This window comes from Copadichromis virginalis, linkage group LG7, assembly GCF_057382275.1.
Source record: "Copadichromis virginalis isolate Kocher_CV1m ecotype Utaka linkage group LG7, C_Virginalis_male_GT1.1, whole genome shotgun sequence".
NCBI classification, from domain to species: domain Eukaryota; kingdom Metazoa; phylum Chordata; class Actinopteri; order Cichliformes; family Cichlidae; genus Copadichromis; species Copadichromis virginalis.
In genome coordinates, this window is record NC_140624.1 from 58,001,169 (window position 1) to 58,072,566 (window position 71,398).

The window sequence follows — 71,398 nt, forward strand, 5'->3', positions numbered from 1 at the left end:
GACGTCACCTTTCCAAATAGCCCCAGTTCTGTTCAGTGCTGGCTCTTTTAGGCCGTTTCTCATCTCAATCCTGTTTCACTGTGCCTTTGCTTCACTTCAACAGTGAATACGACATAACAGCAAGGAGGAACATTACAGAATAACACACTGGCAGACTTCTAGCCTTGTCTGCGTATTTTGGCAGGCTGAATGTAAAACATGTCTTTGATTCCTCTGAATAAGGAGAAAAGCTATGGAAACTTTAACTGCAGGAAAACCACATTGTCAGTGAAGTGCGGCTTTTAATATGGAGAGTGATGCAGCGCAGAAGATCAGTTACAGCCACAGGATATAATGATCTGCCTTAAAACTCTTGACTGAGAGTAAATGGAGTGGTTCTTATATAGCGCTTTTCTACTCTTCTGAGCACTCAAAGTGCTTGTGCATTCACCCATTCACACAAGCACATTGCTCTAAGTGCTTTCTAAGTAACATTCACACACATTCATACTCCGATGGATGCACCGGAGAGCAATTTGGGGTTAATATCTTGCCCAAGGATATTTGGCATGCAGACTAGGGGAAGCCAGGAATCGAACCACCAACCTTCCGATCAGAAGAGGACCTGCTCTACCGCCTGAGCTACAGCTACAGAGTGAGCCTTTGCTGTGTGAACAACAAAATATACAAACATGTGCTTTACAAAGGGTCGATTTTATACTTGAAGCCCTCAGAATATGATTAACCTACTGTTAACTGCAGCTTTATTAAAACTGTATCTGAATCACATGATCAAAATTACTAATATTATTATTAAAAAAACAAAACTTTTTCCTCTTTGCACAACATTGCAGGTAAAACTTTAAAACCAAAAAGTGTGTTCCAGTTGTGTCCCTCACAATTTAATATCCCATTATTTTTCATTTTTACTGTTGGTGCTTTCATTCTTTATTTATTTAAACTTAAGTGGGAATTTTTAAAAAATTTCTGGGCACATTCTAATATTGTCCATTAATAGCAAATGTAGCATATGACACCTGAAACTCTCACCAACAGAGAATCTGAGATCAGTACGTAGTTCAACTGTTTTAAAATGTATATTTGATTTTATCTCAGTTCAATAAAACTGACACTGCACTTTGGAACCATTGCTGTTCCTTTGTATATTTTTAGTTTCACTCTTTGGTTTATGTGGTTAGCTTCAAACCCTTCAGTGTCAATTTCTGAAGCATGAAATGTCAAATGAGAAATGAACTGCATACATTATGACCATTTGATCATTTTAAATCCAACGTAGACGAGCCCAGTAGTTATCACCAACATGTAACCAAGTGTACCACCTTGGCAACAAATCTGCGACCAGACCTATAACTTTCAACTCAGCTAAGTGTCATAACTGTGTGTCATTCCTCTATCTATACATCACACTAAAGAATGCAAGCAATATTCCTTAGCTAAAAGTTTCGACAAACACATCAGGCCTGTTTTATTTATGCCCTTTTACTACACTTTTGCATTAAATTAATCTTAATGCCCACTTAAAGTCTGAATGATATTAACTAATAGCAATGGATATGTGGATTCTGTGCATTATATTGCTGCATGATTATATGAGAGACTAACCAGATGTAAAGAGGATGAATTAACATTTCAGCTTATTGCTTCATAGTCCTACTGCCAACACTTAGCCGTCTTTAGAAGGCATTTGGTGTCTGCAAGTAGCTGATTACTTTGAGAGAATTTTATAATTTAGCCTTTTTACCTGTGAATTACTCAGGTGACATCAGCTTTGTAACTCAGATTGCCGTATGCACATTTTTAATGCTAGGTCTCTACTACACACCAGATGTTTGAAATTTAACAAACAACAGAAGCGCAACAAAAGACAGAATTCAGTTGCATTATTAATAATGAAAGTCCATCATTTTTCTTGTGGGATACTAATGCGAAGTGGAAACTTACATGAATTTAAATATGTTTGTGTTGTTCTGTACTTCACCACCAATGATTTTTAAAGAAATTGTTATTTTTGAAAATGCATTCTTGGAGCTTGGAGCTTGTGCAGGAACTGCTTATCTAAGTTTATGGCGTTTACGAGTCATAAATATGCAGCGTTTGTGCAAAACATAAAACCAGAATGGGAAAAGATAATCAGCCAAACATAAAACTCTGGATTTCTGAAATTTGACACAAATCCATTTTCCATAAATGGTGATTAAAAATGTTGTGCATGGCTTACGTTGTGCACGGAGACATTTCTTCTCTATGAGTTAAAATCCAGTAAAAACAAAACACCACTGGTTATCCTCTGTCCTCACTCCAATGCGAGGAATGAAAATGCTGCTGGTTACGCTTTTCACTGGCCCAGAATAAACAAATGACCTCTTGACCAAAGTGTTATGAGTTGGACTTCTCAGCCTTTCTCGGTATCACTGAGATGTGGAGGAGAGAGGAGGAAGAAGTGAGAGATGGAGAGACTTCTCTGCATTGTGTCCATACCTGTAGACTCCCCAGTCTGTTTTATTGGCATGGTTTAAAGTCTCACGCTACAAGTGGGGAATATTTCATATTACATTGTATTTTACATTTGCAGACCTTAAAATTATTGTTAACCAATCTTCAGTTGAGTTGGCATTTAGGCAACAGTGAACAATAGAAATGCAGAACTCTACACAATAACAATTCCGAGTACAACCACAGACTTCTTTACTGGTGGCAACCAAGCACTTCTACCAAAGCTGAGTCACTGTTTTTGGCAAAGGGGAAGCATTTCTATGGTTGTACTTTTTGATGTTTTTATTTTCTGTTTTTTTTTGTTTTGTTTTTTGATGTTGCATTTGATGCTTTATTTAACAGAAAGCTGTTACGCAGCACATTTTTAAGTAAAAAAAAAAGCTCCAACAATAAGTGCTGTGCTAGCATCGAATGAATAAGACTTCATCATCAAATTGTACTCTCAGTACCACTTTCATTTATGTCAAGGTAATCTCCTCATTCACTGGGCCTGATGGCATCATCTGAATGCTCAGATCATGAGAATGCAAATCATGTGACTCATCTTGTCTTGAGGCTAGGTGTATCGTTTAATATTTGACCTTGAATAGCTTCGGCACTTTCACTAAAGTCAGACACATCATGTTTCTGGTATTTATTCTGGAACACGGAGCCTTTTAGCAAAGATTTAAAATTCAGCAGTGAAGAGTCATAAAGAATTAATATTTTAATGTGCTGTTGTTACAGTCTAATGAAGTCGTACAACAAATAATAAGCACCTCATTAGGTATTTATCCACTTTTGTGTGTCGATGAAACAACATCTAAGTCACAACATTACATTAAATGTATGCCTGAACATAAATAAATAAGAAACTTACCATAATTTAGCAGGAACATATTGGAAGTGCATGTGGGAAATTAATAAATCTGGCCACTGTCCTGACTTTTCCTGAACATAAATGCTCGGATTGCTAGTGATAAAAAGGTGATTTTTACATTTTCTACTCTTTCTGCCTTACATTTGTTTAATCTTTGACCAACACTTTCTCCTAATTTATCATTTTTGAATGCACCTTATCAATTACCAAACATGTATTTCTGTTCTCTCTCTGTGTAGTCTGTTTCCTGACTTGTCTGTAGCATTTCCAAAACAGAGGTGCTAGTCCTGAACATAACTCATTTAAACAGCGCTGCAAAATGTATTGATCATAACTTGCTCTGGATTTATCTCTCAAAAGTAAATATTTAAGGTAACGATTGAAACAGTGCCATCAGAATGACAAGTGCTCCCAGGGTGTTATAGTTTGCTGGCGGCCAAAATGCTGCACAATGCACTCTCTATGTATTTTCTGATGTAAACTATGAATGTTTTGATGACAGTAATTGCAGGGATTAACATTGCACTCTCATTATTTCATACAGAACAGAAGAAATCACAACTTACTGTGAGACACTGCTTATAAGAGATGCTTACAGTCTATACTGTAAATGAAAATAAATGAATTTACGGTACTTTCTGAATGTTTGCTATGGTGTGAGAAATCATTTTGTTGAGTCAAACTCTGTGAACCAAACAGCAAGTCTTTTAAATTTTCTAAATTATGACTTATTGGTCGGTTCTTTTTCTTGACCATTTCCATTTTTTGATGAGTGCCTAATCTTGGTTTGGTAATGGTTAGAAAACTCTGGCAAATGTGATCTCATATGACCTAATGGAAATATTACCTCAAAAACAATGTCCGTGGCTATGTCCTGCACTCCCGTGGGCTTTTCCCATCTGAGCTCAGCAGCCATTCTGGAGAGAGACATGTGGTTGTGGTGAGGATTTGGTCCTGAGTGTTTTGGTATGATTTGGCTCCCATCTAAAGTGAAATATACCACATCGTGCAAGCTCAGGCAGCCGCTTTACCCTCCACAGAGTCTCAAGATAAGCAGTTATGAATAGCAGACTGTTTATTAATTAATGTGCCCTCAAAAAAGAATAGAGATAAATATGGGTAATTTGAATCTTAAAGTCAAAGAAGTCTTTGAGATCTCCAGTCTTCTAATACAAGTTGGTCTTTAAAAACCTGAGCAGACATTATTTATTGTGCCACATAACCAGTCTGGTTCACCTCTGATTGCATTTCAGTGTTTGTCTTCCCAGCAGGACTTTAGTTCACAAAGGTGAGTGCACCAGACAACCTTGGAAAAGCTGAGGAACAGTTTGTGAACGGAGCTGTAAGAGCAGTGAAGAAGGTGAATGAAAACATATTCACTGCAGACCAGTGGAAAATTAGCACGAGTCCAGGTATCATCTGTTTTCTCTTTTCATGTGTCAAGCCAGAGTGGGAAAGCCACCGGCAATTCCGGCTGAAACTTCCAAACTATGTTTCTCACTTAGTGTCCCTCTATGTTGCTAAGGAAGAATTAAAGGACTCATTTAAAAGGAAGTTGGCTTTCATTAAAAATACACAATTTTAAACCTATACCAATACTTGGTGATATAAAAATCTGATATGTCAGCCGATTTATTGCTTTATTTTTCTTCCAGACATACAAAACATGCTTTTTATGTGTAGTTCTTTATGAACATTTTTAAGTTAATATAAGAATGCAGTTTTTGTCTCAAATCAATTTTAGGGTATGTTATTGTAGGGTCTTTAGCTTTCAATACAAAGCACCTTTAGGCAGCTGTTGTTGGGATTTGATGCTATTTAAATAAAACTGAGTTGAAGTCGTCATTACTCATGTAACCTGTTTGGATCAGCTGGTTTGTTCCCAGCAAATATTGCCAACATGGAACTCATAAAGTGCCCTCTGGTGGACAAGTTATGCAAAAATCAACACTCATATCGCTGTTGAAGGGTGTTTCTCTCGTCTTTCTTTTAAATGTTCATTAGTTGGCTGTTATGAATGCCGATAGCATTATATGTGCAAATAGCTAACGATATATCAATCTCTCTCCAGTGTAACATCAATTCACAGGTTTAGCAGCAGAATGGATCAGGCTGTGTGGAAACAAAACTGTGTAAAATCTGATAGTAAAATTCATATTTAATAAATATTAATTGTATTATTAATTTTATTAAATGAATCAGTTACTGGAGGTATGAAGATTAAAGTTAATGATGGGGTGTCAAAATTGTTAAAATACAAGTAAGGTAATTGTTACATAAATAAACCTTCTAATACAGTGATGCTATATCAGTTTCAATAAGGAGAATAGTCTGTGTTTCTTGGATGAGGTGGCAAACCTTCAGTCTTGTCATAAACAAATATGAGTCATATTTTGCTCAGTATTTTTTTCGCTCAGTTGTCAGTTTTATAGCCACTGAAATGATTAAAATGTCCGTATAGACTCTTTTTCGTTTCAAGGGGAGGGTCTATGCCGGATGGCGTGCTTTTATTTTGAAGGTTTGGCAGCTATTTATGTGGTGACTGGAATTGACCGAAGGAACGGCAGCCTGTGGCGCACTTGGCGGCACACTGAGACAGCGCACCAGGACTCCGTGGATGGACAAATCCAGTAGTGGACTTCCTTCACTGACAAGATTAAGACCGGATTTCTATCGTTCAGCTTTTCTTCGCATTTAACAAAGGCTCACTACAACCGTCGCATTTGAAAAGGATTTCTCACCCTGGGAGTGCGAGGCAAAGGGACTTTGGAGGTATGTGTGTACCTGCGTAATATTGTAGCCTACGTGGTGAGGACCAAATTGATAGTCTGGGAGTGAGGTCATTTGTGAAAAGTGAAAACGCTGACTTTCTGGCAGATTTTCATCTCTGAGGACTGAAACTTTATTTTAAGATTAAAATGTAAAATTGGTTTTGATTTGCATTTAGAGTTAAATACTTAGGTGTGTGGCTGTTGTAGGGTTTTAAGGGCTATTAATGGTCATGCCAACGAGCGCACTCACAGAGAGAAAAGTGCCATTTGCGTGGTCTTGGAGGCAGATTTTAATCTCTTGAGATTTCATTTTTGGACATAAAGGTGTGATTGTTTTACTGTCTCTCCCTGTCTCTCTCTCTCTGTGGGTGTTCCTGCATGTGCTCGTGTGTGCAGCTGTGCCTTGAGCGGTCCGGCATTACTTTCGGTTTCGTTAGGTGCGGAGGGTATTTAATGCTAAGAGCTGCTTTTTTTTTCTTTCTCTTCTGTTCTTAGTCTTCTTTTTTTTTTTTTAAAGAAAATCTTACATGCAAGTGTGACAGTATGGGCGTATTGACAGTTTTGCAAGCCTGAGTTATACAATCAGTGGCGACATCTCAAAACCTTGCAGCAGTTGCCACAGCCTAGATTGTGAAGGATAGAGGAGCCTTATCGATCTCAGAGGGGAGCTTGGGCCCTCAAAGCACAAGTAACCTGCAGCTAAACTGCACAAACATCTGCGTCAGATACATTTCAACACTGCAACAAACAGGAGAGGTGTGTGAGTAAAAGGTGACTTATCTTTTGTGCCACGCACTGACTATTTTTCCAGCGGTTGGTTGAAGTCATTTGTTGATATTTGAAGCAACGGATGGGCTCAATGTCACAATCCTCTAAATGCTGGTGACATATTTTACCAACAGTGAAGTCACTGAGGTGTGATGTGAGACTGAGGAATGCTGCAATGGATATAACAAAAGTTTTATCATCAGGCTGCGAAAGATAAGGATGAGGAGGAAGGTGAGAGAGGATTAGAAAAAGACACTCAAACTATGTATAAGTCCCGCATAAGTACCCGTTTTAATGCCTTTCTCTGGTGTCAAATAGACACGCTAAAGTATACTGAGAAAATGTTAGTGATTTTACAAATTAGAAGCTGTGTGTTTAGCCACAGAAAAAGATATTGGATAGAGGCTTACCAAACTTGGCCTGAAATGTTTCTAATTTTCTGATATATATTTTTTTCCTGTCAACGAAAGCAAAGCAGCAATGGGAGGCAGGTGGGACTTAAATCTGAGTCACTACATTGGAGCTGTAAGGCAAAAACGGCACTTGCTCAACCGGTGTGTCAAACTGGCATCTGGCACCAGCCCTGTTATTTATATACTGAATTTAATATAATATATCAGACATGCACATTTGCTATTGCAGCAGGAGTTCTTGAAAAACCTTGTCTTTCATTGGAACAGCTAATGAGAAGATTGGTCTTCATTGATGATGGCTGTTTGCAGTTTGTGCTCATTTTCTGAGTATTTCTGAGGTTTTAATAACAGCATAGGTGCTGGTGCCGCTTTGTGAGTGGTCTGAAATGAAGTTCACCTCTGTCCAAGTGCAGTATGAAGCAGATGTGTGTACAAAGTACTGTAAGAAATCGAAAGTGTATTTTTTGTAAATGTGTGAGTCTGTGTAAACTTTAGCTTGAGTTTGGTTGACATTGTGTTAGGTTGTATAAGAAACTGAATGTTTCTGAAAATTATTACTTTAAAGCACACCAAAGGGCAAACAAAAATTATGCAGCACACTCGTCTGTTTGAAGAAAATTGAAAAAAAATCTTCATTATTGTCACAGAAAGCCTTATAATGAGCATTTGGACCTAGAATGATGGCTGTAATTTGGTTTTTGCAAGAGAGTATCTGGTATAGTGTGAGCTTTTATCTGCTTTGAAACAAACTCCACTTATCATATAATTTCCCTCCATCATTTTATCAGAACAAACGGGTTTAGAGCTCTTGTTGAGACACTGTGTTCTCTGGAAATCTCTCTCAAAATGGATGTATGATGTTTAAGGGCCATTTCTGCTTGCCTGATGGCAAATTGATGGTGTTAGCCAGGTTTTCCTGCCACTTGATACATTTTGGCTGAGGCCCGTTGAGCACATGAGCAGGCTTTGCTTTGACAGTTTAATTAATTAATTTCTTTTTTTGAACTCATAGATTTTGCCTGTGTGTTTGTAAATTAGTTTATGCAAAGGACTCAAATAGAAATGTAAAAACACAGTCATAACTTTATATATATATATACACAACTTTGACAAACATTTGAGAATCACCATGTTAAGCAATATCTACCCAGACATTACATTTGGTTCCATTTTCAACAACTTGACTAAGTACCACAAACACAGAGCAGCTGGTCGTGTGGGTTAGTCATCCTTGCCGCACAGGAGTTTTGGAATCTCTACAAGAAGCTTAACTTTCACATTGTGAGATGATCGGGGGTGACGCAGCACAAAAACACTACTTTCTGACTTCATTATGTTGGATTCTTTTAAAGCTCCTAAACCCAGTGCAAGCATTTGGCTAAATAGCCATGCTAGGAAAGCTTTACAACTGGCAGTAAAAGTCACTTGGTGAGGTCCAGGACTTTGGTCTAGACTAAAATATCTCAATATCTTTTGAATGGATGGCCATGAGATGCTATGAAACAACTTCCCAGTTATGTTGGTCAGATCTTTCATTTGCCCTGGAACACACCCCAGTATTTAATATATAGCTTTGAACAAAGCAAATGTTTTGGGCACTCTTGGTTATTTTTAAAGTTCAACCTGTCATTGCTCTAAAAAAGCTTTCCCTGCAGAGACACTTGTTTTTTATGATTCTTCTTGGAAGTAAGATACTGGACTGAGGTTGGGACCTCTGACTGAACTGCTTTGATTGGCTTGTCTGGGATCATTGTCTTGTGGGAAAACAGATCTACTCAGTGTCAGTTTTCTTGTAGGTTCAGAGCTCTTGTGTGCAGTGTTACAGTGTGATTAATTGGCTGATTATAGAGATTTCTTTTTAACATTTTCACCTCGTCGCTCCTTAAAACCAATTGTTGCTACTGCTGTTTGCACTGTCTCTTTATCATAAACTTGTTTAGCTAGTTGGATATTATGTGCAGCCTTTGCTAGGCTAAGTAAATATAAGATATTAGGTCATGTGTATGTGTACTGTTTGTTTAGAGCAGCAGCTAATTTTCTTGTTGCACTAGATGTCAGGTGTCACCAAGCTAAGCCAAGAAGCAGCTGTTGAACTTGCTTTCTGGTTATACGAGGTGTGTGTGAAGTAAAAAGGGAAATCAGGAAATAAAATGTGACATTGTGGAATAAAAGAGTAACATTATGAATGAAACATAAAGATAACTGAAGCTACATGTAGGAACCAAAGCCGTTCGTTCAAACCTTTTTATGACTACAGATAAACATGTGAAAACATTTAGTAATTTTGGTTTTAAATCTTAATGTCTAATGCTCGACTGCTTTTTGTTTCCTGTTTCAGATTGTTTCAGCAGCCATTTAAAGGATCTGGATGATCAACAGTACAATGAGGACCTAAAGCTGGGAGTGCGTCCCACTGAAGGCACAAGAGTTTCAGACCACAGTGTTACTGCAGTGTGTGTGTGGCCCGTCCAGTCTGTGTATTTTTACATACTCACTGTGTTGAGTTCAAAGCCCTGTGGAGTGAGGAGAGGACTTAAACCAAAGAGTATGGTTCAGCTGTCCACTGCAGTCTGCCTGTTGGGAGGTAAGAGGCATGTGCAAGTGTGTGTGTGAATCTTGTTTTTGTGTGTTGTTCCTGTTCAAAGTTTGCAGACGGCTAGAGGGGCTTTCTGTGCAGATATGCGATGACGGTATGAGACACAGTGAAACTAGAAGGGAAAATGACCATGGCCTCATTGTTTTTGTACTTTGCTACTTTTGTGTGTTTTCTTTCACTCCCTCTAGGTCTGACTCAGTTATTTTCATAGACGACGATTGGTCAGATTTTTGTGGGATGATGACTTCTTTTGGTCTAATAATATTAGTAAGAGTAGGTTTCTCAGAATTACTAAGATGAAGAATTGGGCATTTTTCCTAGCAGAGTGAATCCCTGCAGACACCTACAGGTAGAAGGAAGGATGCCTTTCTTCATTATAGGCCTTCATACTGTGTTAAAGCACGATGTTGTGTGCGTGCGTTGTCTGACGTGTGGGAACTTGATTAAGGTTTGTTTGTTGGCATGTCTTGCAAAAGAACCACGAAACTTAGAACAGTGTGTTTCTGTAACATATCGTTCGGTGAGTGCAGGAAGTAGTGGCACACTAGCAAGGCAGTGACCAGTTCTACATTTGAAATACAAGTTTGCATTTAATCGCCGATGTCCTCATAGATTTGCATTTATGACATGATGTCACAGGATTTGGCCGGGGGATTGTAAGGTTGCTCTCTGCCCAGTGGCCAAACAGTCTGATATGCTTTCGTGGCACATTTCCAGACTTTCGTGCCCAGACGTCATGATGCATGAGATAATGTTTAGATTGGGATGCCTGAGGAATTTGTATTAGAATTTTTTTCTATTTCCTGATGCAAATATTTTTGATTGACTGTAAAATACACTCGGTATACATGTAAAGCATCATTTGCTAGCTGTAAAGGTGAGCTGATGCATGCAGTGTAAACTAGGGCTGCCACGATTAGTCGACTAGTCACGATTACGTCGACTATCAAAATCGTTGACGACTGATTTAATAGTCGACGCGTCGTTTGAAGCTTTGTAAGATCACAAAAGACGCAGTAAGTAGTAGGATTTAAGAGTGTAATAACGGACTGAAACAGAAGATGGCAGCACTGCATGTACAAGGATGCCAGCTGCCGTTAAACCCCGAAGAAGAAGAAGAAGCTGTGTCCCAGAATTCATAGAGCAGCCCAGCTCAGTTTCCAACAATGGTGGCAGCTAGGTAGTTTTAATATTACTCTTATTATTATTTCTGGGTCACAAAATAAACGTTTAACATATTTTCAGGCGAGAATGTAGCTGTGTAAACCTCAAATATCTGCTCAGTTTATCAAGACACCACATATTTTCAAAAGCTCGATAGCTAGCCGGGGGCAAGGCTCACTAGAGCCCGTGAGAACAGCGGAGTCCCAGCAAATCGTTTTCAAACCCACCGCCGTCTTTCGCTACTCAGGTTAAACATGTAATATAAGTCACTTAGATAACTTAATGTTATTGTTTGGCGTTTTTTAGTATTTTATTTGTTCCTGAGTAAATCGGTTTGGCTGAGATTAAAGTTATAGTTTTTACACAGCTGAATAAACATCAAGCAGACAGCTGATTATCAGAAGTGTGAAATGCTTGAGAATTTACTCCGGTGTCCCGTTATATTTTAGATAGCAAGGAGTTTATTAAACTTCACCGAAACAATCTGCAAATTTAATTAAAATTTAATAAACTATCATCTTGTCTTTATTTTTAGTTAGCACAGACCTTAAACACTTAAAGCTTTAAGCTAATGATAGTTATATCAGAGCAGATGCTGCTGGTGCAATAAGCTGTACGCTGTACGTCCAGTGGATGCATGATCTGATTAGTCGACTAATCGCAAAAATAATCGGTGACTAGTCGACTATCAAACTAATCGTTTGTGGCAGCCCTAGTGTAAACCTAAATAAAGTTGCAAATAGCCATTGTTGATTATTGTGTGTCTTGCATAAGGTTATAATGCTATTAAAACCTACTTACCTTTTCATGAATGCCTGTCTGTTTTTTCCCATGTTATGGGTTAAAAAACTGCAACATCAATTTTAAATACTATTTGTCAGTTTCTTTTTGTGAACAGTAACAGAAGGTCTTCAGGGTCTCAGCCCTTATGTCAAACCTGTCTATCTGTGATTAATGCTAGTGTCAAATACCCACTGCATTCCTTGTAATCAAAGCCCAATCCTGGTTGCATCATGGGTGGGCCACATGCCTGTAGTCATTAACTCATCAATACTCTTTTTCTACCAGAAATGCTTATGAAAATAACCTATTGGTTGTCCTGATTTTGAAAAGATTGGCTGTATTGTATCAGGTTAATAAGACCTGTAAATAGTCAGATATTCAATTTGTTTTTGTTTGTCTGAGAATGAATACTCCTGAGACAGCCGAGGAGATTAACTGACGTGGCAAATGACCCCAGGCTAACCTGACACCTGACCTGACATGTAGACACTCATATGTATGTATACTTGTCAAGAACTTACAGAGGAAGTGTGAGAATCGTGAAACTTTTCTAAGATTTACTTTGCAGATTGTCCTTGAAATCTTTTGTAAAGTGAACATGTGGGTTTGCTGCAAACCAAAAAAGCATTGCTTCTCTGGAAAATAGAGCATTGCCTGAGAATATACGTGTCAGAACCACAATTGTTACCACTTTGGTCATTTGGTAATCAACAAAAGTAAACTGCATACTTTGAGAAGGTGTGCAGAAAACATTAAAATATGCCCAAAGTCAAAATTTTATAAAAGACCCAGTAGATATGTTTCAATTGCATGAAAATTAATGCAGAAAAATGGAAACATATACGGAGGAATTTTCAAATTTAAAGTACCATGCAAGTAGGATTACTAGTTTTTATCAGCGTTTAAAAAGAAGAGCAGTCATAAATCATTAAATATAAATATGTATTTATGTGTCCATATCTAGATACAAATACATAACAGAATATCCTTCCTGGCACACACACTCAAAAAAACAACAGCAAAGAAAAAAGATGGGTGAATTCATCCAGTTTTCGATTATGCTGCATCAGCATATTTAAGGAATACACTGACTAGCTAAATGCATGTCAAGCTCTTCTTTTAGAATATCATTCTTTTCAGTTTCCTTGCGCCCCGGGGCCCATGTACACCACCTGCAGGCATTTTACAACCACAAGTGATATATGTTCAGCTTTCATCTATCTTGCCAACCTTGTAATAGATATGTAATCCTTATAATAAATGGGTTTTAGACGCATTACAGCAACTAGAAAAAAAATGCAGACAAATTCTTACTCAATCTCAGGTGATGGATTTACTACAATTTATCACCAAAGCAGTCGGACATCTGTTGCCTATTGGCTTTGTATGTCCCTGTAGTAATATCAGAACACGGTGTTGTGTGCAGGGAACCTTTACATATTTCCTGATCACAGTAAAATACTTCAGGTACCTTATTGTAATGTAATTTTATTTAGAAAAACTGAATAAATTATTCAAATAGCTGTCACTAAGTTTCAGGTTTGCTATGATTTTGTACTTGGTCAAAATGAAAAGACATTGATGTCTGGCTGGATGCTGAATGTACTTTTTAAACCTACTTGTTTAGCTGCTGTTAAAAAATGTTAGTTCAAAATTTAAGTAGTAACACTTGAAGCTTCGTAAAAGCAGTTAAATGGAGGAGTTGCAATAGAGAGAAATGGGAAACTGTCAGCACTTCATTATTAAAGCATAAACATCATCAAATGTTTGGCAACGGCTAAAAGGAAAAGATTCCTTTCAATAATTAAAATGCATATTTATAGGGTTTTGGAAGAAACCTGGGGTCACCGAGCCCTTGAATGTGGGGATTTTGGTGCAGAGAGCTGGTTCATTAAAAGAACTCTGAAAAAAAATTATTGTTTTATAAAAACATGTCTCCACTATCTTGACAACGTGGAAAAAAGCCAGTTTTGATTGAATGGACCAGACTCTGACTGTTAGGGTTAGCTGTTAACCTTGTAGTGTGCAATCTAATTGCATACCCTTATTAAGGAGCATTCACATTTTAAACTTGGAAAGACCTAAAGAAAATACTCAAGGGTTCCTTGGCCATGACTGTGGGAAGCTTGAAGGTGATTGTAGCCTAACAGTTCTCATGCTCAGGAATGCTTTATACTTGGTAATATACAAGGCACTCTGTCAGAGGAGGCGGGACTTTTTGGTTTATGTATGTAAACGTCCAGTCATAGATATAATGTGTTTTAAATTTGTGTTTTGGCTCATCCAAGCAGAATGCATGGGAGGATAAGAGTTTAAAAACAAGCATAGCATACCATAGCTTAGCTTAACTTAGCATAGCATGGCATAGCTTAGCAAAGCATTGTTTATTTTTCCACTTAGAGGCAAAGTCCCTGAGATTTATTAAAACTCTTTTTTGAAGGATTGCAAAGTTACACTTCGGTAGGTTAGGCAATGCAGATATTTTTTTCACATGATATGAAGATATGAGAATTTTAAAACATTTCATTAATAAAAAAAAACCTCATGAGTACATCATAGTAACACTTAAATGAATATAAAACTTTGGTGAACATTTTGTTATTAAAACAGATCAAACTAAGCCACAATTGTCACATAGAAGAATAGAGTAAGAGACTGAGTAAAGTTGGGATTATACATATCCGCAGACTTGGACAGGACACCTTTAAACACTGACAAGAAGTCATTCCTGTTAAGCTGGGTCAGAACTGTGTCTCTGTGTGGAGATTGGAGGTCTGATTGAGGCTTACGAGACGGGGAAATACCAAGATGCCCAGGAAAGTTGACGGAAGAGAAGATGGGTTGTTTTTCTGATTAAATATGGACTATAGACTTTACATTCTTCGTTTGACTTTTACATGCACAAGTACACAAATGGAGTGCCAAAAAGTCAAGTAGTGAGGGTAGAAATGCTGCGGAGCTTGATCTGTCAGGTACGCAGGCTTCTTGCAGAGCTGTTGATGATTGAGTGTCAGGAACAGTGAAAGCTGGGGGCCATGAGGAATGAGGAAGTAGGAAAAAACACATACATGCCTTAGTAATGGGGTAGAAGGATACACGCAATATCACAAAGACAACTGTTGCTTGCTCTTTAACTCAAAGACCCTGTAGGTGTGACTAGGGCTGGGTATCGTCACTGATTTCTAGAATCGATTCAATTCCGATTCACAAGGTCCCGAATCGATTCGATCCACGATTCGATTTAATTCGATTCGATTCGATTTAAATCTGGGAAATTTTGACAGTCAGAGATATAATTCAGATCAGGACATTTACATATTTTTGTATCTATAAAAAGGAAGCTGACACTCTCAAGACTTTATCCAAGGTGTGAGCATCACAGCAGATGCCTTTGTGTCAAAGTAGCTGAAGATAAAACACAGAAAAACATGTAGGTGATTTTCCTGGCCTGGGATTTTATAAAAATATTCTGCAGTACATCAAAAACGAAAGAAAACCATTAATTAATCAACATTACCTCTGACGTTACAGCGGTTTTATTAGAGACATGGCTAAGCATTTTGAATAATTTTAAAAAGTTTCAATTTGTTCAGTATTGAACAGCAGAAATGAGGTTTTCTTTTCGGAAGAATGTAAAAGGGGAAAAAACAGCGGCCGACAGCGCTGTAAGCAACAGTAGACTTGTGTAACAAGCAAGCGAATAATGAAGAAAGCGAAACTGTTCCAGAGAGAGAGAGAGAAAGAGAGAGGGAGAGGGAGAGAGGGAGAGAGAGAGAGCTGCGCATCGCAATGGAAGCAAAACAGTAAAAGAGTGAATTCATGACGATGTTTATGTGAAGCGTTTGGATCTTCTTTTGCTGCTGATTCGGTCAATATTGTTTGGAGAGAGATCAAACTAACAGCTTTAGAATCAGCGCATAAAGGGCGTGAACACAAAGCGCGGACCCGGATCAGCGAGCTGTCGGCTTTCAGCCCCGACTGTGAGAAAGGCGACATCTAACTGATTCTGATCCGCGGGTCGCGCTGTGTGTTTAAGTCTATGTGCAGAATCCCTGTACCTGCTCTCATTTACTGTTTGGTGGTTCTTGAAATTTTGTGAGATGTCACCAGAGATTCTGGCATTTCGGACAAAATAAATTTATATTAAAAAATCGATTCAGGATTTTAATGAATCGATTTTACGTTATCCAAGCCAGAATCGATTTTAATCGATGAATCGATTATAAAAACCCACCCCTAGGTGTGACCCACACATAAACAGAGAGCACCTTTCTCGGAAATGAATAGATAACAATAACCAACAAAACCAACAATATTGTCAGTCTATAATTATATAGTCCAAAAAAGGTGAAGCTGAAGCTTCAACCTGTAATGGCTCAAACAACTTCCATTAGAAAATGAAAGCAAAAACATCACAGATGAAAAAAGAAAAGTATTTATACGTCATCCGACAATACAGACTTACACTTTTTATATTTAAATATTAATCTGGAGCACATTTGTTTTCAGTACTTCACTTTAGCAGTCTTGGTAATAATTGATTTTGCTTTGTTCATTACATTTGATTAAGCAATTTGTAATCTACCAACTCCTTTAACTAAAGAGATTTGTTGTTTGTCTATAACTAGTTCTTTATCTTAAATGCTGACTCATTAAAGTTCTTATAATAAACTACTGTATCGCTTAAAGTAGGAAGTTCCTGGGTTCAGCTCAGGCCTTTTGCTTTTCAAACCTCTCATTGTGTGTTCACAGATGTTTCTTCCTGCAATTCGAAGACATGCAAACTCACAAACTCTAACCTGCCTTTGAACATCAGTGTGAATGTTTGTCTTTGTGTTTTATCGCTGTGATGTCTAGGGGCATGGTCCAGCTTATTTCCTCTTCCTTCAGAATTTCTTTGATGGGGTCCAGCTGTGCAGCAACTGAATAGGATAAGTGGGAGTAGAATTAATGATTGAGAAATGACATTTGGGAACACACTGTGTATAGACATAGACCTTCTTGGTGCTTTTCCAAAATCGTGGTACTTTTCCAAAATCAGGGAAATCAGGTGATATGAGCTTTCCTATTGGAACTAACACTGGCAGCCACAGTATCCCAGTTTCAGTTCTTATCTTATCTACACTGTAGCTTACTCATTTTAGGGGCAGCTGAACCCATGTAAGGCTTAATTTTGTCGATGAACTGGGAGACTTGTGTCCATTGTGTTCTAAAGTGGTGACTTCACTAATTGGCCCAACTTAGAATGGCGTCAACGTGAAAAGCAATGGCGTAAGTGATGACAGTTTTAGTCTGATAACCTGTCTCAGTTTGGATTTTTCCATTGCTACACTTCATTTTAGTGCATGGATTTCAGTGGGCTAGGATAATGTCATCTCTCAAGCTGGTAACTGCAAACTTATTGGTAAATTCTGATTTCAGCAAAATCAAATTAAAAGGCCCCAAATAGAGCGTAGAACTGCCTTAAGGGGCTGTTTTGAGGCACTGGGGTTCAGTCTAATTTATTGGTAATTTAAAGGTGGGCTAACAATGGTGGGTTTGAATTTCATCACCTAGAAATGCAGCACTCATTTATGTATTCTTGCGCATTAAAATCATAGTTTGTGCTGTTTTTTCCCAGTTGGTGTGGCTTTGAAACTAAATTAGTATTTAAAGAATTAAAAATGGCCTTATTGTAAATAGCTATTATCATAAGTCTTGTTAAGGCTTTTACATTGAATCCACTGCCTGCTGTCACCTATGCTTGCAGTCAGATATCATTTATTACACTATCATTAAGAGACTCTGAACAGTTCCATAAAAATGGTCTGTGTTTGACTCGAATGTACTTATACATTCGAGTAGAAACTGATAATTGGTAGAAGTGGAGCATAAACTTTGTTAAATTTACAGTAATTTACTGTAACAGAACAAACAAGAAGGGATCGACTTTAAGTTGTCTTAAAAAATGATAATAGCCCACATTTAAAACTTAACTTTATAACTTCTTTTTTAGACCATAAGTACATAAGCATAAGCATTAGTTTTGCATACAAACCTGATGTTCTGTGACGGATGACACATGTGGAGAATATTGTGGTCCAGGGAGCAAAGCAATAAAGTGTCTCTAAACAGCAAAAGGTACTTCAGGCATTAGTCTGGTAATGCTTTAATAGTGTTTGCAGTGAATGGAATTCATTTAGGGGACCACTCACATTACACAACCTGCTGGGTTTCTACTTTGTCTGCTACTGTAAGGCAAACCTGTTTTGCTGTGTATTCATTTTGCATTCAGAACCAACAGAGTGAAACTTAATCTTAAAATCAGCTGGATACTACACTAGCCAAAAATGAAACAGTAGAAATTAATCCAATGAGTTTCACACACACAGGCAGAGTCGCAAGCATTCCCTCGTGAATAGCACCAACATGTGTTGACATGTAGGTTCAGATACAGGAGCACATTTTATGAACCATGTACACCCTCTTCTAAATAATTTAAAAGGAAAGCACAAGGACAATGATGACGTACTCAACAACTGTCTGAATAGAGCTCAAAGGATGCAGGTGTGATTATTTAAGCCAAAGGAATTCTGTAGTATGTGGCTTTTACATGCCTCATTTCTTTTCCTGAGCTTTGTACCTTGAAAGAATTTGAGACTGAGAGAAGATTCTGGAACTGGCACATGTTCAAACACATACAGTGGAGTCAAGTATCCATATGGTTCTTTTCATAGAAGATGTCAGATTTTGAGAACTTCATTTTAATCTCTGACGGTAGAGAAAGTCACCTTTTTTTCCCCTTGCAGAATAACCCGAGTAGAGGTTCACACAAAACGTGCTAAGACAAACTAGATCAATCATTTCCTCAGAGACCTTGGGACCTTTCCTTTATTGTCACCAGAAGGTGTAAGTTTTCATTTACCCGGGGGGCTTTTTTAACAGCTATCAGATGGATAAAAAATAAAAAAAAGATTTGTCCTGAAGCTGTACAAGAGAACAAGCTGGAAGATCACATGGAAAGAATAACCTTACTCACTAGAATAAGTTTAAGTCTAGTAAAACCAAGATTTAAGGAGTTCCTTCAAGTGCTGTTTTTTCAAATAGTTTTACAGTAAAGTTGCACATTTGCCTTTCTGTGAAACCTTTTAGGACTGGACTATCCCCTAAGCTATAGAAAATCATTGAAGGGTTACATGTTTAAAACAACAATGCATCATCCCCACAAAGCAAGTACCTTGACTGTAATGTCTCACTTAAATCCTCCATTATATGTCTGTATTCATCCTATTACAGTAACCTGTTACTTTGTAACTTGTTAAACCAACACTGTCCTTTTGTACAGATTTAACAAGAGGTATGCTAAATTGTAATTGTCTTTACCCTGTGACCAAGAACATACTGTACAGACTTAAAACAGGCTGCCTCTTTGCAGTGGGGCCACGCTCACCATGTTATTAAGACTAATCATCTTGTCTGTTCCTTGCTGTTGGCTGCCCTGTGAACTTTCTTAAGTTGTGGCTAAAATGTGACCCTGTGCTGAGAGTTAAGTTGTTTGACTTTTCTCATGAAAGTGGCTTTCTAAACAGCTGACCCAACCGTTCATGCTGAGGCTATAAATGAAGATGGATGTATAAAAGCAGCTGCGTTCATTAAAGGCTTCGAATATATGAAGTGACTGTAGACTCTTATGACAGTAAGGTATGCTGCATATATTCATCAGTGTATCAGATCATGTGATTTTAGAGTCATAAAGTATTACTCAACCAAGAGACATGACAGGGTACACTTTGCTCCACAACTAATCGGAGCTTACCGTCTTTTACAGCTGTCATGTTGGTATTATGACATCCAAACATCTAATGTCTTAGAAGTCCTACTAGTTTAAAAGAATTAAGGCCAAAGTTGATTTTAATTCATGTAAAAAAAAAAAGACAAACATGTATGTTATTTCTTTATGAATAATAAAACATATATTTATTGTTCTTCTTCTTTGCAAACAGCATATTCATTACATAAGACAAAGTAATAAGTTACGAGCACTATTAGCATCACTGTGTGATTAACACGTGTTTAGAGATATCCATGACAACACATTGCAGTGACCCCCAAAGAGCCACTGCACTAAAAATGTTTAGCACAATTAATTTACAGACAGCAGCGTACACATATATGTAATGTAGACGTAATTTTTGTCATGCTTTTTGACATCATCCACTACACATAAGACATATAACATATAAGTACCTGAGTTTCATAAAAGTAATTTAAAAAATATGTGTAGATGTTGATATTCCTGGTACCCTATGTAGTTTATTTTTAATTAAACTAGGAGCAGTTAAGCTACAGAAATACATATGCCATGGTCATTGTAGTAAGATGGTAATTACTATACGCTACACAGTATTAGGTAGTTTTTATTATTATTATTATTATTATTATTGTTGTTGTTGTTGTTGTTGTTGTTGTCAGGACATGGACAAAAACAATAATCTCACAAATGAAAGGATACCTTATACGAAGTTTTGCTACCAGCTAATTCCCATCTGCTCAGACCCTTTGTCAGGCATACACAGCACACACAGTTGTCATTGATGAGGATCCCTAACTCCAACCATAACCAAAACTCTAATCATAGACAATCAGAACATATGGCGTTTTGTTTATGTTATTTTCCCAAGTCAGAAAACAAAGAATGAAATAACTAGACTCATCCCATCAGTATATAAACAATATAATAAATCTGGGTGATAAAAGGTAGGAAAAAATGTAGACCTCGTTAATGCTGACGTCAGTTATTTATTTTAATCCATTCTTTTGCATGATATGAAAAGAAATGGGCTTAAATGAAAAGGGTGGCTGGCCTTGACGCTATTTCCGTTTTGCAGATTGGTTTAATGGTGCATGTGCATCAGTGTTAACTTTTTTAAAAACAAACATCTGAGTACTAGTTTAGGTCCTGGAAAGGTAACATTTTGGTGTTGTCTAAGATATCACAGTGGTGATAGCATTGTGGTTTCCAGTCCAAAACCACATGAGCTTATGAAGTAAGTTCTTTGTTTTAACTTGAGACCAGCAGGCGACACATATGTTGACAGAAGGAAGCATCACATGTATGAAAACACATGCTTGACACAGAGTGAGTTTCTAATAATTCTGAAAATAGCTACATGTATACAGCATCTCAGTGTGTTACTCATCTTCTTGATGTGCTCTCTAAGGTATTTAACTTCCTCCGTTAAAATTTAAATGTTAACTGATCATGTAAAAGAGTCACACTGGGAGCAGGGAAACATACGCACATGCACAAAAATGTTGCACATGCAAACTGCATCTGAAGAATTTCAGCAGAGCCCTGTGAAAGGGCGTTGTAAAGAAATTAACTGTACAGTTAATCTCGTGCTGTGTGACTCTTGTTTCCATAGGCCTGTTTTTGATAGCTCCCGTTCTGATGGCCCCAACGCACTCCAGTATGTGCACACCACTGAGGACGATCAACGACAGCCTCAGCCACAGACGACGGTACATGGTGAGACACTGATGACATGACTGCAGGCATGTGGTGTGGGGTCAGTGGTGCAGGGTTTAGAGGAAAATGGAATTATTCCGACTTCTTCCTAATTTGGGACAAGCTCCAAAAACGTGTTCTTACAGTTCCCATAATGAAACTTGATATCACTGGCATCTTAATACATGTGGGCTCAGAACTTGTATGTGCATGACAAAAATGCTGCAACGTAAATTAGCAAGGTTTTTTAAACAAAACATAGGTAAACAGATTATTTATCGAGTGACTGACCCACATGGGGACGTAATCATAATTAGAGCATTTATATCTTCCCTGTGTGGGCAAAAACATCGAAAATCGAAATTTCTTTCCATGTGTCAGGTCAAATAGTAAATTTCTACAAAACATAAAAGAAGTAAGTTGGGTTGCAAAATCTATGTGGTAATTTTTGTTTTGCTTTTTCTTTCCTTTACAGAAACACAACTTCCCCATCGAGTACACCATCAAGGTTCATAATAGGGAAATCTTTAGACTGTCAAATATCAGCCGAATGGTAAAGTCATAAGACAACCTCTGTTTTCTATATAAATATTTTGAGAAGGTCTTGCTAATAAAGTCTGAGTGTGAATGGTGATGTGATGAGTTTGTCTTTTTCCTCTTTTTCCTTCATCAGAAGTTAAGAACAGAGGGGTTGAATGACCTGGTTCTCCAGAGGCTGTGGTTTCAAGTGTATCAAGGTGTTTTAAAAAAGGTAAGAACAGAGCTGTTACTAGTGGAACCTGTTTGTGTTGCTGGTTGCTCTGAAATGTGGATGTGTCGTATATCATTTGTTTGTCTAAGAAGAGCTGATGAGAGACTGCTGGGGCCATCGGCCCATTAAGCTAATTAGACATTTAATTGGATGTAGACAAATGCATGACGCACCAGTTAGTCTCAATTTACAGTAATGCTGCAGGGATATAAAACCTTTTGCTTTGGAATTATTTATACCCTTGTTTCTTTTGTAAAACGTATTCATACCCATAATCTTTTCGGTAACTTGTTCTTGTACATGTCAGAGGAGGGGCGAGAGGGGCCTTAAGATAATTTAGCTATCCTAAGTTAACTTTATGGCTGAGCAGGCGGGCTGATGGAAAAATAAACACAAAAGGAAAACAGATTTTTCTACCCTAAGGTAACTCATAGCACCAAATCATAGCAGTCATGTGGTGACTAGAGACCAAAGAATTCCAATGTAATTTTGATTTGTGGCTTTGGCAGGCAAAATAAGAATTGGCTGCTGAAAATGGGTGGGTACCAGGTTGAGCTGATTCTAACTTTGATGGAAAGCGGTTAAAGAAACTACCAATGCGAGCAAAGGTTCACATGACTGACATGTGAAGGGGATGCAGAGCCTGGAAAACCTGGTGCCATCCTGTTTAGCTACACAGCAGTGTGGCTTGAGATGTGGACACAGCTTAAAGTCCAGTTTACATGTGAATGTTTGCTTGGTGTTTAAAACATACTGTCAGGACAAGCCAAAGGAGGCAACTTCAAGCACTTAGTGGTGAACAGAAAATATCAGTAAAAAATCTCCACACTAAGTATAAAAGGCTTCATGTCATGCCAAAGAAATGTCAACGAAATAAATAAAATCTGTAAATTTCACGCCATTTTATTCATATTTCAGGACCACAGACAGCTCATAGTCTTCTTTTTCAGCATGCTGTTCAGTGAACTGGCACATCAATTGCCGCTTACGCTGAACACAGAAAAACAAGTTACTACACACAGACTGGGCCGTAGAACTTTTTAATTAAGCAAATTCAGCAACCACTAGATGTACAATGCAAACAAGCATCAATTTTGTTTTTGTGGGGCATGTTCAGTATGCACATGTGGTCCGGGACAGATTTTTGGCTGATCCTCGATTAGATGGGCAGATGATGAAGTTTACATCATGCCGACCCATGGGGACACATGGAAGCACAAATGAGCTTTAACTTTGCAAGCTAGCTCAGACAGTCCATCTGAGACCTTGACTTCTTATCACATTCACATGACAAACTCCTTGCACAACATCAGTCCAACACACCCTGTCATTTAAGCCAGAATTTTTGGTTCAGTCACTTGCTGCATGCCTGTACATGCCGCTCAGGTTACCACCCTTGCAACCACCCTTAACATACTCCTTCAGGCTGCTTTGTTACCCACATGACATTCATACAATTAGGAAATGTTTGGGAAAATTTGGAAAGATTTTGTGCTTGAGTAACATGAACTAAACCTGCGGGAAAACGCTGTCCACCTCTTGCCTATTGTGCTATAAAACTGAAAGTTCAATACCACCTGTTCCTGTTGAGTGCCTCGATGCTTTTACGTTTGGAGGGGGACCAGTTTCTACAAGCACTGTTAGAGTGGTAGTGGCTTTGACTGGTGGATCTGTTTTTGTTTTAGTTAGCACTTTCAATTTTATTTTATTTTATATGTAAATGTATGTACTAGTGATTAGTCCTACCTCACCAGCCTTGCTACCTCAGTACTACTGTGTGTTTAAAGGTTTGCCCAGAGCCTTGGAGATTCTAATCTATGAATATAGCACGTCTTTGGACTGCCAGTTCATTTTGTGAATTTCTTATAAATAACACTGATAGTGTTCCAGTAATAATAGTTCATAATAAATGGTTACATTTTCCCTTAACACTGTGTAGCATTTAATTATTTTATATTAAACACTTTATGCACTAACATTTCCTTGCTGAACAAATCAACACCTTTAATGCTGTATAAACTAAAGTCAAGTTGAATTTTTAGATCCTCTGGGTTTTGCCAACGAGACATCCTTCACGTCCTTACACAGCCGAGTTGGAAAGACGCTTCAAGGATGCTCAGGCAGTCTTTATGCAGTCACATCCTGCTGAGGTAAGTTTCTATACAGCATGCGCACCAGAGCTGCAGTTGATGTTAGGTATTAATGTTGCTTTGATTGTATTTGTTAATATTTAGAACCTGGGTCTTTTCTATGTTGTAGTGTTTAGTCAAAAGTAAACATTCCAGACCTGTTTATTCAGTTTAGACAGCTTACTAAACATCTGACAATTTAGATTAATTTCTATAGCTGTCCTGCTTGTAAGTTTAGTTTAGTTAACATCCCCATTAGCCGCAGCAGAGCAGCAGATATTCTTCCTATTTCCGAGTTTCAGCAGACAGTAGGTGAAGAAATCTGACCAAGTCTGTGAACATAATTACATCCTGTTCTTCTTTTTGTCCAGCATTTTCTCTTGTCCTCTTGACTGAGTAAAATGGAACATTTGGTACAGAAAGGCGACCTGTCATATTTTCCAGTATCATATTTTTGGACCTTACATAACCCCCAAACCAACCACATTTCATTATATTTGGTAGGAAAATGGAAAATAGGTGCACCAACGTATTGAAACATGAGTAAATATACATCAAAATACAGTATATAAGACAAAAACTGGGTTTATATAATTCTAATGAGCTCCAAAGAATTGTTTGGTATGACCACCTTTATTTAAAGCTTATTCATTCAAAGCCTTCTTTGGATTTTGGCTGCCTGTTGTTCTGTTTTCTGGCTTCAATAACATTAAATCCTGAGAGACCAATCCATGGCTAAAAGAGTTTCAGAGTGTGTTTTTCTGTCCATGTATGCTCTGGCAGTGTGTTGGGGATTATTTTTTGATGCTGAAAAATCAAACCTCTACCAATCAGATGATTTCAAGATGATATTCCATCAAAAAGTCAAAAAATCAAAATGAAAATTGGATCAAAATCTCAAAACCAATTTTAACAAGATCTCCATCACCACTGGCTGAAATCCAACCATGGCAGAGCATCCAATGCACTTTACAGATGACCGTAGACACTCACTGTTGTACCTCTCTGCTGATCTCCTCTGTATGCATTGGTGACGATTTGAACCAATAATGTCACATTTGGATTCATTACTCCAAAAGATTTGGGCTGATTCCAGTCCTTGTGCAATTTGGCATACCTCAGCCTTTCATCGCTGTTTCCCTTCCTTAAAGTGGTTATGTTAGCTATCTAGTGACAGAAACCAAGGAAACTAAACCTAAACAACAGTCTAAAGGGGTCACTTTGCACTTCCTTGGTTGTAACAATGAGTTTTATATTAAAAAAATATAAGGAAGAAAATAATAACAAGGATATATTTTCACTCTCTATCTTTAAAGCAGTCAGTGGTTCTTCATTGTTTGCCTGCTCCAGTAAAATGGGAAAATCCACCTGTTAGGTTGTAGAGAACTGTGTGGAGGAGAGCCTGTTTGAGTCAGGTGCACTGGTGGTTCACTCGACCAACAAGTTGAAGTCTGACATTACCCTCTCTGTGTTTTATTTTTTTCCTTCTCATGTTCGGTGTACGGACAAAGTGGTGAAATCAGCCTGCATGCCGATAAGATGCGATCAGCGCTGTTTTATGTGATCTTAAGCTGTTATTTAACCTCCAGTTTTATCAGGATTAAGTCTTTCTTTTCACAAATTCCCAACCAGCTTAAAACATCACAGGTTACTCTATTACAAACATTTTCTGAAGCATGATCAGAAATCTTAACATCTCTCTGGAGGTCAGAAAGGAAGAAAATCTCCACGTTACAGTTGGGCTTTTCCCCCCCTCACTTCTATTGGAGGTAGTAAAAAGTATCGACTAAGGTGAAATAATGTGTTCAGTCATAACAATTTCCACACCAGTATGCCAAAAGAATTATTATAACAAAAAAAAAATAAGGTTTCCAAAAGCTATATCATGTCTTCTTAGGGGGCTAATGAGTTTTTGGTCTGTCACACACATCAGCCAATCAAATGAATCCCATCCAATCCAACTTTATTTATATAGCACTTTAAAAACAACAAAGTTGACCAAAGTGCTTTCCAATAATAAAACAGAGATAGCAGTTAAAAACCATATATTAAGCAGACAGAGAAATAAATATAAATAACAATAAAATAAATACAAGATAAATACAAAATAAAAAGAAGATAAAAATAAATCTGTATACATATTAAATACATGAGTAAAATAGACAATAAGATTTACAATGAATAAAATTGACAAAATAAAAAGATTAAGAGTGACCAACAGCTGACTAAAACTGACTACAGGCTGACTCTGGTCCTACTCCTAAAAGCCTTTGAAAAAAAGTGTATTTTAAAAGATTTAAACATTTCAAGTGTTGGGGCCAGCCTAATATGGAGGGGCAGTTTATTCCATAATTTGGGGGCCACAACAGCGAAAGCCTGGTCCCCCCGGTGTTTCAGTCTTGACATGGGGACAGCAAGGAGTGACTGGTCAGTTGATCTGAGAGACCTTTGTGGAGTGTATCGGTGAAGAAGGTCTGACAGGTAAGAAGGCGCCAGGTCATTTAAAACTGTAAAAGCAAACAATGCAATTTTAAAATGAATTCTAAAATGGACAGACAACCAATGTAAGGAGGCAAGAACAGGGGCTCACATTTGTGTGTCCCTGTCAACAGGCGAGCAGCAGCATTCTGGACCATTTGCAAATGTGATAGTGAAGCCTGATCAATACCAATATAAAGTCCATTACAATAATCAAGGCGAGTGGTCACAAATGCATGTAAAACTCTCTCCAAGTCACAAAAAGAAATAAAAGGTTTTACTTTAGAGAGCTGCCTCAGCTGAAAAAAGCTATTTCTCACCACTGTATTTACCTGAAAATGAGAGAAAGGTGGCATTAAAAAAACATAAAATATCTCACAGACATGCTGATAGATGTTAGGATTCCTCATCATGCTGCAGTAAGAAAGTTAACTATGTTTGTGACGTAACCTGCCACATATATGTTATAAACTGATAAACCCCGATAAAACTGGGGGTTGAATTACGCCTTTATATGACATAAAATAGAGCTGATGGCACGTTGTCAGGATGCATCTCGTCTGCTCTTCTCTGACCTGTTTGGTCTGTCCACCTGTCCTTTCAGTTTGTCTGCTGTAGACAGCTCTTTAGGCATGTCACTTCTTCTTTTGTCCACCGCTTGTCAAGTCTACTTCATATCCCAGGCCTTTCAGTTAATAGATCTTTGGGAATCATCTTGTCGGTGCAAAAATGCTGTTTTATGCCAGTCAGAGTGTGCTAGCTTTGGGTCTGGACTGAAAATGACTGAACAAGCCGACTTTGAAAGTCTAGTCCTGATCGTTGCTGGATAATGTCTTTGCCATTATAGCTGACCACTATAATGATTGAATGAACTTTCTCCTGTAAGGGTTAGGGTTAGGGCAGAAAGTCACTTTTACTACTGTGGGTATATTTCCCTTTAATTTTTTCACAATTACTAGTTAACCCAATAGTTTATATTTTCCATTAATTACCTTCCTGTTATATCCAAGCATTGTAAAATTTGAAGATCCAATTTTAACATTTACCAATCCAAAAGCTTTAAAATTGAAAAACTGCTAAATAAGTGAAGTTGGTGTTAAACAGAATACAAAAAGTTAAAATTCAGGATACTCCATAAATACATAACTGGCAGACCAAGTGAATCTATTTTCCACAAGTCGGTGTAAAAGGACAGGTCCCGAGTTTCCTTTTAAAGGAATCCACACAGTTGGTTAATTTTAGGTTTGCGCTCAAAGCAAAGCATAGGTTAGATACCAGAGCCTCAAAACTCTAATCACCCTGAGCCCTTGGGTGGCTGCAAGGCTGGTCTGTACAGGTATGAAGTGTGTGAAATGAAACTTTTGGAGACTAAAGGTCAACCTGGACAGCTGGTTGTAATATGAATTAAAAGCATCTGCTGGCTTTCTCTGAATGGAAATGCAGGGATAATGTGGAAAAGATGCGATTTATGGTGATCAATCTTACTTTTTTTGGTTTATCAAGTAAGCTTTTGTACTATTTTATCAAGTCACATAAGTGTATACAGACCTTATAGCTGCCAGTGTCACATTCTAAGATAGAAGAGATTTTATTCTAATAACACCTTATTGATCCCTATTTTTTGATTCAGGCTAACTGACTCACTATGTGTTTGTGTTTTTTGTGTGTTTAGGTCTTCCAAGAGGACCTTCCAGAGAAAATCCAGGACATTTGGGATAGTTTAACAGAAAAGCCTGAAAACATGCCAGAGTCTAGTTGGCGATTTGCTACTCCAAAGTCTCTCTTGGACAACTTGTGCCGCACCATGTACTGCCTCTTCAGTGAATGCTTTTCCAACGCAGACGTTCAGGAAGACTGTAAGTATAAGACAGGAAATGACACTGTAGGCTGTAATTTGTTTAAGAACCATCCCATGTCAGCTTTTAAATGGGTTCATTTCGTTAAGATGATGTCGGGTATAAACTCCCCAAACAGCTCATTACATAATGTCAGTCTTGATGTTAAAGAGGCATCAGCATTTGTTTTTCAGATTTTGGATTAGCTAAGATTCTGCAGATGTTTCCTGTCAGACAGGACTAAATATTTTATGAAACTCAGGGATGATAGAGTGGAAGTACATTTTTCAGTAACGTAGACTTTCCAGCAAGGAAGCAAGTGTCAAATTAGATGCCTTATAAGAAGGCTGTGGTTGGGAATCATGACAGTATACACACATTATTTTTTGGGTTCTAGCACTGCTGTGTTATGTAAGTGTCCTGCCTGGAACACCTAGCCAAACTTTTGATGCTCTGAGTTGTCCTGCAGCCTTTGCCAAACCATCTGGATGAACTGTGTCTCAAGATTTTGATAAAGTGAAATGATTGAGCACACACATGCACAGAAAAACACCGTTTGCATTTAACTTTTGTTTAAGACTCGCATCAGCAACAACGTTAAAACCACCTGACAAAACAGCACGAGAGGCAGAGTTTTTCACTGGATGACACAACTCCAAAGGGGATTTGTTTCAAAAAGGTCTCGGATCTGTTCTGGCATGATCTTTCACTTGCCTGAAAGAGAAGTTATATTGTTATACTGATTATGTGGCAATAAAACATGATGAGGAAAGCTAATGTGTAAACGCCTAAATTAGTTTCTCTTCTCATTTGTTTTTCAGACTGTGAAGTTTCTCATTGGCGGAAAGGCAGGAAGAAAGACATGCAGCCCGAAAGCTGAGAAGAAGCAAGCGGAGTCAAGTTGTCCCTAGTGATTAGGGATTAGTATTATTTCCCTTGAGCTATAGGGAGATGGGTAAAAGGACAATACACACTGAAATGAGAGTTCAGACCTGATTTGTGAACATCAATAAGTCTTTTCCAAATCTGCTATATAGAGCTAAGATTATCCAGAGTTTGTCCTCATAACTCTGTGTGTCAAAGCAGATGGAAATTAAAGACATAATATCTCTCAAACCTTTGTGAACCTAAAGGCTTTCTGTTAAATGACATCAAATGAATTTTTGAGTAAAAATGCCAGCTCATTGTCTCTTGGCATCCTCTCAGATTAAGATTATAGCGTTTTTGGATCAGATTTGCTCATGTTCACAAATAGCGACTGAACTGATGTGTGGTCAATATTTTATCTAAGGTGGATTCTTTCTAAACAAAGGGTTAATGCTCACCTGCAGCTTTGCCAAACCACTGCTCAAAAAGTTGTGATGCGTTCCTGCGAGTCTGTGTGGTTCACGTCAGAGGCCGAGGACAGATTGGGAAACTTCAGCTGACTTTGTACATTTGCTAGAATTCTCCTCTTTTGAACATCAGTGTGCTAAAGCAGGAGCAGTGTATATGAACTCCAAGCGTAAATGCAAACTGATAACTACTGGTCTTATTCTACAGTTGTTGACTGTACATTTTTATACAGCTGCCCAGACTGCTTAGCCAAGGCTGTTGAAAAATGTGTGCTCATTTTGGCTCCATTTTATGTATTTTTTTCCTATATGTTTATTATGCAAAGAATGAGATTGGAAAATGCATTCATCTCCCTCCATCCAACCTATGCATTTTATACTTGCTGTAGATCTCTTATGATTTTTTTTCATGAGGCAACTATTAAATAATTTGAGGACTTACTAGCTAAACAAAGCTCAAATGATTGTTAGCATTTTAAATATGAAGTTAAATCACAGTCAGATGTTGTTTGCCCCATAGTTAAGTTATATTCTATAAAAAAATATATAATAATAATAATAATAATAATAATAATAATAATAATAATAATTGACACTTCTGTCTGTTGTCCATTATCTTGAGTTACCCCTCACAGAATTTTAACTATGAACATGTTGGAAATGCACACAAAGACAGTTGCAAAACCGAAATGTAAAATTCAGCTCAGTGTAGTTGGAACATTAGAAATCTTGTGGGATTGTTCTCAGCATTCAAATCATTTTCAACACATCCATACTGAGATTTAATATCAGGTTCCTCTGCCATTTTCTTTCTGTCAGAGTTAAGAGTTACCCCTTAAACGATTCAAATCGAGGCAAGGTTATGAGAAGGTAAGGCAAAGAGAAACATACAGTTTACTACAGAAGTTGGACTTTTGGCTGACAAGCACTGTAAATATGTGGAAAAAAAGGAAAATGTAGGCAAGTCAACAAGATTTTCATGCAATATCACTTAGAGTTTAAACCTTTACGCACGGGAACAAGCTTCAAGATGCATTTCAAAGTTCACAAAAAGTGTTATGGTGCTTCTTCAGTGGAGTTTTGGACTTAGAGATTCTATTCTACATGTGCAACTATATAAATACTGACTGAAAAAATGTTTTTATGATAGGCGTAGTGCACATAAAAAAACAGACCCATCCATAGTTCTGTGGTTACCTCAGCAGCTAGTGTTTCTGTTTGGAGTGCCAGTGAAGATTCACTTAAAAAAGGCCCTCTACACAGATTTGTCAAATACAGTAGTCGACAAACGTAGTGAAGTAAAAAGTAGTGCAGTTTCAGCTTTCTTCGGGGTGTGTTAATAGCCAGAAATCTAGCTTCTTACATGCTGAAATGTTCACACCCTAACCTCTTCTTTGGTAATAATTAACTCTGATTCTCAAAATTGCTAACTAACCAGGGGCTTGGATGTGATCATGTACACTTCAATACAGTAAATGCTTAACATCTTTACTGAGCAGCTGCTGTGTCAAGGCAACATCAACAACTGTAATGGGTTGCATAGTTTTTTCCCCCACACTGGAGCACATCTCTGTGGAATTTTTCTTATCGCTTATTATCAGCCAAACTGCAGTTTGGTGGGGGAAAAAAACAGCTGGATGAGGTAAAATGAACAGAAAAGTAAGCAAAACAGCAAGCCATTAAAACAAAGCAGCTTATGCTAATATTTTCAGCTCGCAACCATCAATTAATTTCAGCTGCCATAGCCATATTTCTGAACTCGGCCATTCAACACATTTAACTACTTAAGGCAAGGGTGAGCAGAAGTTAAAGGGAGTTACTTACTGAAGACAATCTGCTCACCCCATCATGTGCCACTGTTTTCCTTAGACTGTTGTTTTTCCTCATTATACTTTCCATGCACAGCGTTCATTGCTTTCAAATCGAAACATACTGGTTCAGTCAGTTTATGGTGCAACATTCCCATATCCCCTTATTTGCGTTAGGGCTGAATGTATTTATTATCATTAGCAATGCTAACAGTTTCAAAAACACACTTGAAATGCCTGTGCAAACATTGCAAAAAAGAACTGGTTTATCGTACCAGCTAGGAGCAGTCATTATCCTTCCCTTTAAGATTGTTATGTTAAAGGATACTGTTTGTTGAAATGAAACATGAAAGAATTTAACTTAAACTAAAATAAATTATATATATATACACATATATATATATATATATATGACTTAATAATGAAATATAACATTGAAATATAAATGTAAGTTATCCAAAACTGCATTACATGTATTTGCATTTTTTGCACATTAGAAAAATTGTTTCATTTATAAGACTTCCGTATTTGTTTCTCGTATGGAAAAATGCTTTCTAATTTGTTCATGAATTCACTCCAAACATGAAATATACACGTAAGCCTCGCAAGCCTGATCTTGTCACTCTTTTGGAGGGAGAACGATGATTTTCATATATTATATTTAGCATCAGATTTTTAAGGGGCAAAACTTGGGTTGGTTCTCATGTGCAAAAGATGCTCTGGAATGATGTAGACAAGGAACAGCAGAAATTGGTGTATTTCTATCACACTTTCTCAATCACATGTAAATGTATGGCTGTTTTTTGTAACCACAAGAGCGAGATGTATTCGAAAATCCCTTTTTGTGAAAAGTAAGTAATATTTCCTGCCTGGCAAACACATGGATGGCTTATTGTCAGAAAATAGATCTTAGGAACAGATTTGTTGTTGTTTTTTATACTCGAGATATTGAATATTTATTTTCTTTTTTTAAAAACTGTACTTTGCTATAAGAATACTTTTATTAAAGAAATAAATAATAAATTGCTATTTTTTATCAACTAACCCTGTATTCAGTCCTGTGTTTTTGGAAAGAGTGTCCAAATATGATTGTGCACTATTATTTTACTATTTTTAAGAATCTTGAATAATAAAATGCAAGTTGGGGATTTTTAAAAAAAAGTTTAATTGATTATTAGTAGAGCTACTGTGCAGATTGATGTTTTAAAATTAGTTTATTATTAACTAATCAGCGTTACTTAATCAGCATTGCATAAACATATCAGAAATATAATTTATCTGGCTGTGAGGAGTATTTTTTAAACTATACTATGCAATGAATATAATAGTAGGTAGTGTGCAGCTTGCCATGTGACATGTGGTCGGGGGGGGGGTCCTATTCCTCTGCGGGGCAACCTGCATATGGCCAATAAAGCATTCAATTCAATTCAATTCAATTCAACTATTCAAAATTCTTATTTTCTTCCACCCTGAAAACAGATTAACGAATAAAATCGTGAAAGCTTACTCAGTCTAAAGTTCGTTTTTTTGTTTTGTTTTGAAATCATTATGCGATCGCATGTTGTTTGTCCCTCTGCATTCACCGTAGCCCATCCAACAACTTCCGACAGGAAGTTACGATATGGGAGAATGACAGAAAAAAGCTTTTTCGGATGTAAAAATAGTTTGAAAATGAGTATAAAAACTCCCAGTTGCGTTGTAGTTTTTAAATTGCTTCGAATACGAGTTCTCTTTTTTGCAATAGAAATTAAATGTCCTCATCAGGGCATCAATGAGAGGTTTATTTTGAAAGTTCTACCCGGAAGTCTTGTGTTTGATCTCGGCTGGCCTACTTAACAGCAAAACAAGTAGGTGTTTACTGAAGTTGTGTTATAAAACAGTCACTGGGCACCGACATTTAAAAAACAAAAACTGGACAATGGTCTCCGGCGGTGCAATTCAGATACCGAGCCGTCTCCCGTTGCTGCTGACCCACGAAGGAGTTCTTCTCCCGGGCTCCACGGTCAGGTTCAGCGTGGACTCCCCACGGAACATGCACCTTGTCCGAGAGCGGCTGCTGAAGGGGACTTCGCTGAAAAGCACCATCATAGGGGTGATTCCTAACACCAGAGACCCGGAGCACGACACCGACGACCTCCCCACGTTGCACAAGTAATGAACTTGTAGCTGTGTAGCTTTCTGTGGGTTTACACGGTTGTTGTGTGGAGGTGTGACATACAGCTGATGGGTCCCCTTCAAGTTGTCATAAACGTAACAGGTCACAACATCTCTGCAGGATAAGGAAGAAGATCAAATATATTTCCAGTACACAGGAGTATTTTATGTGTTTAGACGTCTGTAGTGTGTGTCATCGTCAGGGGAAATGTACTGAATATTGGGTAAATCGAAACTCAATGCATATTTGAGCATGTACTTTACCTACCCCCCTTTTTTAAACTATTATTTGTTCTAGAAACATCTCCACTTTTACTGTAGCCATGAAGTCGGAAACGGCCGGGCAAGCACAGAGAAGCGGACTTTAGCCTTTAATCAGTGGACTCCAGATCAGTAGGTTACCAAACAGCGTGTTCCCGTCTCTAGATTGGTTACCAGGAAAAAGATGGTTTGTCCGACACTGAGTTAATCTGTGAGGAAGGTGGTCATGCTATCTTAAATCATAAAAATTGTCGAACATTTTCTCAGATTTCCCTAAAAAAAATGTACGATTTTGATTGAATGATTGAATGAATGATTTAAGGCTTTTTTAAAATATATATGACTAGTTTAAATGTGAAAAATAAATCAAGCAATTGTATAAAGTTCCATATTTAAAGATGCACTAAAAAAATATGTGACACTGCAAAATGAAACCTGTAGAAGAAATACTTGAAATACTAGAAGATATCAGTGGGTAAGTTAATCCAAATGAAACACAATTCTGCCATTTCCAGGTGAGGCTCTGATTATAACTGAGGTAATAATTATAACTGAATTAAAGGCTTTTATCTTTAATATTTTCTGAGATATATTCATGCTGTAATGCACCCTCATTATTTCCAAGTGCAAAAAAAACCAGACCATTTTTCAAGAAAATGTATCTTGAAAACTACTAATATCTTAACAACAACAAAAATCACTGGTTTTTTTTTTTGTTTTTTTTTTCAAAAATTAAGAGCTTTTTTTTTAGGAAAATCTGAGATAGTTGAGCAGAAAGACCACATTGATTTGAGATGGAATGAATAAATCCTTATAATCATCTGCAGTGAAGGACAGGAAATACTTGCACTTGCTCATGTAAATGTTTGGCGCTTATACTTAAAATGTAACAGGGTTTGAATGAAACTCAGATGGTTGATTTTCCACACACTACAGCACACTTGCTGCTTATATGAAGCTTAAATGACACTGTGAAAGGCTCCAACACGATCAGAGGTGTGAATACTGAGGCTTTGCAAGCATTTAAAATCAGAACAGTTTGTTGTACTGCAGAATGCAACCTTTCAGTGAACTGCTTTTCAATGGCCACCTCATCTGTCACACACTCTCTTTCTCTCTCTGTGTGTGTCTGTGTAGAATTGGTACAGCAGGGATTGCAGTGCAGGTAGTGGGTAGTAACTGGCCCAAACCTCACTATACCCTCCTCATCACTGGACTGTGCCGATTCAGTGTATCGAGTCTGTTAAAAGAGCGACCCTTTGTCCTGGCAGAGGTAAGCTGTCGGTTTGATTTGATGTTAAAATATTGGAGCAATTTTTTTTTGTAAGATAAACCTAAGTTTCTGGATGTGCTGTCTATTTAATGAGCGACAGTGGTCATCATAAGTGTTCTGTTTTGTACCTGTAACGAAGCAGTAGTATCACTACATACTGATGATGTACTCTGATTTAGTCAATGTAAGAAGTATTCTTTCCTGCAACACTGTATTTACTAGTTGCCTGAGGGTAGATAATAAGAAATGTTTTGCTATTTCCTGTTGTTGTACAGCAATATTCTTTGTAAACACACTGTTAATGTTTTTTATGCTTATAGTAAACATGACAAAAGTTTCAGGTAATGGGGTTCCCATACTGTACAAGTGATCCCTGTGAGCCAAAAGCTCAGATTTCTGCACAGACTGCTGCAAACATTTTGCTTCTGATTTGGTTTTCTACTCTCAGCTTTACATCATGCCAATAATAGATGGCTTGGTCCTTAATATGCTAATCTCAGGCACATAGCTCTAGCTGGCAGCACAGAAGCCCCACTCATCTGCTGCTCAAGCCTTCTTTTTCCAAGGTCCAGCGCATCAGAAGAAATCTGACTAAAAAAGGGGGAAACTAGATTTAAATTGGTTTGATTCAAGCAGTAAAGTGGAGGACTGCACCAAGGTCAAGTGTAATATTGAATTTTCTGAACTGTAAATCATGCAAACCCACAAGTAATAGAAGTAGCATTAGTGAGAAAAAGGAGCAATAGCTGAACATTATAAATCCCCTAAAAAAACCCAACAAAAAATCAGTCTGAGAAGTTAAAGGTCACCTGATTCCACTACTTGCCAAGTCCAGCAAGAGGTTCAACAGAAGTTATAAGCTGCAGAAATAAAGTTTGTTGGCAAGTCAGCCAGACATGCCTAAGGCTGAGATTATAACTCCTTGTGCACATGGGAAGCTACAGACACACAGTTGTTCCTATTCAACAACTTTCAAGTCAGCTTAGGATGCCTGATGCATTTCATACGTGCTCCGTAGATCTACATCTATAGAAAGATGGATTCCTTATTCGGAAAGTCTTGGCAGTTTCCCTCCATGAATTACTACACGTTTGATTTTCTGTAAATCATTTAAAAGTCAAATTGTGCAGATGTGGGTGGACACTGATCGTTGTGTAGTATCTCTTTCAGGGGCCGTTTTGGGGTTTCCAGCACATGTGCAGCTGGCCCATTCAGAGTAGGAGTGCTCACTTTTCTAAAACCAACGCATCACTTGTACTGCGGCGTAATCACTGACCTCCACTGTCTAGTTATTAAGATGGGATTAAATTGAGTGATAGTGAGAATACATTTTTATTACCCGGTGTGAATTAAAAGTTCTTTTATCAGCATTTAAACAAGATCATCTAGTGTATGACTTTTATAACACCATTTCATCATTAAATAAAGTAATGAAACATGTTTTAGCATATTAGAAATGCACAATACACAAGTATGTGTGGCCTCACAATGTGACTCACTTTTTATTTAAAAAAAAAAAAATGACAGGTGAAGCAGTTAGATCAGTTGGAGCGGTATACGACCCCACAAAGAGATGCCACCGCAACAGATGATGGAGAGCTGGGGGAGCTGTCGGAGAAGTTCTACCAGGCTGCTGTACAGGTGTGTGTGTGTGTGTGTGTGTGCGCGTGTGTGTGTGTGTGTGTGTTTAAGAATTTAAGAGAGAGAGGTCGTAAAAAAATTCATGTCTTGAAAAACTGATTAAGTTAAAAACAAAAATGCCTTTGTAAGGAGGAAAAAAATGCCAAAAGGGCGGTGCAGACTTGAAGAGTGATGACTGACGGACATGTGAGGGTTCTTTAATATACACTAAAGTGTTACATACACACAAGAGCTGTTGCCTACAAAGAGACTTGCATTCAGCAAATTACTTTATATGTGGACTAAAACATTTCTTGATTTTTCACAGCCTGCAAAATCTATGATGTGTTTGTATATTCAAAAATATATATAATTTAGGCAAAAAAATTAGACACAACAACTGAAACGACTTTAACATGTGTTGTCTTGAAGAAATATTAACTGAAGTTGGATTGGGGCCAGGCTGTATTTTAATGAAATACCACTTTGCATTAAAATACTCTAAACTGTGAACATTCGTGTTTAGATTTGTGGAAAATTGAGGTATAGTTAAAAAGAATCATCAGAATTGAAAAAGCAGTGGAAAACATTTTTAAAACACCTACTGGTAAAATGCTGCCCCCTGCTGGCGAAAGTGTTGTTAAATTTAGCAGAATGTGCTTTTTGTTTTGTTTTTTTTTACAAAAATTACTTTTGAGGGGAAAAACAGGGAATGCCACGTCTTCAGTAAATTTATATTGTTATTTGAAAATAGTCCCTTAAATTATAATGCACGTTTTAAAAAGTTTTATTTAGATTATGAAATGGCTAAATAAACACTAATTGTTGATACCCAGTCAACTATTCGATTTTTAAAAATGTATTTATTTATTTATTTTCATCTGGCAGATGATTTTGTAGAACAGCTCATGTCATTCTGAATTATTTTTTAGGCTGCTGTGCACGCACAGCGTGTGCTGTCTCCACAGCTTGTCAGTTATTTTCTGGTTAGAATCTTTTCTCTGCTTTGGCTGCCAAACAGCCTAATATAGTTCTACTGTCATATTTAAATATTTGCTAGTTGTTTTTTTGTTTTTTTCACCACAAACTACTTTTTTTCCTCTCAAGTATTAACTTTGGCCATACAGCTCAGTTTAAGTGTCATCTATCCACAACAATAACTCATAAAGCAGCTGTTTCATCTAGATGTTGCTTTGAATATATCAGATCCTGACTTCTGTACTGAGGTCGGAAGTTGGGTTTCCTCCTGACTTCCTTTCCACCTAAACCCTGTTTGCACATCCAACCAGCAGAGTGGGATGTACAAATCTATGTACAAACTAAGTTTGTGCGTGTCATTTTACAATGAAGCGATCTGCAGATTGCAGCTGCCACTGTATGCCCTTTACTTATAAAAACTTCATCTCAATGTTTGCATTGGCAGTTTATGTAAGAGCTTGTTGTCAATTATTTTCAAAACTTACCAAACTGTGAAATATGAACATTTTTGAGAATAATAAGAAACAGGCAACTTTTTAAAAATGTAATATAGAAGTAAACTGTGCCGTGCTGCAGCATGATGTGATGGATCAGACTGAAGATGAAAACATACACATGCAGTTGGACTTGATTTATTGTGTTTTTTTGTTTTTGTTTACACATTTACGTGTGTGTGTGTGTGTGTGTGTGTGTGTGTGTGTGTGTGTGTGTGTGTGTGTGTGTGTGTGTGTGTGTGTGTGTGTGTGTGTGTGTAGTTGTTAGGTATGTTAGACATGTCTGTTCCAGTCGTGGCCAAGTTCAGGCGCCTCTTGGACAGTCTGCCGAGGGAAACTCTACCTGACGTTGTTGCCTCGATGATCCGCACCTCAAACAAGGAGAAACTCCAGGTGAATTCAAACTGTATACACAATCAAAGCTTTAGAAGAGCCAACATGTTTTTATTCATTTTTTAGAAATCAAAAAGGTTTTAATCTTGATGCAAACAGTTTCTGCAAGTGTTCTAACTTCAGTTGCTCTGCTTTTGCCAAATACCCATTTTAGCCCAAACTACTTGTGGCCCCTCCTGCAGTAAATCCTAGGTTTACTGCAGGAAGGGCATCCTACATCCTGAAATATGGTGATCCTTTTGATATGGCAACTACTTGGGACGTAAAAGGGAAGCGGACTCTTCTTCTTCCTCCTCCCCTTCTTCTTTCCTTCTAGTCTTCTTCTTCTTCTTCTTCTTACTCCTCCTCCTACTTCTTCCTACTGTTCCACTTTTTACATTTTCTTACTTTTCTTTTTCTTCCTCTACCTTTCTTTCCTCTTCTTCCTTCTGTTCTACGTCCTTGATATCCACAATATTTGACAGTATACTTAGAGGAGAAAGAGAGAGGTCACTATTTGTTGGGGTTTTGAAGCAATACAGGAACTTTCCACTTATTCTGCCATTTAAGGATTTAGTGCTTTATTTTTTAGCATGAAAGCACACATTGATGTGATTTTTGACTTTTTTTCCCCTCAACAATAAATCTTCACAATAAATAAAATGTGTTGTTTTCCATGTGCTGTGAAGGTCCTGGATGCATTGAGTTTGGAAGAGCGCTTTAAGAAGGCCCTGCCCATGCTGACCAGACAGATAGAGGGACTAAAACTGCTGCAGAAAACCAGGAAGACGAGTCCTGATAATGAGAAGAGGGTAACAGATGTGCAGTCCTTGTATGTTCACACTGTGATTTACATTCCAAATCTCGTGCTCACATTTGGGATTCCCCTCTGTTTAGGTGTTGGTGCGGAAAGGTACAGTGTTCCCAGGTCGACAGTTCAATCTGGATGAGGAGGATGAAGATGATGATGGTGATGACACAGCAGCCTTGGAGAGGAAGGTTCATGGGGCGAACATGCCTGAAGCTGCCCTCAAAATTTGCCTGAAAGAACTCAAAAGGTAAATTTCATACAACATATACACAATATAAAGTGTATTTGTGCATACTTCACAAACACAAATAATGCTGCTGCTTTTACTTGTTTAGACCATGTTTAGATCTGGCTCTGTTTGGTGTCTGTGTAAACATGATCCAGTACTGTAATTAGCCTTAAATGCTTCAGTTAGATTGTTCATGTTCCTCTTCAATCTGTCAGATTGAAGAAGATGCCTCAGTCAATGCCTGAGTATGCCCTGACCAGAAACTACTTGGACCTGATGGTGGAGTTGCCATGGAGCAAAAGCACCAAAGGTAAATTAATCTGCAGACAACTTTTAATGGACGTCAGCTCAGTTAAACTCTTTGGGTTTGGTAGATTTCACTGAGCCGTAGTAGTGACAGTAAAAACTTTACAGACTTTGACATTGAGAAGGCTTTGATATGCAGCTGTCTGCTTTCCAGGTCAAAGCATCTACTGCGTTGATTAAGGCTGTCATCTTTTTAATGCGTTCTTAAACAATAATCAAAATGAAATAAACATTCTCAGTCTCTTTGGGTTTTGATTCGCACTCTTTAAGCTACATTTTTAAGGTCAACATATCCTGGACACCAATTATTTGAAAGCTTGGAGTTGTATTGGTAACTCATTGAAGTGTTATTGGCTATTCATAACCAGCCACTTTGCGCATACAGTTAGTTGGGTGGACTGAATCAGGCCAAATTAAATGGCGCTACACAGCGTCCCAGCATACATAATAATGCTTGAATTTCACAAGAACTGTTCTGGTTTGTCCCTGCTGATTGCAGGCGTAAACATGTAACCAAATATAAGTAATGACTCCAAATGTTAAGGGTAAGGGTTCATTTAGCAGCAGTGTCAGAGGTCACAACCAAAGTATGCGCTGCTCTCTGACATCTGATTGATGGACCTCTAAAATTTGCCAAACCACTGTGGGGCAAATTGTCTACCTGGTTTTTGATGTCTGTGTATGTTTCTTTGGTCTCACATTCAAATTGCTACTAGAGCAGGTCAGCTACTAACCGGAAGGTTGGTGGTTCTATCCCAGGCTCCTCCAGTCTGCATGCCAAATATCCTTGGGCAAGATACTAACCCCATGTTGCTCTCCGATTCATCCATCGGAGTGTGAATGAATGTGTATGAATGTTAGATAGTGAGCACTTAACAGTTTAGAAAAAGTGCTTGTGTGATTGGGTGAATGAATTAGTTGTATGAAGCGGTTTGAGTGCTCAGAGTAGAAAAGTGCTATATAAGAGCCTGTCCATTTAACTCACCTAAAACACTTAAACCTTCTAGACTGCCTGGACATCCGAGCTGCACGTACCCTATTGGACAACGATCACTACGCCATGAACAAGCTGAAGAGACGCGTCCTGGAGTATTTAGCTGTCAGGCAGCTGAAGACATCACTCAAGGTGCTTCCTTAATATCCCAGTCTACGGATGCTTAAAGATGAAATCTTGTGTTACACAAAGCACTTTTCTTACATTTGTTATGTATTAATCTTTGAGTTTCATACTGCTGTATCTGCTGTTTTTAGGGCCCCATCTTATGTTTTGTGGGCCCTCCTGGAGTCGGTAAGACGAGTGTAGGACGCTCGATTGCCCGAACTCTGGGCAGAGAATTTCACCGAATTGCTTTGGGAGGCGTCTGTGACCAGTCTGACATCCGAGGACACAGGTATGCTCATAAGATTGCTACGCAACTGAAGGTTTCGTGTCCACAGTGTAGACTGTGAGTTTTCAGGTTGCCCATGTATAGCAACAACCCCCAAAAAATACAAACTACAATAATAGACCTGAGATATGCTAGTTTTTTAACCGTTTTACCAGAGAAAACTGGTTTAACAGACGAACAGCTGATTCTGTTCGTCTGGACACTGATTGTTATTGTGGCTGTGGACTAGTTCATTTAAACTTTTCCATGTGTCCCTGTTCAAAAACATCTGAATACAATTAGTAGGTCATTAGCAAGACTCTATAGAACTTGACTGCATGCTGAAGTGGCAACCCCCAACCCTATTCAAGTAATTTTAAGGAAATTTACCGGTAAATATTTGGAAAAATGACAAAAGTGCTTTTATTGCGTCATGTTCATTCACTCATGAGCTGCTGTAACATAAATCAAATGGCTGAATTGCCACCTCAGCATGCAGTCAAGTTCTATTCAGGACACCGGCCCTTGAAGATTGGAGTTTGAGATCCGTGGTCTACTCACACCCACCCACACAAAGCGTGTTGCTTTCTTTGGAATAGAGTCTGCATTTTTATTTAAATCCCTGTTTCCCTGCAGCGTAATTTTTTAAAAGTAGGGTAAAGATACAAATTCCAGACTTAGGACACCAGCTGAATGTGCCAGTATTTTAATTCCTGAACTAAAATAATAATATATTACTGGATGATTCCACCAAGGAGCACCCCTGAAAACTAAGATAATGCAGGTAAATGCTCCCTTTGTCTTTCGTCGTCATATTCAAACTTTTGCACCAGTTGTTGACACTAATGTGTCCACTGACTGCACTGCAGGCTCACAGTGGCCCTACCAGTCACAAATGGATATTGCATCTTTGGAATTAGGAACTTTGTGAAGGTGTGCATGAGCGAAACTCTAAATAAGTGCAATATAAATAAATATAAAGCAATATGTAATTGTAAAATTTAACAGGTAGATCTTTGTTCTTTTTTCTTAGGCAGGATTCGTGCCAAACAGCCTTTCATTGTTCTTGTAACAGTGACAATAAAATCTATCCTATTCTATTCTATTACTGTAGTCTTGTTATGTAGAACTCTTTTAAAGTGGCTAGAGAAATGTGCTTGAGTATATTGTTTTCATGCTGGGACTTAAATTGCTCCGTGGACGTGTGGTGGAGCAAAAACACAAGCTCGCGTAACATAAGGCATTACATTTGATGCTATATAAACAGTGTTGGTCAAGTTACTTGAAAAAAGTAATAAGTAACTAATTACCGATTACTCCCCCAAAAAAGTAATCCCGTTACTTTACTGATTACTTATTTTCCAAAGTAATTAATTACTTAGTTACTTAGTTACTTTTTAAAAACACGATTTACAACCTGAAGAGGTGATAAAGTGATAGATCTTTCAGCCCAATTCTACTTTTTCTACAATCCATCATACAAAATGTAATCAAATGGAAACGTCTCTTTTTAAAACTTGTTTTATTAGTTTTAATCTTTTAAATTTATGTATCAAGCAAAAATTAAATTATATGCAACATTCTCTGACTGGAAGAAATTTGTTTAACATTTAAACCTATTTTCTACACATTCCAGCACATAAAATATATTTTTTTTGTGTGTTTACACTCAGTCTTTCACATAGATGCAAGTAAAACACACAAAATAAATAACATGAAAGACTCAGCGGTCCTTTTGCTCTATTTTCACCTGTAAAGCAGGAGTAGGTAGGCGGAGGTGTGCTCTGGTGCAGGTGTGCCGCAGCGGTCAGTGGAAGAATCCGCGAGTTTCTCTGTGAGTTTCCCATTACGTGGTACCACACTCGGTGCTTGCTTGGAAGTTTAGGGGTTTTTTCCGCTGTAAAAAGAAGTTTTCTTCCCACGCACAACGGACACTAATGTTTTTGTCACTTTTTATGGAATCAAACTCAAAGTAAGGTCAGTACTTCCACGCTTTAAATGCTGCACGCTCATACTCTCTCCCACACTCGATATATGATCCACTGTTGATCTGCACACAGCTGTTATCACGAATGTCGCACTCGCTTACGTCACTGTCATGAGACACTCTCGCAAAAAAAATCACGGTTTTAGTAACGCAGTAACACAGCGTTCCTACGGGAAAGTAACGGTAATCTAATTACCGTTTTTGCAATAGTAATCCCTTACTTTACTCGTTACCTGAAAAAAGTAATCAGATTACGCGTTACTGCCCATCTCTGTTTATAAATCACACTCACAAATAATGAAGCTCACTATGAAAAATCATGTATTTTATCCCAAGTTTTTCCTTAACACTCCCCACTGGGAAAGCTAGAGTAAAATAGTGTCTTTTTTATTTTATTAAGTCCAAAACCTGTACTAAGATGTAATGAAATTTCTTGGGAAAGCCTGCTGATATCATTCAAGCATCCCTTAAAGTCCACTTGGGTTTAATTTAAATGAAGGATAAAGGACATAAATGGATTCGGACAGTAGTCTGAAAGTATTCGGCACATTTGTTGGTTTTGTTTTCTTCTGACTTGGACTTTTACTTTTATGTAGATGACCTTATGTAAATATAAGCTTTGTTTTTCTGTAAAATAAAGAGAGGTCACTGGTAATCTGTGTTTGTTAGAAAGTGTTAAAAGGTTGTCACCAACTGGAAGACAAATTGTGGCCAAGCACATACACCACATCACACAGATCCTCTTGTTACTGTTATGGGTGTCATGTCTGGAGTCTCTGTGCGAGCAGAGAGGCGAATGGGGCAAAAGAGTTCATCTCGGGTTACGTGGATGGTCGTGTTGTTTTAAATCAATGGCTCACATACATATTTACACCCAAATAAGAAACATGTGCATGTCCTACCAACAGCAGAAATAAGGACCAGACTCTTCAAACAATTGATTATACAGTTTGTTCAACTTAAAAATATTTCTGATGTTCTTATGTGATTTAAATCATTTTTATTTCCTACTTTCGAAGCCCACAAACTGCTTTCAGCCAGTACATGCTAGCAAACACTTGAAGCTTGCTTGCATTAGCTTTATTCACTACAGAGAATGTCGCATCTGTGTTTATTTTTTCTCAGATATTATTGCTTGGTAATTCAGTGCATATCTCTAGGGTATATCGTGAGCCTTTGGTTTGCTTGAAACTGAAAAGTTCACAGAGTAGAGCATCATTTTGTGTCTTTGCCATGTCTCCAGGCGTACATATGTAGGGAGCATGCCCGGCCGCATTATCAATGGTTTGAAGACAGTGGGCGTCAATAATCCCGTCTTCCTTCTGGATGAGGTGGACAAGCTGGGGAAGAGCCTGCAAGGGGACCCTGCAGCTGCTCTGCTGGAGGTCAGTCTGTTTCTCTCTCAGGTTACGTGTGATGTAGTATCACGTCTTCTCTGGTTATTTACTCCCTAAACAAAACCTTAATGTTTTGAAGGATTAATTGTCAGTAGCGAGTAGAAACATGCAACATACCGTATCCACCAATTGGTTGCTATAGCTACCTAATTAACCACTACAACACATAATAATTTTCATAATAACACAAGTGTTATTAGTATTCCTGCCCCATGATGCCACAAAGTTCCCACTTACTGCAGTTTGCACAGTTTACAAAAAACACACACACACACAAAATAAAAGGGTTTCTGTGTGCACGCTAAGGTCCTGGACCCAGAGCAGAACCACGGCTTCACAGACCATTACCTGAATGTGGCCTTTGACCTCTCACAAGTGCTCTTCATCGCTACAGCAAACACTACAGCGACCATTCCCCCGGCCCTGCTTGACAGGATGGAGGTGCTGGAGGTACCAGGTGGGTTTAGTCACTTTGTTCTGACGAAATATCTCAGCAGATTTATCAGAGGTTATCATAACAAGAGGGTTTCTATTTTATTGAAAATACGTTCCCAGAACTCCACTATAGAAGTCCAAAAAGTTTCCAATTAAAAGAAAAAATATTTTCCTGTTAAATGGGCACCTGTGTTCCTCAAAGGACATGACATAATCCAAATCTGAAATTATGAGTCATTTTAAGACCAGAGTGAAATCTAGCATCTGATCTCCCTGTTTTGTTGTTGTTGTTGTTTTTCTTTATTACTGTTGTTTCAGGCTACACCCAGGAGGAGAAGGTGGAGATTGCTCACCGCCACCTGATTCCAAACCAGCTGGAGCAGCATGGGTTAACCCCTCAACAGCTGCATATACCTCAGAGCACCACACCGGACATAATCAGCAGGTACAATCTCACACAAACTCAGTCATCGTCACCTAAGACTGTAAGACTGCATAGCCGTTTAAGCTTTATGTTAACGGCAGCACACAGCGGCATCAGTGTCAGATACTGGTGGTGAAACACACTGAAACACGTGTGAATTTTCAACAATGAAATTGTGAGAGAGATGATTTGTTCAGTGACCGTTGATCTGTGAGAATGATTGTTATAGCTTCTTCATTTAAAAGAGACTCGACAGACATAATTTTATAAAAGTAAACTTACATGTAGAATACGTATCACAGGTTCACATGTCTTTCTGACATGCAGAGGCAGTCTGGTTAGTGTGCAAAAAATAGAAAATATATAGGTTGATCTGGGTAGATCTCTTTTGCAAACAAATAAGAAAAAAAACACATTTCAAAAAGGAGAGAGACGGGTTCTCAGGTTTTCAGGTGATTACAGTTACAGGACAAAACAAAGAGCAAGTACATGACTGACAGTCAGAGTGTTGCCAAGTTTTTAACCCTACCTGATCACACTGTGACTCTCAGTGACAGCTGTGTTTTATTCATCTGTTATTTGTCCTTCTGTTTGTTCTTCCTCTTTTAGGTACACCCGAGAAGCAGGTGTGCGCTCACTAGAAAGGAAGATCGGGGCGATCTGCCGAGCTGTAGCTGTCAAGGTTGCCGAGGGTCACACACTCACCAAGACAGAGACTTTGACCCCTGAAAACTCAAAACAGCATGGAGGTGAGGGTCTGAACCTTCCATCTTGGTCGGGCTGTGGAATTTAATTTGAAGCTTTAGCTGCAGAACAGCACAGAGCTACACACTAACAAAGCTTGTGCATTAAATACCAAATGTTGAGTCATTACAAATATTGAAAGATGAAGTACAACAGAAAAGAGCATCTTAGTTAACACAGATTTATTTCAGTAATAATAGCAAAATGAAACACTCATCACTGGACTTATTTATTTTATAAATTTATTTATTTATTTACTTACTTATTATGACAAAAAGATTTTGCTAATGCCTTTTTGACCAGAGTGTTTAGGCTTTGTTGCTTTAAGGGTTTTTCTTTTATGTATTTGAAGACCATACTGCCATGTAAAAAAAGAGTTTTTCATAGGTCCTGTAAAATGAAGTTCACCCTGTGATTCAGTAGCTTTTAGAACCTCCTTTAGGAGCAGTACCTTAAAGTAATTCTTTCCTGTATGACTTCATCAGTCTCTCATATTGTGGTGGAATTTGCTCGAGAGCTTGGGGTCATTGTCCTGTTGCATCATTTGAGCCCAGTTTTAGCTGTTGGACAGATGGTCTCACTTTTGACTCTAAACAAATTTGGTGTACTGAGGAGTTCATAGTCCACTCAATGCTCAGGTGCTCAGGTTCTGTGGTAGCAGAACAAACCCAAATCCAATCCAGTCACCCGTCCAATTCTGTGCTTGACAGCTGGTATGAAGTGTTTGTGCAGATATGCTACATGTTTGTTTTTTTCCAAAAACAAGCCATACTTGTTCAACCTTTTTCTAATTGTACTGCCATGAAGTCTAACATTTAGCATTCTGAGGCATGTATTATTGTAGGGTGTTAATCCTGTCTTTTAACCTGTGTTCCATGTCGCTCCCCAACCGGTCGCGTCAGATGGCTGCCCCTCCCTGAGCCTGGTTATGCCGGAGCTTTCCTCCTGTTAAAGGGGAGTTTTTCCTTCCCCCTGTCGCCAAAGTGCTTGCTCATAGGGGGTATTATGGTTGTTGGGTTTTCCTCTGTTAAATACAACAAACCAGCCTATAACTAAAATAGAAACAAGGACTAGTGTTTTAGCAGCTCTCTGAGATTTTGTGCAGGTGAAAGAAGGCACTTCAGAATGGAATATTTCAGGCTTTTACCTCAAATGTTTGACTCAACTCAAATTTCAAGTTATTTTCTACATTTTGCAGGGTTTTTTCTCAAAGTTTTGAGTTAGGTACCTTAAAATGTTGACTTACTATCTTGACATTTTAAGATAATAACACCATATTCTGACACATGGATCGCAAAACATGTTTTTTTTTTTCCATTGGGGGAAACAAGCTTCCAAAGTCTTATTGAACTGCAAGATCCCTTTTTGCTTGAGTCATAATGTAAAGTAAATGTTTTTTTTACTGTAATCCAGAATCGAATGTAATTTTTTTCCTCATCCAATCAGGTTAGTTTTATTTATATTGGGCCAAATCACAACAACATATGTAACAGGCCTCATATGTAATGAACAGCAACATATTTTACTTGGTATCATAGTATTGTACACTGTAAAACTAACTGATATTATTTGGACATCTCGAAAAGTCGATTGAGCTTGTTCAGAATAAATTTCATGTCAACCTGTGACTTAGTTTGGCGACACAGATGACGCGAGTAACTGACACAGATCTTATCTGTGTGGTTAAACAAAGAACTACAGACATAGTAACAAAGACTGACTGCACGTGAGCAACAACTGGCTAATACGTTAGGAGAAATATCTCCCACAATATAGTTCGGGTAACAGCCGTTAATAATGTTGAGTTAAAACACTTGTGCTTCTGTTCTTTGTTGCAGAGTGCGAGTGTTGGGCACAAGGGGCTGAAATGAGCCTGGGAAAAATAAACTTTGAGTAAATCTTGACCAGAGCAGTTTGATGGATGTTGGTTCATAATGTGATGTTATAACAGACAGATGTTTGACGTGGTGACAAATTACTTATTGGTTGTTTATTTGTCTAATGATCATTTGTAAATCAAATTTTACGTCAGGTGTTAGATATCTGAAGCATGCTCGCAAGTACAACATTATGATTTTTATGCTAATATCCTAAATAAACCTTATTGTGCAGTGTCCTACTCAAAAGCACTGGATATTACACAGCAGTACTCAGTTTTTGATTTGTCTGCGGGATTCTCAGTAGAGTAAATAAAAACAAAGAACTACAAAACTCATTTTTGCATCATTAAGTAGCAGACATGAAGACCGGAAATTTTGTTTTAGGTAGAGTGGTTTAATTACAGAGAAAGACAGAAAAATGGGATAAACGTGACATAAGTGTTTCTTTCTGTTCTTTAATGCGGCCTTTGTGTTTCCAGGTAACCACACGTGTGTGTGTGTGCGTGTGTGTGTGCGTGCGTGTGTGTGTGTGTGTGTGTGTGTGTGCACGCGCACAATTGATACATGTTCTCATGCATTCTTTTTGTATTTTCTAAGTGGTAGCGGTTTTTGATGTTCATCTGTGATATTTGTGTTTCTGTTTGACTTTTACGTGTGTGCATGTTTGCGTCATGTTGGTGCGATTTATGTATATGTGTTCACAGCTGGTTTTTCGTTCTCATTCGCAGCTATGTCACTGCCATTTTTTTTCCCCTTTCCCTGTGAAGCCTGGTGTATGTAGTTGTTTTTTTTTAACTAAACAATCTCTAAGATCTGATGATTGCAGTGTGTTTACGTTCACTTGAAATAGTAAGAATATTCCTAACACCTAACTGCACGAACATGGGTATAAACAACACATATTGTTTCTTTGACATGTAGCTTTCTGAACCACAGGCTACAAAAAAATATGGATGTAGCCAATGTGATGTTATCCACAAATTTGTGAAACCCTTTTCTGAATCCTGAATGTTGCAGGTGTTACCATGTTTGTTGATTTTTTGTTGTTTCTAGACAGGAACTGAATGCAGTTATTCACACGGCAGTCCTTGATTTAGCTTTCAGTGAATGTTTTGCTGTAATGTTTGTTTTCAGACAAGGCAGCACCTCCAGAGTTGCCCATAGTGATTGATCATATCGCACTGAAAGACATCCTGGGGCCTCCAGTGTTTGAAATGGAGGTAAGCAGAGAGAGAAAGAGCAGCATGTGCAGTGTTCATAATCCACAAGTTTATTACAGAAACATGCAGAATTTATTCTCATGAACATTTTTGACCGCCTGAATTTTCTGGACCTCAACCGATGCGATTGGTTTCCATCACAATCCATGACTCTATAAAGGCAGCCTGTGAGCAGATCTCTCAGCTCCATACAGCTGCTGCTCATCCTGTCAGATTAAAGTCATTTGCCTTTCTCCCTTCATCTCTCCAGGTCATGTGGAACTTGTTTTCTATGTACTTTTATGAGGATTGAAAAAGATGTTTTCACGTGTGCATATTGGCAGGTCTCTGAGCGGCTCACCCTGCCTGGTGTAGCTCTCGGCCTGGCCTGGACGCCGCTTGGTGGGGAGATCATGTTTGTGGAGGCCAGTCGGATGGAGGGAGAAGGTCAGCTCACTCTCACGGGTCAGCTGGGAGACGTTATGAAAGAATCTGCCCACTTGGCCATCAGCTGGCTCAGAGCGAATGCTAAAACCTACCAGCTCACAAACAGTGAGTCCAGATACACCAGTGTTTATATTCTATTTTGTAGTTTTAGAGAAATACAAAACAACTTATGTTGTGCAACTGTGTGTGTGTGTTTGAACAGTGGTGGGGGGTTCAGATCCTTTAGAGGGGACAGACATCCACCTCCACTTCCCCGCTGGAGCCGTCACCAAAGATGGCCCCTCTGCTGGTGTTACAATCGTCACCTGCCTGGCTTCACTGTTTAGCGGCCGACTGGTCAGATCAGACGTCGCCATGACTGGAGAGATCACGTTAAGAGGGCTTGTGCTGCCAGTAAGTTATCGTAGTAAACACACATAAAACGATCATCTCTAGTCCACTCTAGTTTTGACAGACAAGTGTGGCCCGTCCTCTGCAGGTGGGCGGGATTAAGGACAAGGTGCTGGCTGCACACAGGGCAGGAGTGAAGCGCGTCATCCTCCCGAAACGCAACGAGAAAGACCTGGAGGAGCTTCCAGCAAACGTCAGAGCCAACCTCGACTTTATCACAGCCACAAACCTGGACGAGGTGCTCAACGCCTCTTTCGATGGAGGGTTTCCGGGAGTAAGCAGCACGCGTGCACACCCTCAGCTCACCAGCAAACTGTAACACACTGCTCAAAACACATTAACAATGTAAGGCATCTGTGATCTTGGATAATTAAGCCGTTTTTTGATCCTTAGAAGAGCTGTAAGGTCTTTTTGCAGATGATTTATTCAGTATTACAAAGCTAACTTGAAGTTGAAGATGGAGCTGAGATACAGGAGAATTCAGTTTACAAAATCCCCAGCTCCTCTTTGCTAATAGCACTGTGCAGCCAGCTCAGAAATAACTGCTAAATATCATCATAGTGGGGCTTTGTTTTTCATTTCAACTGAATAGCTGCTTATTTCATTTACATTGACCTTGTATTAGTAGCCTGGCTATGTCTTCCGAAGCAGGGGGACTAGTGAGTGATACATGCCTTAAAGATTTATACAGGTTGAATTTGTGCGCTGAAAAAGCCCAAATGTGCATGAAGAGTGCTGCTAAGGGAAAGAAATTGATTGATGTTTGTTTATGTAAATTGTTCTCCTTAATCACATATTTTATTTCACTCTAGTTGGATTTTTATCAGTGGATCTTTCACATCCACAATAAAATTTTATTTAGCTGCACTGATGGTGATGAATATATTCTGTGATTAAAAACTGTAAAGATGTTTTGTTTTCATTTCCTCCACTAGGCTGACAAATTGAAACATAAAATAAATTTAGATTTCTTTTATTTACTGTGACATTTACCGATTTAATTATTTAGCCTACGTTTTTCCTGCTCTTGGAACTTTTAGTTGGACAAAAACTAGAACTGTACAGTTGAATATGGATGCATCTTAAAAGTATAGCTTTTTTATGCTTTAGCCTCAAGGATTCAAGTGTGCAGTAGAATATTCAGATGATTAGCTGACTAATATCTTTAATTTGATAGCTCACTGAGATGACTTCTGATTCTGATGTTGTTTTTTTAGTGAGTTATGGTTAAATCATAGAGGGACATGATTCCATAAATACGTGTTTTACTGAAAAGCATAAAATGGAAAACACTAATGTCCAGTTATTTGTTCGACTTTTAAGCAGTCTGAAAATATCACACACATGCATCCAAAGTCCATTGGTGACACCATAGAATACAGTTTCTTCCATGCAACCTCGTATTTTGGTCATACACAGTAATACTGTGTAACAGCTTGAATAGTTGCATGTTTAAAAGTGCTCATTCATTGTAATAAACGTTTCTGCCTCTGAGGGGTGCTATAGAGTCTTCATGAGGCTGCACTTTTCTTCAGTCTTGTTGAGTGCTGCCCTCTTTGTTTTGTCACATTCCACCTGCCTAGTTACTGGTCTAGGGGAATAGGTTTCCATGCGAATCTTTAGTAAACTCAACTAATCTAAGTTCATTATTAATTTCTGCTCATTTGCTTTATAGGAGCTATAATCTTGTACAGCAAGAGATGGGCTTGCTGGCAGCCTGGTGAGATACAAAAACTAGAGATGAAGAATAATATTTAAGGATGCCGTGGCCTTCAAGAGTAATCACGAGGGGAAATGTTTTTTTGTTTTTTTTTAAATGCCTTTCCATTCTCTTCTTTTTTAAATTATAATGCAAACAAAAAATATTCAGTCCACAGTTTTATAGCTTGTCTGACAGTGAGACACGCCCACACATTTGCTGGTGGTAGGAGCCTCTTGCATCACTTTTTGGAGGTACAGATGCCTTTTTGTCAGCTGCTTTGTTTCAGTTGTCGGCTGAGATGTGGAAACCTTCGAATTAACTCATCTGTACCAAAAAGGAACAGAAGCAAGAACAGTAAGAAAAAGTGCAGTACAAAAAGTAAATACATGCCTCATACATGTGATGGCAATAACGCAGCATGCACATTATATGCTAGTGTTCTTGCAAGACACCTCGAGCAGGAGGAACTCCTTTGAGCACAGATTTGTTAGAACAATTTGAAATATTTTGCAAAAACATTTCTTTATGACTATAAGAAGGTTTACTGAAAAAACTTGACAGCCATCATATTTAAATATCACACAAAACAAAACAGTGCAAAGTCTGACTTATTCACTGAAGTTATAAGTTGACTGTACTGGGGGCTACATGTTTGAGTACACATTAGCCAAATATTACACGCTGCACGGTGCAGTATCAAAGAGACTACTGGAGTCAGTGTGCCTTGCCACAAAACAGTTCCACAACCCTTTTTTTTTTTTTCTTCAATTATTTAAACAAAAGTGTTTGGTGAGTTGTAGATGTTCTAGGTGAATCTCTCAAATTTTGGAAAAACCTGAAACTCTCTGCACAACAGAGCACCATCAAATTACACTCCAACCAGTTTGTGCTCACCAGTTCCTCCAAACACATTTGATGCAATAGCTCTTACAGAGAGTACTTGTCCACCTAGAGGATGCATCATTGTGCCAATACGCTGCTGAATTAAAGCATTTTTCTGGTCAGCTGCACATTCCCTTTGTGCTTGCTGGGGTTTAGCAGTCCGTGTGGGTGTGGAGCACTTCAACTTCTTTAAAACAAATTATATTTGAATAATGAAGGTATTAGTGTTTTGTGTAAAGATGCATTGTTGTCAGCTTTTCCAGACCTGGGATGTCCAGCTTTTATAAATCACCCCTGAAACTCAAGTACATCTTTCCAAAAGATCTTCTGCCACTTTTCCCTACCATTAGTCCTATTGCTACTTCAGCCACAATGATGCACTGTTTTAAGGAATAGCAATATTAATAGCAATCTCATGGCAGGCACTCAACTGAAGTTCTACAATGTTTGTATACAAGAAACTATCGGGATGGGATATTTGATTCAGTGTAAAGTCTGGAATACTTATAATGGTGTTGATATGCCTCTCGTGAAACTGACGACTGGAGTTGGTTCAAAATGCACATCACCGAAGTATTTAGAAAAAGCAGATTTGGGCATAGACTTGTTGCTTCTTGCTTATGAGGACAAGACTCAGACATGAATGGTCAATAGCTCTTGAAAATTAACCTCAGCCCAAATGTTCAGCCGTTCTTTCAGACAACCTGACAAAAGACAAGAGAAACTACAGGGGAGCTTTCACTTTATTTTAGATAAATACAGGAAATCATCCTTTTTGCACTGTAGAGCTGTAAAGGAGGAGACATTTGTGAGGAACAGATTTTAACAACATGAAATGCCATGTTGTAATAGCTAAAAACTAATGACCCACCTCTGCCCTGTGAGTTTGGGTCATCTCTTCCATCCATGCCAGTCTGAAGCTGACCGATGGAAATTTGGCCAAGGGTCAGAAGATGGATGCTTTACATGACCCCAATGAGGTCCACGGTAATGCCACTAGTAGTTATTCCACGTAGGATTCATCTGGAAGTTGTAGTATCCACTGTAAGGGTCGGCATATCTTTGAGGATGATGTGGCCTTGATGGGTGTTCTTCTCCAGCTGGCTTCGGAAATGCAAACTCCTGCAGGCGGCCTTCATCATGATGCTGGTCAGGGTACAGCCTTGTGTGAACTGGCAAATGCTCTGTTTGACGACTCAAATCATCTTTCTCAGGCCTGTGTCGACATCCACCGTGATGTTCCTGGCTACCTGGAGGGCATGGAGAATCATGTGAAAAGGGAATGGATAAGCTGAACTGGTAGCCCAGGTTTGAAGGATCATGGGCATGGTCTCTGCGGGGATTATTAAAACTCTTGTCAATAGTAAGGCCGCTTGGTCCGTACCGAGGAGGATTAGCACGATCATGAGAGTGAGCAAAAGGAATCCTCAGGCTTATGTCAAAGCTCCTGGGCTTGGCCACAAGATTGTTTCTGTGTGCTCGTGGCTGGACCAGCGATGTTTCCATGGGTCTGTTGGTGGGAATATTAGAGCGTTGCTGATATGATCTTGGGGATTCGACTTGAACCTGATTACGCACATTAGGGTAGATCTGTGGATCTGTCGGCCTCAGAGCCCTCATGTATTGGAAAGGGCGAGGATTTCCATACACATCTTGTTCCCCTCTTCCACCCTGCCACGTTCTAGGCTGCACAGAACTTGTGGCTGAGAAAGAACATGGGTATGAGTACAGATTATAATCATGTTGGTAAAGCTTAGAACACATCTACAGTTTGTCAGTATTGTTTAGATAGAACTTCAGTGTTGAGTTTATTAAGCCAGTGTCAAAGACATTTGTATTCTTATACTCTTAACAGGAGGAAGGAAGTCTGTTAATTTGTGTGATCCACTCACAGAAAGCATAATATTCATATACATTTATACCATCTACAGTTACCCAGCTTGAATTTTCCTTTTCCAAATTTAACACTGAAGAACTCCGTCTTTTCAAAGCAATTACTAAAGTAAAAAGATAAAACACCATGCTTACGATGACTGATTACATAAGTTGAGATTTTGGTATCTAAACATCTGCAAGTTAACTTAATGCATCATACATGGAACCTGTAGAGTTTCCCCCCCCACTAAATGAAACCCGGCTGTGACGTTAAAGTAATGCAAACTCAGCGTTACATTTTACCTCTCAGTGTGCTGTGAGCCATTTAAATACCCTGCTTTAACCAAATCAAATCTGCCAATTTGAGCATGAGGTATCTCGACCCTAACCCAGTAGCTGCAAAGTCCTGATAAGGTACACTGGTAGACCTGTTTAGTGACCAACAGCTTTATCACCTGAAGTGGGGGAGAGGAAAAAAACTGCCTGGATTACATACTACATATTTTGTTCCAGTGTAAATACTGTTAAACCTCTTTCAAATATTATCTAAAGAGATGCTGCAGATTCTGGATGCAGGCAGGACTTCACTGGACTCCTCAGGTAAGACATAAAGTTGTCATTTCATAAAATCATTAGAGTAGGTTTCAACATGCTCACCTTTGGGAAGAGCTGAGGAATAGTTCACATCACTCAAAACATAAAGCAGTAAAAACCTGTCAAGCAGCACAAATACAGTCAAGATAAAACCAGACCAAAGCCTCACATTCAAGTACAGGAAGTGCATATCATGAAAATACATTTAAACATTGTACCTTGCAATTAAGAACCGGGCAACCATGACTCCAGTAGCTGCACTCACTGTCCTCACAAACCCTCCAGCTGGACTGTGCATGCAAAGCACTCACATTTCCACGGGTCCACACACACCAGCTCCGACCAAACACCAGCGTACATCTGAGTTACGTGTTTAGGACATGCTGCTGTCTTTATCGGTCCTTCCTACCGGCAGGTGTTTCCAATCAGGCTTTTTTAATGAGAAGTTGAACTGAGGTACCCAACAGATCGACTCCCCCACTTCTTTTATGCATACATGTTTATTTTGCTCTTCACTCAAACTTTTGGGGAGACACAAACTGTTATTCCAGGTAACCTGTTAACCAATCAGAGAATACTAAATGTTTAAAAATCTGGCTAGATTCAAACTTTACACAGGAAAAGTGAAATAAAATCTGAAAAGTTCAACTTACTTTGTCTATTTATGATGCACTGAATTTCATAAATCCAATGTAAATTTTAGCACTAGGTGCAATGACTCCCAAGCTAGGCGAGTGGCTCCAGCAGATCCCAGGAACAACATCCGAGATCTTTGTCCAGAAGAGTGCAGTCCTAGGAACAGCAAAGATACTGCGCAGGACTCTTGAGCTCCCAGGCCTCTGTTAGAGGACCTGAGCTTGAAGAATAGTCCGTCCGCAGGGGGCAATTTTTTATTTCTTTTGGAATCGCCTGTCTGGCTTTTTGTTCGACCTTTATTATTATTATTATTTCATTTTTAGTTATTACAATCAGAATGGATGGGACTGGGGGACAGGATAGAGGAAGAAAGAGAGGCTGGGATATAACAGAAGGAGACGGGAAGAAAAACAGAGGAGAAAAGGAAATGAGAGAGAACAGATACTGAAAATCTGCTTGATCGCCTGCTGAGAGTGAAAAAAAGGGCAAAAAGCAGACAACATAGTAGGAAAACCACAGCAACAACCATAAGCATCAGTAATAGTAAGTAATAAATATTGAGTGAACAGCATACAGTGCTAATAATACATTATATGTTTAGAGGCAGCAGCCAACCAAGATGGTGTGTGAGTACCTGTTTGTACACCTGTCTGAACACTTGTGTATACACCTGTGTGTGTGGGCCCGTTTATGTTCATAAGATTTCTCCATGTAAGTGTCTAATAGTGGGTATGGGGAGCCATAACGCTGCCCCCCAGGTCATCAGCGACTGGAGGAGATCCGGGCCCCAGACATGTATAGGATTTATGTACAGGATTTCTATCTTTACAAGGGGGCAATTTGAGTGCAGTGATGGAATGTAACTAAGTCAATTTATTTGTCTACTATTCATATAAATATAGTTTTGATTTACTTGTACTTGTGAAATTAAGTTTGCCAGGTTCCACTTATTTGGTCCTGAAGGAACCTACTGGAGTGGCAGTGTCGTCTTCAGAGGCCTCATCTTTATCACCATGGTCACCTGCATCTAAAGGATAATCACTGGGACCAGACTCAACAATAATACTCTACCAAAGCTCAGAAAAGACAGATGATAAGATAAGATAAGATAAGATAAGATAGAACTTTATTAATCCCTCAGGTGGGTTCCTCTGGGAAATTCGATTTCCAAAAAAGCACAGCACCGACAGAAGTTACAGAGTTATACACACACACATATATATAAATACAGAGACAATATAAATAAAATATACGAAGGGGATAAATAGAATAAATAGGAATAAAAATAAAAATACAAGTGAATTGCACATTTCAAGTATTGAGTCTATTGCACTGTTGACTATTTACAAAAGTATTGCACAAAAGGTATTGCACAGTGAGGTGAAGAGGCACTACAGCTTAGTTGTTCCCTCCTTTGTCCTCCTGTTTCCCCTCCCTCTCCCCTCCAGAGAGGAGTTAAACAGTCTGATGGCGTGTGGGACAAAGGAGTTTTTAAGTCTGTTAGTTCTTGTCTTTGGGAGAAGCAACCTGTCACTGAACAGACTCTTCTGATTGTTTATGGCCGTGTGCAGAGGATGCCTGGCATTGTCCATAATGTCCATCAGTTTCTTTAATGTCCTTTTCTCTGCCACTGTCACCAGAGTGTCCAGCTTCATGCCGACCACAGAGCTAGCCCTCCTGATCAGTTTCTCCAGCCTGGATGAGTCCTTCTTTGCTGTGCTGCTCCCCCAGCACACCACAGCATAGAAAAGTACTCCAGCAACCACCGACTGGTAAAACATCCTCAGGAGCTTCCTGCAGATGTTAAAAGACCTCAGCCTCCTGAGGAAGTACAGTCGGCTTTGGGCTTTTTTATACAGGTACTCTGTGTTGCATGACCAGTCCAGTTTATTGTCCACCCACAGCCCGAGGTACTTGTACTTGTTGACCACCTCCACCTCCTCCCCCTCTATCTGAACCGGCAGTGAACCTGCTCTAGACCTCCCGAAGTCCACAACCAGTTCCTTAGTCTTTGAGTTGTTGAGTTGCAGGTGGTTTGTGTGACTCCATGCGACAAAGTTCCTCACCAGACTTCTGTACTCCTCTTCCTGATCATCCCAGATACACCCCATGATGGCTGTGTCGTCTGCAAACTTCTGAATGTGAAGTTTGCAGACGACACAGATATGAGGACCTCATGACAGCAAATTGCAAGAAATGTAAGTTAGTTTCAGGATCTGATGTTATAACTGAAAATTGCCAATTAGCTATCGTTTTTTTTACCAATACTAATAATGAAATATTATTAGTGTTGGTAGTGCTGAATGTTTTTATAACAGCCTGGTAGATGCTCTATATTAATTTCTTGTTGTTGTTATTTCAGATTGCTTTGTATTCAAAGCCAGGTAGCCAGTCTTCAAAATATTTAGGAGGAAGTTGTCTGGTAAATTCCTTCCAAAGTGGCCAACATTCTTCAAGCCAAGCCAAATCTGCTTCAAGGCCCTTTCACATCGGACACGGCATGCGCTGCGCTCACCGCTTGCTAGAGTGAGGGACCCAAAATATGTGTTGAGTTGGCTGCTGAAGATGTGATTTTTAGAATTGTATTGAAGTAGAAGTTCACTTTTGATGTGAACAGATGTGGATTATCAAGGGCAAGGAGACCCAACATGCAGCAGATTTATCTATTCCAGATAAGCTTGGTATTGCAGCACAGACACAGGATTGTTTCTATTATAACTAAATGTGCACATCGGAACAATTGTGCACCAGGAGTTAAACATTTTAATATTGGCACTCAAAATCAGACTCCCAGTTTTGTTTAACGTAATTCACTTGGATTCTTTCTCAAGTGGTGGGTAGCATGAAGACTTTTCACAAGGAAAATGGCTGCTCAGCTCTTCCTCCTGTGTGTTGGAGAAAGAAAGAACAACATCCAGAATTTCTAAATTGTTAAGACAATGAAGAAATCAAAAGGTGATTCCCTGTGTGATCCATAGAATATAATAGAATGCCTTTATTTTCACTATACAGATGTACAGTGAGACACAGAATAGAGATGTAGACTGGGGTTGCAGCCCTGATGAGCTTTTCAAGGCCCAATTTCCATTTGCTGTGAAATGTTCATGTGTTACATTTGCAAGATACAGCACACAAGCTGTTTAGTGTTATTTAGACATTTCCAACATGGTTTGTATCCAGGAAGGGTTTCGCATATGTATATATATAAATGTAAAGTGTAAATTTAAATGTTATTTTATACACAAAGAGGTGTTTAAATGGGTTAAAGAGCTAGTTATGTACCCATTCAGTGGTTACATGCTTTGCTATTTACATGTTTACGCATCTGAATTTTTACACATGCATGTTCAAAGCAGTAATAAGTATGTGCTGAATCTACCTAGTTGTTTTCCCTGCATTGATCTGAGTATAGGTTTTCCTGGCTTTGAGTGGCCAGTGCAGTATTCATGAAGGCTATACACAGGAAGTGTTTGGTTGTTGTTGCTGTGTGCTGAGAGTAAAGAGGCTGCTAAGAAAGTTATCAATTTCCATCTTGCTGTTTCTAATCGTTCAGAGAGATTCCAAACCACATAGTGAACCCTCACATTACATACATATATTCTCCTCTCAGCCCTGCGGATGGTCTATCCTTCAAGCTCGGGTCCTCTGCCAGAGGCCTGGGAGCTTGAGGGTCCTGCGCAGTATCTCTGCTGTTCCTAGGACTGCGCTCTTCTGGACAGAGATCTCGGATGGTGTTCCTGGGATCTGTTGGAGCCACTCACATAGCTTGGGAATCACTGCACCTAGTGCTCTGATTACAACTGGAACCACTGTTACCTTCACCCTCCACATCTTCTCGAGCTCTTCTCTGAGATCTTGGTACTTCTCCAGCTTCTCGTGTTCCTTCTTCCTGATGTTGCTGTCATTCGGAATCGGTACATCTATCACTACGGCCGTTTTCTTCTGTCCGTCTACCACCATTTTGTCCGTCTTTATCTGACAAATAACAACATTTTTTTTTAAATGCCTTTACTTTTTGTTACTAGCAGCATGTCACAAATACACATAGCTTGTTTCCATTTCATTAACTGAATGTAGAGTATATGCAAATGATAACACAGTTTGACCAGCATAAAACAATATTTTTGCACCAACAAAGTGATTCACAAAGCTCTATTACCCAGTGATGTTTACAGTGTAGTTAGATATTTTGAGGAAACTGGACAAGTAAAAGATAAAGAAGTAGTAAACCTAAAAAAACCCAAACTAAACAAAACACCATCTACAGCAGCTGAACAGCAGCTTTTTAATGTCATTCAGGATGCCTACAACTACTCCTGAATCCTACTTAAAGAAGAGAGCTGCCAAAGAGAGTTAAGGCTGTGTTAAAGAATAATCAAAGTCGGTTGTGCTAAATCTTTACTTCAGGCTTGTCAGAATGGCACGAACTCTGCCTTTGCCTTATGTGCTGCTGCATTTCTATGTATGTTTGAATATGTGTCAATAAATTGCTGCATCTAGTTCCTAAAAAAAAGACGCACTCCTTTTTATTTTCCAGCAATAAAAAGAAGTAACTTTTGTAGTTCAATTTACTATCAAAATGCTTCCTTTTTTAAGCTCGTATTTTTTGAATTTGTTCATGAAAATGTTTCGTTGGGAATAATTGATGTAATTACATTTCACTGAATTTGATTTTGCTCGTAATTACACAGGTGTGTAAATTTCAGCCTTGTCATCCTTTGCTTTCTTCTTCCTGGAAAAAAGAAGAAGAAGAAGAAGACAGGAAGTGTTCCTGTTGCTGTTGACGAGCACGGGCGTGAGATAACGGAGTGCGGAGATTTCGAGGGTTCGTGTTATAATTCCTTCTTTCTTTCTTATTATTATCATTAGTAGTATTTATTTTTCCTTCTGCTTTCGGTTAATAGGCTATGAAGCCAGAAAATCTCCGGTGAACATTACTGATGATGAACTAGCTTCTCAGGCCATATAACGACAGTTCAGTGCTCAGCATCGGTGTGTTTCAAGTGCGGTGCTGAGCCAGTGTTTAAAACGCTGCGATACGTCGCGTTTCTACAGAAATGTAGATAATGTGTGTTCAGTGTACTAACGTTTTGTATGTAAGAGGTTTTTGCTCTCACTAGCGCGGTGAGCCATCTGATTCAGCGAGGAACAGAATGAGTCAGGCCTGTCGTTGGGTGTAACAGCCATTTCTTCCACCTGCGCTATCTCACTTCCTTCGAAAATACGACATTAATATTAAGGTTATCAATTATATCACGCTTGAGATGTACGTGTGTTGGTGTGAAGCCAGTAGCACTGGTATAATAACAATGCTTGTCGTTGCTGCTGCTTTTCCAGGCTTCCTTCGTATGGCACGACTAGCTTCGCCATTGCGCTTGCAGGCGCTGCGGCTATTAGTCCTATTTTTATGGGTGCGGGTCCTCTGTGTCTAAATAGTTCAATTTCTCTTTAAAATTAAAGTCTGGACACATAAAATATCTTGGTTTATAATTGTTTCATGGAAAGAAAAAATAGCCAGCACGCTTTATTCACACAAATTCATGACTGATTTTCTGGGTTGTTTTTTTTTTTTTACAGTATTGCTCCCGGTATTGGCTTTCCTCCCTTTAAGGCCCCTTTTCACTGAACTATAAGATTGCTGTTTCCTCTGCAAGTTAGCAGCATGTTTTTTTCTTTTCTGAGTGGTCATCTGTTATTCTTCAGTAATTATTGACCTTTTATACTGAACAGTTTACTGCATTTTTGCAAGCTTAGCTTAGGATGGAACATTGCATCATTTTTCTTCAAGCATTAAATAAATTCAAGCTACAACTAGGGCTGCTTTTTCAAGTGGAAGAAATATTAATATAGCTAGGCTGCTAGACCCCAAAAGGACTGGTAAATGCCATTACCTGATTAATCTGGTGAGTTTGTAAGATGAGTTGCAGCTCTTTACCATGAGATAGCTTATATGCTATATGCAATAGCTGATCTAGCAGTACGAGCTTGTCCCTAATTTCAAGTCACTAATAACTAATCCTTTATAATAATAATAATAATGATAATAATAATACTTTTAATGTACACTATTTTTGCCTTGTATCACGGTGGTCTTGCAGGTTAGCTTTAACCTGATTTAGTGTCTCTTTGTTCATGCTGCTTAATGGCTTACATAGAGCAATGTTTATGTTTCATGTATACATTAGTAGAGATTACGGCAAAGTCATGCCATGCATCTGATCAGATGGCTAACTTTCCCTTTAGTAGCTGACAGGATAATGTGTCCCTCAGAGCTGAGTACATTACACACACGCACACGCACACACACACCTGACACCTTACCAATTCTGGTATTCTATGGTAAATAACAGTCTGGCTTCACAGTGCCAGGCACTGAACTCAGGACGACCCTCATGGAGTCTGTGATTGTTTGGTCTGAGACATTCACACAGGATTGTTTCAGTAACTGATTAATCTATTGATTATTTCATTGATTCTTTGAGTAATCAGATAAAAAAAAATGCTTTTGTCTTATTAATGAGCAAATATATGTAGTCAAAAGAGAAAAAATACAGGTCTTTCAAAATGAACTGCTCATTGGCTTCCATTTTAGAAACTGCAATGTTTTTTTTTTTTGTTTCATTCATCATCTGTTTCATTTGTCCAAAAAACAAAAACATTTGTCTGGATATTTTAATACAACTTCTGGAGGTTTTTTCAAAGTAAATGCTTTAATTGTAATTAAAACAAAGCTTTCTCCAAAGGATGGATGCTGTTTTGGATGTTAGAAACACATTTTCTTTCACTCTGCGCTCTTGGTAATGGCTCTGCCTTTTTGCTCTTGTGTATTGTGTGTGTAAATGGACTCCAGCTTCACGTTAAACTGTGCCTGTGTCATCATCACTGCTGCTGTTGCGTTATCAGTGTTTCTGTTTAAAACTGGGGGCTGTGTGGGCTTAATGTTGCCAAACCTTTTAGTCACACACTGCTCTTAGATACGTTTCTATTGCTCGTCTGTTTTTAGTCGCAAATGTGGCTAAAACGCTCGCTTTTGCCTTCCCATGGTTACAGAGCCGTGCCTTAAACGAAGCATCAACGCAAAGAATTTGTGTTTCACACCAATGGCCTGCTGGAGGTCATTTTGCAGGCCATTTTATTTTATACTTGTTATAGTATAACAAGTAAGATACTGCATGACTTTTAAGAAAAGCGTTATGTGTAACATATGTATTGATTACTTTTTGAATAATGACCCTGATCACAACAAAGAAGGGAAACACCGACAACATACCACATTGAGTGCAATTAATTTGCACAAGTGTACTGTGTTTAACATGCTCCTTAACAATGGTGGTAACTGTCAAAGTGGGGCCATTGAGAACCTAATGAGAATGTATAAGAGAATCATAAATTGTAAAACTTTGTGAAAGGAGTCTAATACACGCCAATCAGTCGACAGGTATTAGAAGTGGCGATACTGCGTTTTTGATGCTGGTAGCTGGCATTGGATTATGACACTTAGCCAATTAAACTTTCGTGTGATGTCAGAATGTAAGGAAACTGTTTATCAGAGGGAAAGTGATTCTTTTTTCTGATTTTATTTTGTTTGTTTGTTGGAAAATTGTATGGCACCTGGCAACCATTTATATTCTTTGTTGAAAGGATGGCAGCTGTTGTTATTAGCATATAACCAGAATATTATTAGTGTATTTAAAATATATGACAAAATAACTATTTGTTTATTTTCTTCTCTTCTTTTTCCTCCAATTGTCGACATTTTGTTGCATTTTCATGAGAAACAGGGAGCATGGGAGCTAGCTGATTGTCAGCACCTGCTACAATCGCCAGTTGGTGTCTGCTTCAAGCATGCCATGTTTGACTGATCTGGATAGGGCCGGTGCTATAGAGCAACTTCAAGCTGCCATGAATGGCAATTGTCAGCTCACCCGCTGTATTCAAGACAGCAAGTCAAGTTGGCTGCTTGCACAAATCTTTGCCCACTTTTACATATTTCTAATAGATTAAATCTAAGTGAAGGCATCAATTTTTTGGAAAATGTAAATACTAATGAGGGTAGATATAGTACAATATTCTCAGTGGTGATGTGCCTGGAGCCTCCTTCTTGGTGCTGGGACCGGCCAACTTCCCACCACCAGCTATGTCCACCCTCTGTTTGATGTTATTGTACAGCACCTTGGTCAGCTCTGTTGTTTTATGCTTTATAAAAAATAAAGTTGTGTGTGTGTGTGTGTGTGTGTGTGTGTGTGTGTGTGTGTGTGTGTGTGTGTGTGTGTGTGTGTGTGTGTGTGTGTGTGTGTGTGTATTCTCATGGCTGATATTTTTTTTCTTTCTTTTTTTAACCTTTTGATCAGTCAGGATATCTGTAACGATGGAAATGGATATAAGTGGAGTATCCAGGACACGTGTCTCCATTCTTCCTACAACTGACATCAAAGCCACATTGAAACCAGAAGCAGAGAGACCTCGCTGTGCCAGCACCCCATGTTCACCAATCAGAGGTACTGTTGCAGGATACCAGATTCTCCACATGGACTCAAACTATTTGGTGGGCTTCACCACTGGTGAGGAGCTGCTCAAACTGGCCCACAAGTGGTCAGAAGGTAATCCTGAGAAGGCCCGTGTATCAGATGCAGTGTCCAGCTCCATCAAGAGCACTGTCCCTAAGTCTGTGGACCTGGGCATCCACCGGTCTTCACGTATTTTCAAAGCCAAAGGCCGGTACTACCAACCATACGACATTCCTGCTACTAATGGACGAAGACGAAGGCGTATGCCCAGTTCGAGCGACACCTTCCTCAGATCTCTGGCCCACGGCGAGTCTGGGAGGGCTCTGCATGCTCCACTACCACTCTGTTTGCTTAAAAGTAAAGGTGCCCAGTCCAAGTCTCTTGACTACCTTAATCTGGACAAAATAAGTATCAAAGAGTCATCAGACACTGAAGTGCTACAGTACCAACTGCAGCACCTCAACCTACGAGGGGAGCGTGTGTTTACCAGAAACAAGACATGAAAGCACAGTGAAACTTTTTTAGATGTGTTTCATCCTCTGGGGTATTTAGGTGCTATTTCTAGACTTGTTTCTTTCTACTATGATTATAAACAGTTCTTTAAGGAGACAGTCTGATGATAATCTTGTTCTATTATTAGTTGGGAGGTTTACCTTGTTCTGTATGCTTAGCATTATGAGGTTTTTGAGGTTAAAAAATTGAATTATATAAATTTAGCAATAACTGATGGACCTATTTATTGACAATTTTTATTGGCATTGTTGTGTGTTTGTAATGGTTGGATACACACTATTATACCAGCTTATAGCTGAGAAAGCACATATCACATACAGTATCAGCTTTAAAATGCACCGTTGACATCAATACAATAGTTTTACTGTGACTGTTCTTGTTTGTTTGACATTAAGGAACTGCATTTGGAGTTGTCAAATTAACAATATAACGTTATTGTATGTTGCACATTTATTTGCGTATTTATTTATTGATGTAGTACTGTTGGTTTAGATGTCAATATGATTTCCACGCTCTAATTTACAGTAATGTAAGTAAATCAATTAAAAACAAAAAAAACATGCCACTTGAAGTTTGTCGTAATATAAGATATGCCATGTGCTTTTAAGAGGTTTTTTTTTTTTCTTCCTCTGATTCACAAATATAATAATTATCAGTGCTTACACTACCATTTAAACGTTTTGACACACCTTCTGATTTAATGGTTTTTCTTTATTTTTACAACTTTCCACATTATAGGACGAGTTGTGTTGTGCAGAAGTCAGGTTGGTACACAGCTGAGAGCCCAACTGTTAGAATTCATATTATGGCAAGAACCAATCAGCTAAGTAAAGAGAAACAACAGCCCATCATTAATTTAAGAACTGAAAGTCAGTCAGATGGAAAATTGCTAAAACTTCCAATACGTGCCCAAGTGAAGCCGCAAAAATCACTAAGCACTACTATGAAACTGGCTCGCATGAGGACTGCCCCAGGAAGTGACCTTTGCTGCTGAGGATAAGTTGATGCAAGTTAACAGCACCTCAGATTAGAGCCCAGATAAATGCCACACAACAGTCCCAGTAGCAGAACATCTATGTTCAAATTAGGCTTTTATGGTCAAATAGCTAAGAAACCAATACTAAGGAAAAGTAACAAGCAGAAGACATTTGTTTGGGCCAAGAAACACAAGGAATGGACATTAGACCCGTTGAAATCTGTGCTTTGGTCTGATGAGTCCAAATTTGAGATCTTTGATTCCACTCGCCGTGTCTTTGTGTGGGGCTGCTTTCCTGGTGACGTTGAAGGCACACTGAACCAGCATGGCTACCACAGCATCCTGCAGCAACACGCCATCTCATCTGGTTTGTGTTTAGTTGAACAATCATTTATTTTTGAAAACATTACAAGGACCCCAAACACACCTCCAGGTTGCACAAGGGCTATTTGACCAAGAAGGAGAGTGATGGAGTGCAGATGGCCTGGCCTCCACAGTCACCTGACCTAAACCCAAGATCATTTGGGATGAGAGTGAAGGCAAAGGGCCAACAAGTGCTCAGCATCTCTGGGAACTTCTTCAAGACTTGGAAAACCATTTCAGGTGACGACCTCATGAAGCTCATCGAGAGAATGCCAAGTGTGTGCAAAGCAGTAATCAAAGCAAAAGGTGGCTATTTTGAAGATTCTAAAGTATAAAACATCTTTTGAGTCATTTCACACATTTTTGTTTACTACATAATTCTACATGTGTTCATTCACAGTTATGGTGCCCTCAGCAAGAATCTACAATGTAAATGTTCATGAAAATAAAGAAAAACCATTGAACGAGAAGGTGTGTCCAAACTTTTGACTGGTAGTGTATGTACTTTCACTTTTGATTGAATCCAATAACTGATGAAAGGTGGTAAATATAAATGACAGAGGAAAGACATGTAAAATATCTCCAGTCAGACTTTAACTAAGGATGCTTCAATTATTTGGTCATCTCCTTAGACCGCTGGTATCGCTTACTAATGTGACTATGAAAGGCATGAGAAAGAATTTTAGAGGGATGCAGAGTTTGCCATGCTTCTTTAAGAGACTCAATTTGCAGCCACACTGGACAGAATGGAGGATTATCGTGTAGTTTGATGAAATTCAACCAAATGACCATGTGTCTTCCACTACAGATAGAGTGTGAGAGAGTGTCACTTCACTTCTTGTAAATCTTTATTGCTTATTGTAGCAAATATGTATCAGTGCATCATTTGTTTTCTGCATTGTTCATGACAGCAGTATGTACAGATGTGAGATGTGTTTTTAATAAGTGTGTAGATTTCCCTTACAGCTCGTAATGGTTGAGTTTTCAGTCCCTCTGTTGCAGAACACTTTTTTTCTGGACGTATTGCACTGTTGGATATGTGCTACAGACTGTCTCTGGAATTCTCTGCTTCTGTCACCACCATGGCACTAACTATGTGTTCCTATAGAAAACACTACAACAACAGTATTGTATATATAAGTAAGCCATTAAACACTTACAGATCTGTACACCCCTTGAGTATGCACCATTGGACATGCTTCTTTGAAAGAATTGAAATTGTGAATTCTTGTTTCAGAACTTGTGTTTTTTGTTACATTTATCAGTGTAAAATTTATTAATTTAAGCTGTAACAAGCCTTTGTGAAATCTAAATTTAATGTTATAATGGCATCTCCCAAGTTCTGTTGCGTAAAATGAAATAATCTGAGGTGCAATCTGTGAGACCGTTTATCTCAACATTCTCAGGTCAGAGCCATAGAGCATGTCAGTCGCATTGCTGTATGCCACTGTAACTTTCTAATACAATCTGAGAGCCAGAAATTATGAATTATGATGAGCAATAATTATTACCATTTAAAACATCATAAATACTGTAATATTAATTATGTAATGATCAAAACAAGCACATTTCTAAATGAATTTAGCTTTTAGAAAGTGTTGTTTTTGTCTAAAAAGCTGTGTAAAGAAAGAGAATTTTGAGTTAGTTCTTTCTGAATATTTATAATACGAATATTCTCAACTTGGCCCAGACTCAGATGAAGCAAATTCAAATTGGGTAGTCTGCAAAATGTCCTTTCAACAAGTGTATTTTCATTTCTTTTTTAAGTGCATTTCACTTTATCCACAAATACTTGGTGGAAACAAAATAATAATGCAGTGGTTATGATAATATAACAATATAATAAAAAAAAAAAAAAGACTTTCACATTTTTAATGTTGTTGTGTGAGCTGACATTAGTGATCTCTTAACATGTTACACTACACCTTCCTCTATGAACTTTAATGTTTGTCTTGATGGGAACAAATATTAATTAGCAATATGAGTGACTTAAGTTAGGTAAAAAATTTTACCTAAAAGAAAAACCTTTGGCAGTAGAGGATGTGAAATTCAGTAGTTTATACAACAGTTTAAATAGCCAGACAGTCTGTGATATGCTGTGAAAGGTAATGTAGATCTCCTGTGTAGCCAAGTTCTTTTTTGTACTTTATTGTGATCACTTTTTAAAATGTTCCTATTTCTTTCAGCTGATAAAAAAAAGAAGTTTTCTAAAGTGCGATGGAGATCACTGTAAATGTTGCAGTAAAAGATTATTTGACAATGTGGCTGTATTGAAAGCTGCTTTTGGAGACACCCCAATAATGATTGAATATGATGACTTCATAAAGAACTTGGGTCACTTTAAAAAAAAAAAAAAAAAGTCATCCCACTATCTTACTTAGTTGCGCATTAAGTCTCAATTCTGAACTGCATGCAGTCACTTTAATAGAAGGTTGTGTGCAAGGGGCATGAACAGCTCACTGTCAGCTAGACTACCATGTAGAAGACACACAGCTCAGAGTGACTATAGTAGAAGGAACAAAATGTTCAAAGGCCAGTAATACAACACATAATACAAGACAATAAAATACAAGCAGAAAACTTGCAAATTGGAGAGGAAATTGCATCTCACTACATTAGAGGATCGTCATTTAGACTGGAAAAAATTCTACTCTATTCTGTTGTTCTACAAAAAAGCCCTACGTAAAGCAGGAATATCTTACTATTTATTATTCAAGAAACTCTATTAGTAGCACATCTCCTAATCCAAGGTTTGGTGGTTCAATCCCTGCATGTCAAAGTGTCCTCGAGGAAGATACTGAATGCAGAAAGAGTTCATGAATTAATTTAATTTGAATCATAACATTTGTAAGAAATGGATGGTAATTAAATGTAAGAAGCAAAATCTCAGGACTTGATTGTAGAATTTATTACAGTGACAGTAATACATTTCTGTCTGTTCTACAGTGGGGGGAAGTATCAAAAGGAAAACTGGTATAAAAACACCATATTAATATAAAAGCATAGAAATGTCAACATGTGATATAAAAAATTTAAAAAAAATGAAACCTGCCCAAAGAGTTTTTGGAATTCACAACACAGTATAAATGAAGTACAGAACAAAATGGCTAAAGATTAAAGGGCAATTAGCTAAACTGATGTAATCAATATCTTTTTGTTTTCACTGAGTCTGTTGTTAATTTTAATCTTGTGAATTGTTTTACGAAGCTATCTAAAAACATTTTTTAACTGAAGTACGTGCACACAGAAAACAATAAAATGACTCACATTTCCTTTAAGAAAATGAAAAATATCAGAAGTAATTTTATTAATATCCAGATATTATTTTGCCTATAAGCCTGATGTCACCGTCCTGCAAAATCCTCAGCATTCTTAAGTAGTTGGTGCTGTCTATAGAGACAGGCATACAGGACGTGTAAAGGATGCTTTCAAAGGAAAAGAACATGGTTGTTTAAAAACAATGAAAAGGTATAAGGTATTTTTAGGTATAAGATTAGTTAGGTAAAATAATACATCACAGGAAATGGAAACAAACATGTAATCCTTTTAATACAGTCTACACAGATGAAGGTGATCGATGTGATATTTGAACCGTTTAGCGATGTACTGACTTTTCCCATGTGACTGTTTTTTAATCATAATAAAATTTATTTATAGAGTATAAATTTTACGCCTCATTTGTTTGCGTATACAACCTTGATCTAAAAAATTAGAATCCATTGCAAAAATCCACAATGAATTATAAAAAATGAACGAGGCTGAAAGTAAGCAGTGTAAAAAAAGAGAAGAAAGAAAAATCAAATAAATAATCTTGTCCCTCACATATGGAAAGTATAGCAGTCTGCAAACAGGAGGCTTAATCAGTGATCCACAAGATTCTGTCAGTATTTACAGACACATGTTCATTCACATTCTGGTCTCTTCTGGTGGTCCATTCATGTAGTGCTGAAGTGCCTGGTGTAAAGGCAGCCACTTCTTTATTGAAGCTTTGATAGCTATAATCCATCTGTAAAGAAAAACAGAAACGTCAACATGACAGCATCTTTCAACTGTTGTTTTTAAAAATATATATATTTAAAAAAGCTTATGTACGAGATAGTTTGATAAATCCTGCAATTGTCGTCTAATTTAAGCAGCACACTGGGATAGAGAGTGGAGAGTCGGAGGGCAGAAGCAGCAGCAGCAGCACACTGAGAAGCAGACACAACAAAAACACACTAGAAAGATGTCTTTGTGTACAAATAGAGTAACAGAATGTCACCACAGTCCCTGGCGTTGTTGGGTCAAATAGAAGACGCTGTTACAAGTCAGTCACTTTTGATACCTAAACCGCACTCATACAAAGCTCTCTTATACTGACACAGGTGTACTAAGTGCAAGATCACAGGGGTTGCTGTTCCTAGTACTAAGAAGACATGCTGGTCAGCCAACAAGCTCACGTACTAAGCCTGTGAATAAAACAAGAGTCAGTTCCTCACCGTTTATTTTCATTTGCGTTTTCAGCACACAGGTAGAAAGTTCTGAACTCATCAGATGGAGGTTTCAGCTCAATGATTGAATTCTTGGCTCCATAAGACTGCTCTCGCACCATGTAACCCTGAAGGTAGATGCCACCTGAAGAAATGATGATAAGATGAATATATGTTCCATTTTTTTCACAAATGTAGTCACAATGGAAGGTCACCAGACCAGATCATTCATTCGCAGCAGCAGGTCATGTATTTGCTTTCCTTTTTCAATCAAAAGAGCAAAACCACCTTTCAGCATTTATTATAAAAATAATTTCATTTAACTGGTAAGTGGTTATGCAGACACTTGAAGTGAGATTTTAAGGGACAAAACACTGTGAGACATAACCAATAGGTTTGAGTGATTGGCTTACTTGTCCTTACCTAAAAAATAAAAATGGGAAT

The 71,398-nt window shown here is 38.3% G+C and overlaps 5 protein-coding genes across 6 annotated transcripts in view; 3 read left to right on the top strand and 2 right to left on the bottom strand.

The window, feature by feature from the left end:
• Positions 1-5,912: 5,912 nt before the first annotated feature.
• il34 (interleukin 34) lies at positions 5,913-32,713 on the top strand. The gene is made up of 8 exons (XM_085464445.1): positions 5,913-6,124; positions 9,643-9,888; positions 21,252-21,355; positions 21,810-21,887; positions 22,008-22,085; positions 24,128-24,235; positions 28,365-28,548; positions 29,349-32,713. Exons 2-8 carry the CDS (start codon positions 9,852-9,854, stop codon positions 29,405-29,407), a joined length of 648 nt encoding a protein of 215 aa, XP_085320571.1. The 5' UTR covers positions 5,913-6,124; positions 9,643-9,851; the 3' UTR covers positions 29,408-32,713.
• Positions 32,714-33,461: 748 nt separating this feature from the next.
• On the top strand, positions 33,462-51,423 carry lonp2 (lon peptidase 2, peroxisomal). Its single transcript, XM_085464446.1, has 17 exons — positions 33,462-33,820; positions 35,222-35,357; positions 36,885-36,998; positions 38,711-38,842; positions 39,511-39,633; positions 39,719-39,879; positions 40,077-40,171; positions 41,175-41,293; positions 41,419-41,558; positions 44,765-44,906; positions 45,225-45,375; positions 45,672-45,798; positions 46,387-46,526; positions 49,536-49,621; positions 49,945-50,152; positions 50,250-50,440; positions 50,526-51,423. Exons 1-17 carry the CDS (start codon positions 33,588-33,590, stop codon positions 50,754-50,756), a joined length of 2,529 nt encoding a protein of 842 aa, XP_085320572.1. The 5' UTR covers positions 33,462-33,587; the 3' UTR covers positions 50,757-51,423.
• A 2,553-nt stretch (positions 51,424-53,976) lies between these two features.
• Positions 53,977-55,790, bottom strand: LOC146706298 (uncharacterized). Its single transcript, XM_085465254.1, has 3 exons — positions 55,709-55,790; positions 55,554-55,609; positions 53,977-54,724 (listed from the first exon to the last, which is right to left on the bottom strand). Exons 1-3 carry the CDS (start codon positions 55,786-55,788, stop codon positions 54,018-54,020), a joined length of 843 nt encoding a protein of 280 aa, XP_085321380.1. The 5' UTR covers positions 55,789-55,790; the 3' UTR covers positions 53,977-54,017.
• A 5,074-nt stretch (positions 55,791-60,864) lies between these two features.
• Positions 60,865-67,712, top strand: macir (macrophage immunometabolism regulator). 2 transcript variants are annotated; one of them, XM_085464449.1, is made up of 2 exons: positions 60,865-60,951; positions 64,478-67,712. In XM_085464449.1, the coding sequence occupies exon 2, from the start codon at positions 64,495-64,497 to the stop codon at positions 65,134-65,136; it is 642 nt and encodes a 213-aa protein (XP_085320575.1). In that variant the 5' UTR covers positions 60,865-60,951; positions 64,478-64,494; the 3' UTR covers positions 65,137-67,712. The 2 variants fall into 2 exon arrangements, with proteins under 2 accessions (XP_085320575.1, XP_085320574.1); XM_085464448.1 differs by having other exon boundaries at positions 60,888-60,951; positions 64,482-67,712.
• Positions 67,713-70,162: 2,450 nt separating this feature from the next.
• pdzph1 (PDZ and pleckstrin homology domains 1) overlaps positions 70,163-71,398 on the bottom strand; it is a 15,689-nt gene continuing 14,453 nt past the window's right edge. Inside the window, exons 11-12 of the mRNA XM_085464447.1 lie at positions 70,964-71,099; positions 70,163-70,491 (exon numbers count right to left, since the gene is read on the bottom strand). Coding sequence (XP_085320573.1) covers positions 70,392-70,491; positions 70,964-71,099 — 236 coding nt within the window. The 3' untranslated portion in view covers positions 70,163-70,391. The remainder of the gene's footprint in view (positions 70,492-70,963; positions 71,100-71,398) is intronic.

What these genes read in the sequence shown, in the direction of transcription:
- il34 (XM_085464445.1), top strand. Translation starts at nt 9,852, where the DNA reads ATGGTTCAGCTGTCCACTGCAGTCTGCCTGTTGGGAG. An exon ending in GCCACAGACGACGGTACATG is followed by an intron (nt 21,356 to 21,809) that starts GTGAGACACTGA and finishes TTTCCTTTACAG; the next exon opens with AAACACAACTTCCCCATCGA. An exon ending in ATCAAGGTGTTTTAAAAAAG is followed by an intron (nt 22,086 to 24,127) that starts GTAAGAACAGAG and finishes TTGAATTTTTAG; the next exon opens with ATCCTCTGGGTTTTGCCAAC.
- lonp2 (XM_085464446.1), top strand. Translation starts at nt 33,588, where the DNA reads ATGGTCTCCGGCGGTGCAATTCAGATACCGAGCCGTCTCCCGTTGCTG. An exon ending in CAAACAAGGAGAAACTCCAG is followed by an intron (nt 38,843 to 39,510) that starts GTGAATTCAAAC and finishes TGTGCTGTGAAG; the next exon opens with GTCCTGGATGCATTGAGTTT. An exon ending in ACACCGGACATAATCAGCAG is followed by an intron (nt 45,799 to 46,386) that starts GTACAATCTCAC and finishes TTCCTCTTTTAG; the next exon opens with GTACACCCGAGAAGCAGGTG.
- LOC146706298 (XM_085465254.1), bottom strand. Translation starts at nt 55,788, where the DNA reads ATGCACAGTCCAGCTGGAGGGTTTGTGAGGACAGTGAGTGCAGCTACT. An exon ending in GCCCGGTTCTTAATTGCAAG is followed by an intron (nt 55,610 to 55,708) that starts GTACAATGTTTA and finishes GCTGCTTGACAG; the next exon opens with GTTTTTACTGCTTTATGTTT. An exon ending in TTCCTCAGCTCTTCCCAAAG is followed by an intron (nt 54,725 to 55,553) that starts GTGAGCATGTTG and finishes GTTCTTTCTCAG; the next exon opens with CCACAAGTTCTGTGCAGCCT.
- macir (XM_085464449.1), top strand. Translation starts at nt 64,495, where the DNA reads ATGGAAATGGATATAAGTGGAGTATCCAGGACACGTGTCTCCATTCTT.